Source organism: Sphaerodactylus townsendi, linkage group LG01, assembly GCF_021028975.2.
Source record: "Sphaerodactylus townsendi isolate TG3544 linkage group LG01, MPM_Stown_v2.3, whole genome shotgun sequence".
In the NCBI taxonomy this organism is placed as follows: domain Eukaryota; kingdom Metazoa; phylum Chordata; class Lepidosauria; order Squamata; family Sphaerodactylidae; genus Sphaerodactylus; species Sphaerodactylus townsendi.
The window spans coordinates 171,062,685-171,113,659 of NC_059425.1; the positions used below are offsets into that span (position 1 = coordinate 171,062,685).

Sequence of the window (50,975 nt, forward strand, 5' to 3'; positions counted from 1 at the left end):
ACTTGAGCTGTGGAGGCTTATCTGGGGAACCAGATGTGTTTCTGCACTCCTACATTCCTGCTGGGTGACTTTCGGCTAGTGAGTCACAGTTCTTTGGAACTCTCTCAGCCCCACCTTCCTCACAAGGTGTCTGTTGTGGGGAGAGGAAGGGAGAGGAGCTTGTAGGCCACCTTGAGTCTCCTTATAGGAGAGGTGGGGTATAAATCTAAACTCTTCTTCTTCGATGGAGTCAATCCACCTCATGTTGGGTCTTCTTTTTTTCTGCAGCCTTTATCTTTTCTTAGCATTGTTGTCTTTTCCAGTGATTCTTGGTTTCTCATAATGTGGTTACAGTATGATGTCCTCAGGTTAGTCATTTTAGCTGCAATGGCTTGGCTTGACGCAGAACTCACTTGTTTGTCTTTTTGGCAGTATGCGATATTCCCCGACACCACATTTGAAACAAATCAACTTTCTTCTTTTTCACACGTTCCAAGCAAGAGCGTTGCAAACTGCAGGCCTGTGGTGTTGTTGAAAAGCGTGACTCTGAGGAACAAGGTCTGTTTTACATTGTAAGGCAGAAAAGACAAGGATCAAAGGCCAGGTTTGGCAGCTGAAAAGAATGTAGCTGTTGCAGAGTATACACAATAGACGTCTGGTGTTTATCAAGCAGGAATAGAAAGTTATACCTTTGAATAGGGTCTGTGTTCTTTATCTATTTCAGTATCCAATCATCCGCCCTGAGGTAGAAACTATTTCGCTTCTTTATATGGAGCAAACCAATCAAGTATTGAAGGCTCCTGGCTTAGATCACAGGTGTCAAACTTGCAGACCTCCAGATGTTATGGACTACAGTTCCCATGCATGATGCTGGCAGGGGATGATGGGAACTGTAGTCCATAACTGTAGGAGGGCCACAAGTTTGACACCTATGTTCTAGATGGTAGAAAGAATGTATAAAGGAATGTCTTCATTCTTTCTCTCTTGGGACACACCACGATTATTTGGGTGTCTCTTCTTTTCTTGCAATAAAAGCTGGCTAAACCAGACCAACTTCAGATCCTCTGAAGATGCCCGCCACAGATGCAGGCGAAACGTCAGGAGAAAATGCTACTGGATCACGGCCAGGCAGTCCGGAAGCCCCAGAACATTTCAGTGAGTCAGTCTGGCCATGAAAGCCTTTGACAATACAAACCAACTATTGTTTGATCAGACTTATTTGTCTAACACAAGTCATCAACCATGAGGATGCCATGAGGCAAGTTGCAACCTCTCCTAGGCCAACCTGCCAGAAGAGGACCTTAACAAACAAATCACTACTCCCCACGTGAGCTTGGAACCAGGCCTTCCTGCATAATAGCCACCTTTGACAAGCCATGGTGGTCATGGCAACGGCGACCCAAGGTCCGAATGGAACCTGCGGGTTTGCTCGTCACCGTCGCCCTTGGGCAGGTGATGGGAATCAGGTGCGAACCCGGCTCAGGTGGGGTCTCGGCGCCGAAGCCAGCATGAAGTGGAGCGGGGCGGCGCCCGGCTCTTCCCAGCCCCTTGGCGAGCTGCTCTTCATTAGGGGGAGCCGCGCGGGAAACCCTTAATGCGTAAAGTATGGTGCGTAAAGTATTTGTTATAGTGCGTAAAGTCTCGGGGAGCAGAGTCTGGCCGGCGGAGTTGGAGTCGCCGCGGGAAGAGGAGGAGGAGAAGGAGGCCTGGGGGAGGTTTCTTCGGGGGCTGGCCCCGGGAGCGAACTGCTGAAGCGGCATTTTCTCTCTTGGTTCCTTCCTTCCTTTCCGTATGCAGAAAAATACACCCGCCCGGGGTCGCTGAACTGCTCGTAAGTGCTTGGCTAAGTTGGCGCCCTCCTCTTCGTGCGTCTCGGCCACCCTCGGGGGCCAGCCAGCTATCTATCCACCGCCCTGCATTCCCTTCCACCCCCCCGAAAAGTTTGCTGGAGTAAAATAGCGGGGGGGGGGGGGTGCAAAGGTAATGAGATGCTGGGAGGAAAAACTGACGTGGCGGGGTGGAGGGTTTTTTGGGGGGGCGCGCCGTTTGTTGGGGGTTAAAAGTGGTTGCAGGGGCTTTCTGAGCGCGAAGGATGGGCCGTCGAGAGCCTGTCTTGAGGGAGGATTTGAATCTGGTGGGTGTGGTGTAAGTAACCAAGTAAGGACTGGAGTATTTCCCCCCCCCCCCCCCATCGTGAATTACTCATTTAACAAGGATTATAGCCCAGGAATTCTCGACAGGGGTTAGTACAGGCTAGATTACGCTTCAGTACTTTAACCACTTCAGCTGTTTTAACACAAGGCTGCAATCCTAGGCACATTTTTGGAAGTAAACCTTTCTGAAATTTGTAGGACGTCTTGCATAGAAGATTCCCGGGCACTGAGAGAAGCATTTGCATCTTTACACCATTATTGTGACTGCTTGCTGTGGTTCTGTATTCTTAATCGTCCCTGCCAGAAGTTAGAATTCTTCTGTTCCAAATTAATGTGTGCTGCTTTTTAGAATTTACTGGGCAGTGTGGTACAGAGTACCTACACCTATATTAATTCTTCTTTGAGTTTTCATTTTGTTTCCCTTTTACCCTCTTCCAATGTTTGCAGCATGTTTCCATGTTTATTAGAACTTCTGTGTAGTCTTAACATGCTTTCTGAACTTTGCCTAACCTATCTTACAGGGTTGGGGGGCGGGGATAAGATGCTATTCTGAGCTCTCTGAGAAAGAAATTCCCAAATGATTAGCCAGTTTTGTCTGTAGCGGAAGAATAAAGCAGGCGTCCACTTTGGAGGCATCAGAATTGATTGAATTAAGGGACTGCTTGTTATCTCTCCTCTATTATTATTCATCCTATGGAAGTCAGTGGTTTGTATTCACTTGTATCTTGTACTATTCCCGGCTGCTGCCCGAACCAAAATGTCTTGTTGTGATAAGTGGAGGCTGCACCCATACATTATACCAGTCTGTGAGAAATCTACTGACATAGACTATGTAAAGGGAGGCTGGGCATGTTCTGTTTCCAAGTACAGGACTTTATTTACTGATTCACTTCTGTGGTTAAGTCAGTCATTTGCATGCAAGAAGGTGAAAACATGTCTCCAGGACTGTATTGGAATGGAGTTAAACCTGACCTGTGTGTGTGCGTGTCTAGTTTTGGTTCCACTTAGTCATGTAAGAGAGGAACCTGTTTGTTGTATATGCAATAGTGTGGAATACTGAAAACTGGTCAGCACACAGGTTCCCTAACACGGTACCCATGTATGTCATAATATCTGCCAGTACTTCCCTGTACCTGCGGAACTTTTCAGAAAGTGGGTGGGGCCATTGTAAATCAGGGATTATATATCAGATGCCATAGCAGCTGAAGCCACTAGAGCTGTCGTGGCGAACCTGTGGCACTCCAGATGTTCATGGATTACAATTCCCATCAGCCCCTGCCAGCATGGCAATTCCCATCAGCCCCTGCCAGTTGGTCAATTGGCCATGCTGGCAGGGGCTGATGGGAATTATAATCCATGAACATCTGGAGTGCCATAGGTTCACCACCACTGTATTTGAGGCTCAGAAGGGCTGCTACAGATGATACCCGTGAATAAGGCAGACTCGTGTATTCAGCATGGTTGCCATGAAATTCTTTTGTAAAGAAAAGAAAGTGATATTGCATTTGGCTCTGTTCCTGGGACCACAGCCTCAGCTCACCATCCTTTCTAAAGATTCCAAAGATGCCCACAAGTTCAGAAAATGTTGTGAATTCCTTCCTATAGCTAAATATTGTTCCTCATGATATGTGAAATGTGTGTGAGGAAAAGGGCAGTTTCTGTACTGTCCAGGGGTGGGGCTGTCTCCCAGCACCAGACAGCCCGTTGCACCTTCTCCTTGTTACAGATGTCCACCCATGGGCCCTGGAGCACCCCACAACTGGCGACTCTGCCCCTGGACTTACCAGCAGAAACAGAGACCTCCAAGGGCCGGAGAGATTGCAGATAAATGGCAGAAGAGCCTCAACAGCATGAATAAATCTCAGCAGTTACAGTGAAAAGGGTGGAGACAGCACAGCCCTAGCCAAGTTGCAGTTGGCAGCCCACTACAGCCTTAGAAAATGGGGGAGGACCAGAATAGCCCCAGCCAGGCTGCAATCAAGGAAGGCTAGGAGGCTGGAACAGGAGGCTCCCAGGAGGGAGGGAACGTCCTGAGAGGGATAAAAGGGAAGCAGGTCAACAGGGAAGGGGATTTAGGGTTAGCTTGCAGGAGTGCTGTTAACTACCTGATAGAAATAAAGAATCTGTGAATAGAAGCCAGAGTTGTCTTATTTGACCCAAGAGGGCTACTGAGCCCCAACGAGGCCCAGGTGTGCTACCCTGCGGGGTAGCTGGTAGAGGGGGCACTCACATATGCATTGCAGGTCTTTCCAGTTGGGTGTGTGAAACCTCTCTGAAAACATCCCTCTCTTGGTCAAGTTAAGCTTTGTGCTCAGATCTAGTACTTTGTTATAGCCCTGTGCAGTCATTCTAACAGCCTGCAAAAGGAAGAATGTATTACATGCAGTCTTAATAAATGCAATTGTGAAAAGGGCAATTTGTGTGTATGCTAGCCTCAACACATCCAATTAGAAACCTGTACTTTTAAGACTATAAATATGAGTATTTCAAAGCTAAGGTGTACACAATATGGCAATCAGAACAATTGTGGGAAGCATGATTTTCTATTATGATGCTGGATGTCAAAACTGTAGTGACTAAACAGGGTTACTGTCCTTGGGAAGAAATGTTGGCTGTATAGGTTAAAGGGGATCTTTGGGATAGAAACTGTATCTTTCCTTATGGGGATCTTTAGGGTAGAGACAGTATCTACTCCAGAGACTGCGGGGAGGGATGTGTGTTGCTCCCGGCTTAACAGTGCAATCCTGTGCGGATTTCCTTGGGCCCCAATGGAGTAACTCAGCATAAGATTCCATAGTAAGAATGCAGCCTGTTCTAGTTTACCTATTTGAATCTGATTGAAGCTGTCGAGAACTAAGCCAAAGCTGGATATCAAGTACCAGGTTTTGTATGCAATGCCAACAGTTGTTGGCTATCGAATACTTAGAACATAAGAACTAGCCTGCTGGATCAGACCAGAGTCCATCTAGTCCAGCGCTCTGCTACTCTCAGTGACCCACCAGGTGCCTTTGGGAGCTCACATGCAGGATGTGAAAGCAATGGCCTGCTGCTGCTGCTCCCTAGCACCAGTCAATGTTTCCAAATTACTTAAGTACAGAATCCATGCTTAATATTTCAATTGCACATCAGTATTGTGGAAGAGTGTAGGTCTGGCCCAGAGCAATTATGCTTTCCTCTTTCTTAATTAACTGTTTATTTTTGTCAGGTTACGGGGCATGAAGCTGAGAATCTTTGTTTTGTAATGTCCTAGTCAAATGGACTGATTTATGTTTTTAAGCTTGTGTTGAGATGGAAAGTCATCTGTACCATTTTGTGGTTTTGCACAATTGAAAGCTCTTCCCTTCAGAAGTTTTTCTCTACTCCACAAGAGCTCCATCTCACTGAAATGCTGGCTTTCTTGCTAGAAGTTAACTCCTGTGAAGAGGAACATTCAAATCATATGACTCCCTCCCCCCTCAACCTGCAGCTTGATAATTCAGGTCAACCCTTTCTCTGAAAACTATTTGAATTTTAATAGTAGGAAAGCTATGAACAACAAGCTTACTAAATAGCCTTTGGCAAGCTAGCATGTACTCTGGGTGTTTTAAAAATATGGTGATGTCCTAACCTCATTTACTGGGTGACTGGGGGAGAGAATGCAGGCATTTTGATATTTTGACATTAATTATAGTGCTTTAATGAGATCTCCCAGACTTGAATGGTGGCTGGTTGCAGTGAAATGCAGGTTCAGTCTTGATCAAATATGAACTTTAACTTGATAGGAAGGCCTGGGGTAGTGAAGCTCTATAAAACTTTTGTATTTTTTACCCTAGTGAAGCTACCTCTGATTGATTCCACACAAGTAGGAAGAATAAGATGTCCATTGTAAGGGATAACCAAGGTTTAGCCCTGCAAGCAACTCAGAGGTGAGTTACTCCGGATGGTGCATAATTGTATTCGTTAACTTGATTACAGCAGAAGACGTTTGCTATCCTGTGGTCTAGAGTACAGTGATGAAACCATTGCTATCTTGAGCTACGTTTACTGCCAAAGCATAGGTTGCCTGAAAATTATGCTGCTTAATTTATCATTGAGCTATATATGGCTGATTCCACATGGGCCAAAAACTTCAGTGTGAAAACGGTGTAAAAGGGTTTATACTGTTTTCACACCATTTTCGCACTGCTGTTTTTGGCCCATGCGGAATCAGCCTTCGCTTCTTGTTTTTGCCTTGAGTTTTTTAATGCAGGCTCCAGGGTATATTCCGCCCTCCTGAGGCAGTTGTGCCCACTTGCTTTTTTGCTTGTGCCCATGGGAGGGCAATGTTCACTTGTTTTCCCGGCTCCTCTTTTAGTCATTCGTGTGTTAAGCTTGCTGCCAGCTTGCAGTATATCCTATATTATTATTATTACTACAACTCCTGCTCCTCCTCCTTCTCCTTCTCCTTCTTCTCCTTCTCCTTCTTTTTCTCCTTCTCTTCCTCCTTCTCCTCCTCCTTCTCCTCCTTCTCCTTCTCCTCCTTCTCCTTCTCCTCCTTCTCCTTCTCATCCTCCTTCTCCTTCTCCTTCTCCTTTACCACCCACCCCTGAGTGGTGAACAATAAGGCCAAAAAGGCAACACACAATATACAGTAATAAAATATAAACATTACAATTATTTAGGAGCAGCAGTGGCATAGGAGGTTAAGAGCTCGTGTATCTAATCTGGAGGAACCGGGTTTGATTCCCCCTCTGCCGCCTGAGCTGTGGAGGCTTATCTGGGGAATTCAGATTAGCCTGTGCACTCCCACACACGCCAGCTGGGTGACCTTGGGCTAGTCACAGCTTGTCGGAGCTCTCTCAGCCCCACCCACCTCACAGGGTGTTTGTTGTGAGGGGGGAAGGGCAAGGAGATTGTAAGCCCCTTTGAGTCTCCTGCAGGAGAGAAAGGGGGGATATAAATCCAAACTCTTCTTCTTCTTCTTCTTAAAACACAGTACCAGCAACACACAGAAATTATTTGCGGTGCCTGATCCCATATTTGGGTGGGGACTGATGGTACAGATGAAATCAGAGGGGATGTATATACTGAATAGGGCAGAATTGGGGTGGGGGGCAGGGTTGGGTTTCCAGCATTTTTGATTGAATTAATTTGAGTTGTTTTAAATTCTGCATTGAAAATTTTTTTTTCACTTTCTGGTCGAAAGTTGGGGAACCAAGATCATGTTTTTAATATGTGCAACCATTTAACTTGATTCCATGGCAGCAGTCAACAGACCAAGGAACCATTTGTTGAGATTGATAATGGCAGTGCTGAAGATGTCAAGGGATCAAACACATATGCTTTGTAAGTTACTTGTATCTGTTGGATCAATAGAAGTGATGAATAGCCTGTTTGTTGCTTGTTTGTATCCCCCTTTCTTTTCCCCCCACAAGCTGGTCTTGCTGAAATTCTGTTTATTTTGTTTATATCCCAATTTGCTTCTCATGATGGACCCAAAGTGGTTTGCAACAGTCTCCCCTCCTCCAATCTATCTTCACAACATCCCAGTCAGGCAGAGGCATAGCAAGGGGGAAAAACGCCCAGTGCACTGGGGTGTCCTCCACCCCTGTCCCACCTTGGAACACCCCCACCCTGGAACGCCCTTGCCACACCCTCACAGGGGCATGCCCCCTTCCCCTTGGAGCTACGCCTCTGCAGTCAGGTAAGCCGTGTTGAGAATGCCAAGGTAACCCTGCAAGCTGTGTTGAGAATGCCAAGTTCACTTGCAAGCTTCCATGGCAGAGCGGGGATTCAAAGCTGTGTCTTCCCGGTTATCCTCAGATCTCAGAAGCTAAGGAGATGGGCCCTGGTTAGAATTTGGAGGGGAGACCTCTAGGACTACTAGGGTTGTGATGTGGAGGCAGGCAATGGCAAACCACCTCTGAACATCTCCTGCTTTGAAAACCCTACAGGGTTGCCGTAAGTCAGCTGTGACTTGGTGGCATACACACACTGATGCCAAGTAACTAGTACAGCACATGAGCGGTCCAAGCAGAAAACATCTGGAAGGATATTCTTCAATATTAATTCAGGGGAATGAAGGAGACTGGGGAGTGGCAGCAGAGATGGCCTTTTTCATTGGCCTGTTAGCACGGCAGACATGCAGCTGCTGCTCACTTGTGCATGGCTTCTTCCCTAGTCAGCCTTGGATGCGTTGACTCATTTATATGTGAGGGTTTCTGCATGACTGCGTGAGGGCTTAACAGTCAGGTGTGTAGCTAGAGCTCCCTTCTGGCAAATTCATTACCATGTATTGATGGGCCTGATTTGGATTGGATTAGGGCATGTGATGAAAAGGTGGGTTGAAGCCATCCACACAGTTTTATGAACTGAAACTGCCCCGGGGAGCTGCTCCTTGCTTCTTTGGGCAACTTACATGAAGACATCAGCAGAGGCGTACGGCGTATAGGGACATGGGTCACCCATGTCCCTGGGCGCACGCCTTTTGATCACGGGGTGGGGCACCAGGCACCTCCCCCCACATGATCAAACTGTGTGCCCCCCAGCCACATGGCACCAAGCCCCACCTCCTTGCAGGCTGGCTCAGGAGCCCCCTCCCGCTGGAATCAATGCAGGCTGGCTTTTGAGCAAGCCATCCTGCATGGAGGCTGGGAGCAAGGCTTGGAGATGCCCCCCCAAGCCCTGCCCCCACCCGGCACAGAAACTGGGGGTGGGGCTTGGGGGCAGGGGGCGCTCCTGGAGAAGGAGTTGTCTCCAGGTGCCATTTCCCCCCAATACGCCTCTGGTCATCAGTACAACTAAGTTTCCCCAATAGAAAAATAATGGCACCCTAAGACATTTCATGTCAGAAATTACAATTGCGGGGATAGCCTTAAGCCCCTGTTCCTCATGTGCCATGTTCTGACTTTGAGTCAAGTACATTCATTCTTGGGAGTTAAGTTCCTGCAGGGAACCCCCTGAACATGTCTGTCAAAAGTCCACGTGAGTGTGTAACCTGTGAATCAGCCTACATGTGTTGAAATGAGCATTGGCTTAATCCACCTGGATACACCCTTCAGGGAGCCTCTATGTAAAGACATGTTCCCAGATGAAAACATCAAAGGACTTTGTGTGGTCTGCTATGAACTTAATTTGCAAAGATAAAGTACTTTTTTTAAAAAAAAACTACCTTTTTCAACATTAGAGGCATGCGCTAAAGTGAAGGTATTTATTCCATTGATTCTTTGCAGCCTTCCACTGAAGGCAGGGCCCTTATTTTATTTCCTTTTGAAAGAAAATAATCATATTGAGCATGTGGTTGTTTTATGGTATGCCTTAACTTTCTTATGCATCCTACAGCAATTCAAATTGTCTGCCTGTTAAGGGCATCTGATTATGGCCAATGCAAATTGTGCATGCCCTTTTTCAAAACTGCAGCGAGATACCTTATACAAGTGTGGGGGAAAAGATTCTATCTTGAGCTGATATTGCTTTGAATTGAACATCACAAACAGGGTCTTTTAATTCATTGCTTATTTTTACTTCCTTCTTAATGTGCAAAAATCTCATTGGATGAAGGGCAAGCTAGATGTGACAGCATTTATGGGTTGAACCCTTGGATGCCTTTTAAAAGTGATTTAAACATACTGCGATGCCATGGTGGAGCTGAGGAACTCTTGTCTCCACCCTCCACTTCTTCAATTGCTGAAATGTCACAACCCTTTTCCTTCAGCTGTTTTGGCACGTGCAGAGGCGTGGCGAGGGCGGTGGGGGGCAAGAGCCCCTCAGCTTCCCATGCTGGCTTGATATTTTAAAGTTGCTGGGGATAATCAGGAAAGGAATTGAGAATAAAACTGCAAAGATTGTCATGCCCTTATATAAAGCAGTGGTGCGGACCGCGCCAGGGAGTACTACAATGTTCAGTTCTGGTGGCCGCTGATCTCAAAAAAAGGATATCGAAGAGATAGAAAAAAAGTGCAGAGAAGGGCAACCTTGAGGGATGATTGAGGGATTAGAGCACCTTCCTATGAGGAGGAGAGCTGCAGCTTTAGGACTCTTTAGTTTGGAGAGGAGACGCCTGAGGGGGGGGATATGATTGGAAGTCTATAAAAATATGCATGGGGTAGAACAGAATGTTGACAGAGAGAAATTTTTCTCTCTTTCTCACAATAATTAGAACCAGGGGGGCATTCATTGAAAATGCTGGGGGAAGAATTAGGACTAATAAAAGGAAAACACTTCTTCACTTGCAACGCGTGTGATTGGTGTTTTGGAATATGCTGCCACAGAGGGAGGTGGTGTGATTGGCCACTAAACTGGATAGCTTTAAAAAGGGCTTGGGCATATTTATGGAGGAGAAGTTGATCTATGGCTTCCAATCTTGATCCTCCTTGATTTGAGATTGCAAATACCTTAGCAGACCAGGTGCTTGGGAGCAGCAGCAGCAGCAGAAGGCCATTGCTTTCACATCCTGCATGTGAGCTCCCAATGGCATCTGGTGGGCCACTGTGAGTAGCAGAGTGCTGGACTAGATGGACTCTGGTCTGATCCAGCAGGCTCTTTCTTATGTTCTTATGCTTTAAAATGGCAGCAAACCCATTTATATTGTCATGTCTGGTTTGGTCATGGTCATGAGAACTGATTTCATGTCTCTGATAAAATGAGATGATGCTCACAGAAGCTTGCCACAATAGTCTTGTTAGCTCTTAATGTTGGTTATCTCTCTGGGGAGAGATGCCTTGGCATTACAAGCAGAGTGTGCTGAGGCAAAAGCACAGTGGAGCATCCCGCTAACAAGCTGCGCATGTGTCGTGTGAGCACAGGCATGTTAGAAATTAGTCGGAGTCATTCTTAGTTTCTAATCTAATAAGAGGAGTGAACTCCATTCAGAATAGAAAAGTGGAGAGATAGGTTCACTATTCTAGTCTATCTGGCTAGATGGGGATGGATGCAGTCAGCATCCTCTCTGCACACATGGTGCAGCATGGAAGGCAGAGAAGAGAGGAGAGGAGAAAGAAGCAGGAAGGAAGTCCCTGAGAATAGCAATCTTAAAAGGGCATTGCCCTTTTAAGAAAGTCATAGAGACAGGCTGCCCAAGCGGCAGCTTCCCTGAAGCTGAGCCTCAGAGCCTACGGGGAAAGGAAAGAGTGAGTGAGGGGGATGAGGCGCTGTGCGAGCGAAAAGCAGGGCTTCGGTGTAATGTCACTGCTGATCAGCAGCAGCACCGTGAGTAGAACGTTAGGGGCGCATGCCAACGGACCTCCACGGGCCTTGCTGGTCGCCACCGCGACTCTAATTCCTCATCCCCCCCATGAGTCACGCGGGTCATGAACTGCCTGGCTCAATCACGAGGCGCCAGGGACAATGGTCTTGCCCCACCTGGTGAGGATTCTAGGCTCAGGCACTGCGCTCCTCTCCGCGACGTAGCCAGATGAGATTTACATGCATCACATGATGATCTCCCGACTCTCAGCCTCTTCCGGAACTCCCCGGTCCCTCCTCCCTCCTGGGCTAACGCTCTGGCCAATAGGATAACAATAAAAGGTGCCAGGAACCCGGCAGGCCGAGAACTTCGCTTAGAATCACGGACCTCCTCGTCTCCCCGCTGCTGGCGCATCTCCACCTCAGATGTTATCCTCCGCCGTCGTCTGCGTTCTTACAGCTGACCCGGCGTGGAGTCGCGACTACAAGCTGCGTGCGAAACCCGGGAGATCCTCGAACCTCCTCCACCCTGCTCACCGTGCAGCCTCGGGAAGGGTCGGCGATACGAGAGAGATCCGCTGGATGCGGCGCAGATCCAGGAGGACCACCGTTTCGTATCGCCTCGTCACTCTGGATCGGGCGCATCCAGAAAGACACCAGCGTCTAGGACACTTTCCCGTCCGGACGGGAACACCGGGTGAAGTATGGGGAGCTTGCAAAAGCAGGGCTTATGACAAGCACGCTGGCGAACTGGAAAGCTGCTAACGGAAATGCGGCCAGGGTCCCCAGTAAAGTAGAAGGGGCGCCCTGCGCGCAAATTGGTTGAGGGGAGATTGAAGCTCAGTGTCCATGGTACCCAGAGGGGGACATTGGAATCTTAATGGACTGGGAAAACATCCGGCTGGCGCTCTTCGACAGAGCCTCGCTGGCGCCCGATATGGCTAAGCTACTGACGATGGAGATAACAACAAGTTTTGTCGCCATCAGCCTGCAGGACCTATGGGTCTCCTTTGCTGTAGGTCAGCCCTCCTTTCGACATCTTTTCACCTTTCAATTTCAACCCCGGAAATTTCTCTATCCACCACTAAATTGGGCACCATCCTCTTTCTGCCCCCATCGGCTCCCTCACCCAATTCCAAGCTCTCCCGCCCAGCCCAGTTTCGCCTCTCTCCTGTTCCGCCTTCATTTTCGAAACGGGTTGCCAGACCTCTGTCGAAAGCGCCACATAATGGCGCTGGTTTCAAACTCTCGCAGAACGTATTAGCCCACGACATCTGCAGAAGAAAGAAACCCTGGACGGAAGACGAGCGATACCGTATAGTCGCTTGCATTTGTGCCCGTCCGCTTCACAGATACCGTGGGGGGGAGGATGGCATAAGTTCGGCCCGGGTTGTCGAATACCGCCTCTCTTTGAGGCTATAATATCCTCCGCCGAAAGCTTCGCATGAAAGCCGGTGCCCGGAGACGATGGGGAGTCACCAGCCCCTATGTGAGGAGGAGGCATGCTCGAGTAGCTGATCGCTGAAGGGAGTCACCTAATGGTTCGGGATCGACTGGAAGACCACTCCCTTCCGCAGATGCCTCCTGAGGCCCTGTACAATTTGTGATCGTGGGAAAGTGAGTTCCACGCAGGCAATGCCTTAGCAGGGCAGTGCCGCCTCGTGCGGCGCTACACACAACCAGCTCAGCTTACGTACGGTTTCATACGTCTTCGCCAACCCCTAGCGTATCAACAGATTGTTCCTGCCTGAGGCCGCATTTCCTACGGTGCAGCCTTCTGGAGTAAGCCTATAAGGCATTTATCAAAGTCCCCAATGCCGCCAGCCAACCCAGAGTTTCTCCACCATCCGGCAAAAAACCCAAGAGCTCCTATGGCCGAGTTGTAGCTTGAATTCAGGCTCCAGGTCTAGGAGGCTCCTCAAGAGGCGGCAGTTGGACAACGAGGAGGCTCCAGGGGCCGGAGCCTCCTTAAGCTGCTTTGCCAGGGAGAACGCCTCAGCTGAGTGCCGCAGTTGCATCACAGGCCTCCAGGGAAGGAACCCCGAAGCTGGCCGACCATGCCTCAAAAGCTGCTGCCAGGATGTCATCGGGTCTTTTAAGCCCATCAAGCTTCAGCCTTCTAGTGGCCCGGCCCTCTCCGCTGCCATGAGGCAGCCCCTGGAGACGCAGTGTTTCCACCTCCAGTGCGGCAAGCCAGGACATTTCCCGAGGAATGGCATTGAGGCTGCCCGGCCCCGGGGCTCTACAACCCTTGAAGCCCGGAGGGAGGGTCTCTCCCCAGAGGGCGAAGACCCCCCAGGAAAAGTCTAGGGCCGGGCGCCCCAATGCCCGCTGGGGGAGGCCTCAAGCCGAGGGGCATCTCCCCAGTGCCCGAACCAAGATCCGCGACTCTCAAACCCCTTCCCTCGAGCTCCCCCATGAGGATCTTCGGGCTGCTCCAGCCTTCAGTATAGTGATCCTCCATCCCCAATGGAGCACCATTAGGGCTGGTCTTGCCCGCTTCCGCCCACTGCTGAACAGGGGTTGTTCATCATCCCAGGGGTCATCGACCCGCATGCACCACAGGGAGGCCATCCACATCCAAGTATGGACAAACATCCGCAAGCAGAGAAACTGCCAAGTTCACCTGAACACCCCTGCCTCTATGCTCCCATTCTTCTGAGTCTAATCTAAGTTCAGCTTAATCTAAATCGTCAAGCCGTTTCGTTCCCTCCCTCTACTGCCTATACTTCCCTGCTCTTGCTAGCCCCTCTCTACTCTCCAAAGTCACCATGCTCTCCGCCTAGTGCTCCAGAATGGCACGCATTTCAAAAATCTCTGCAGAGTCCACAGTCACTGAATTGCAACAGAAAGAAATGCTTTGTGGAAGAGGGACTGCCCGCTTTGAATTCCCTTCCTCAGAATGCCCCATAGCCAATCCACAGGACAAATGAGGGGCATGGGAAGCGGGAAGATGCTTTCACACAATGGCCTTAAGCCGTAAAAGTCCTTCATGAAGAAGAAGCCCCTTGGCCCCTCTCCAGCTGTAAAGGTTCAAACCAAATCTCATAGCCTCTCATGCCTGTGCAAAGCTCCCTCTAAGCTCAAAGCTTTTCTCCCAGTGGCAGCAAAATGCAAGTCAATTACCTCAGAGAGAGCAAGATCTCAAATCCAGAGTTGTAATCCTCCTTGTTACTTTATATGTGCTCTGTATGCCTATGTAGCCATGTCTCTGTATGTCTTGCCCCCTTGCAAGAGAGACCCTCCAAAGTTTTCCCCTCATAGGGGGGATTTTTCCATTGCTTCCCAAGCTATGCTCTTGTGCTTCAATTAAAGCTTTTTCTCCTTCTGGATTATGTGTGCCCTAATCGCCTTTGAAAGGCTTAGCCCATTACAGCATCTCAGCCTTAAACGTGGGACACAGCTTCGTCGCGTGCTCCCCTAGGATACCGAGTGGGACCTTGCTTCAAGCCAGCCCACTCCATCTTAGTTTAAAGCCTTCAAAACTTTTTTCTTTCAAACCTCTCCTTGAGAACCTTTTTTCCTCTTAGATGGCCCATCCTGAGCCTTACACTGCCACATTGGCATTGAGGCATAGTTTACACATATGAAGCCAAAATCATTCTCATGCTCCCACATTCTCTGCTGAGCCTCCCTGGCTAGTCCTCACGAGTGCCAAGGGGGTCTCTCAGCCACACTCTATCTTACACAGCCTCCGGGCTGTGAAGGTAGGAAACTTGAAGCTCAAACCCGGCCAAAGTCCCCTTGCGGGAGGGAAGGTGTAGAGCTGGACTTCCAAACCCTCCCCCCCCGGGCCTCTTCCTTTCTGCACACACCCTCCCTCTTTCCTAATGGGCTGGCCCTTGACCCCACCTCTAGATCTAGGGATCTGATAAAGGGGTTTTTGCAAACCCCTCTCCAATTTGCTCCTGTGGGATCCAAACCTCCAAGCCCAGGAACTGTTTTCTTTGCATCTTCTCTGTATCTTTCCTATAGATGCTATATTACTTGTGATATGACTATAATTGTGGGAATTGTTCAGAGTTACTTTTGCAAAAACCCACACCTTAGACGGTGATTGGGATGGATTTTACAAACAAACATCCCACCTGGATATGACCTCTCCCTTCTCCTAAGCCTTCGGGCAATTCCTCCTGCCTTTGTATCTCTTTAACGCATTGAATGTTGGTAAAGTGATGCGTTGTCAGGAATGGGCCAACTGCTTCAATCCAAAGCTTGGCCAAAACAAAGCGAAAGAGAGGGGAGTAGTTCCTCCCCCATTGACCCGTTAATCAAGGTCTCATCCTCACTTCTCTAGCAGACCATATCCAGGTCTCCATCCTCTTCTCTAGCAGACCATATCCAAAAGGTACTCTTTCTCTATTCTTTCTTATCAAAAATTGCCCACAGCCCCCCCCCACTCAGGGCTCGAGCCTTCCATTGTCATCTATAAGGACTAGCTCAGCCCATGCCAGCACGGAAACCCCCTGTAGGGAAAAGCGTTGCTTGTCTTTTCTCTCTTCCATACAGGGAGTCCAGCTGCTCGCCATGCCAGACCAGCTCCCCCCATCCCGAGGAGATGGAGCGCTGGGCCTCCCTGGAGGATCCGGGCCCTCACGCCTCTGGCCTCCCGAGGGGGGCCCTCCGGTTGCCTCCCCAGCCTGGGCCGAGATGGGAGGGATCTCTCTGGAGCCAAGCACACCCATTCTTCCACAAGGATCACAGCCCCATCGTTCACCACTCTGGGGAACGGCAGCCCTGGGCCAGCTGTGGCTCAGGAGGTTGATGCCGCGTGTTGCGCAGCCTCATCATCACAATCGCTATTCTCTCTCCCTCTCTGTCAGCCTCTGGCTGAAGCTTGGAGCTGGGTGCAGCCAGGGACATTCCCTGATAAGATTAACCCTTGGAACTCTCTCCGGCTGTTCTCAGCCCGCTTGAATATTGTTGGAACACGCCTTCTCCTGGACAAACCTTGCTCGTGGAGGAATCACTGAACCTGCAATGCTAAAGACTACTTCAGTAGCTCTCCTCTGGCTCAACAGAGAAATCCATGGACTCCGCATGCATCGGCTCTGTACGGCTTTTGGTAGTCCAAACAGCAAGAGCTATGCATTGGACAATTATGCAACCACGGGTTGCTCCCCTTCCTTCCGCACATCATCCAGCCTATGTATCAAGTTTAAGGCCATGTTTTATTGTTTAAATTTATTGCATGCCCTAATTTTTTTGAAGATTATGTTATTTGTTATTGCTGCATTTCCGCCTCGTCTGTCTGTCAGGACTCTCTTGCTACCCCAGGCTCCACCCCTAGGAGCCTGGACGGCGCCGCTCCGCCTCGCTCTGCCTTTCGCATCCTCTCTGTCCGAAGCGGCGTGGTAAGCCTCACTACTCAAAGGCGTGGGAGCCTGTCTCCCTACATAACTGGCCTTTGTGGGAGCCCCCGACTTGTTTCCTGTAACACCAAGACTATTGGCCGACTGTACTGTGCCCTTCTTGAGAAGCGGCCTGATCAATTCCTACCTCCATTGCTCTGGACGCCTCAGCCTCCGGAAAGCAGCAGGAACTTCGCTCAAGCGACCCTAGACAATCGCGTAAGCAGCTATTGATTACTTGTTGTTGTTACACACCACCAAGGTTGTGAGAATGTACATAATATGTGTTGTTTTAATCTTTCTGATAATTCCCAGTTGGATTCTACACATGAAAGTCGCGTGAGCTGCAAGAAGTTGTATCTAATCTGAAGTATGATGTTTTGCTCCTATTGGTGGTCAGCCCTCTGGAGCTGGCTGCTCGGGAGGATGGCTTCAGTGCTATTAGTACAGCTCACTGCATTGGTTTAATTGTGTGCCTCGCTATCGGATCTTGTTTCATTCGATCTAATGCGTGTCTAATATTGCCTGTAACATGTGTAAGAAGCCCCTCGAATTTCCCCTCTTACCCCTCGTGAGCCAAGTTCTAATGTTACACAAGCAGCTTGAGTCAGCTTGACTCAGACGCAGTGAGGAGGAGACAAGCTGTTACCCTTTAAATGCGCCCCTTAGCCGCTTTCGCCCCCTTTTTTTTTCTAAAATGTAAAAAGGAGGAGATGTAGTAATGCACTGCTGATCCAGCAGCACCGTGGTAGAACGTTGGGACGCCAAGCGGACTCCTGCGACCTGCTGGGTCATACCGCGACTCCCCTAATTCTCTCATATCCCCCCCATGAGTCCGCGGGTCATGAACTGCCTGGCTTCAATCACGGGCATGCAGGGACAAATGGTCTTGCCCCCAGGTGAGGGGATTAGGCTCAGACAGCTGCGGCTCCTCTCCTCAAGACGAGCCAGCTAGATGAGATCATGCATCACATGATGATCTCCCCCCCCGACCTCCCGCTCTCGGAACTCCCCGGTCCTCCCTCCTACCGCCTTCAATAGGGATAACAATAAAAGGTGCCAGGAACCGGCAGACGGGAGACTCGCTAGGAACACGGACCTCCGGTCTCCCGCTGCTGGCGATCTCCACCAGATGTTATCTCCGCGTCTCGTCTCGTTCTTACGCTGACCGCGTGGGTCGACTACAGCTCGGGGGGGGGTGCCTAGAGGGTTTTTTGAATCCGGGCACCATTTGGACCCCAGGCGCCACTGCCAAAACATATTCAGTGTTGATGAAGTTAGGAAAACCTGCCATGTTTACCTTGGTCCTAATTATAACAATCTTCCCCTTCTCTCCCCTCTTGTTTTTCAAACCAGTATTCTTAAGAAGATTTCTCCGTATGTGATGTCTTTTGGATTCAGGTAAGTATAAACCACAACATAAAAATCAAAAAAGCTACCCATATCTTTTAGCCATTCTTCAAATTTGAGAACTTTGAAGTTGCTCCATTGTTTTTCCTAAAAAATAGTTTTTGTTGGAAGCATGTGTGGTCTAAAAACTTATTTGGCACATCAGACAGTAGAGTCTGGTAACTAGTGGATTATAATAAGCAGGCTTCATAAGTAGACTCTTTGTTGCTAGGGTTCCCAACTCTGGGTTGGGAAATTCCTGGAGATTTGGGGGTGTAGCCTGTGGAGGGGAGGAGCCTAAGCGTGGTATAATTCCACTACACCCCTGGTGGCGAACCTCCAGATGTTCATGGACTACAATTCCCATCAGCCAATTGGCCATGCTGGCAGGGGCTAATGGGAATTGTAGTCCATGAACATCTGGAGAGCCATAGGGTCGCCACCACTGCACTACACCCTTCAAAGCTGCCATTTTCCCAGGGAAACTGATAATGTAGTCCGGAGATCAGTTATAATTCCAAAAGATCTCCAGGTCCCTCATGGAGGTTGGCAACCCTAAATATTGTATGCTGTTCCACCATCTGTTAGTACAATATGGTTGCATTAAATGTTTAAGCTCTGTGCCATTAACTGAGGTCAACCAAAATAGCTGCAGTTCATCAATTTGTCTTGATAGCATTTCTTTTGTCCTTCTGGGGACCTTAATGTGATACTGACAACATAGTGAGGAAAAACCAGTTTTTCCTTTTGTGTGTTGCTTACCTTTTGAAAGTTTACCACTTTTTCCCCCTTTGCTTTTGTAGATTATTTGGTGTTGTGCTTATTTTTGTGGACATTCTACTTGTGATTGTATCTCTATTGACTGATGACAAAAATGGGATCTTTGGAGGCATCTCTCTGGCTATAGCGCTCTTCTTCTTTGTAGATGTTCTCCTACGAGTTTGTCTTGAAGGGTAAGAACAGGAATACCTCTGAAATATTCATGTATATCGACTGCTGTAGAAACCTCTGTAGAGTAAAAGATGAAGGTTTAGGTTTGATCGGGGACAACTGGTAAGTCTACAATGCTACCATAGAAATCTACTTTGCAGTATTTGTTACCTGAACTGGTGAGTGTTTCTCCCTTTTAGAGTAAGGAATTAGCGAGAGCTTAGTAAAAGGTTGGGCAAGCTTGAGATCTTGTTAGCCTATGTTTACAGAAGTCAGCTTTTGGAAGAAATTTTGCAGGAGAGCAAATAATGGGAGTACACAAGCGCACATTAATCAAAACAGCATAAGATAAAGCAGTTGTGATGGGATAGGTCTGGAATAGATGAGGGAACTGGGGAGTAAGAGTTACAGTCACCTTCTTGGATCTTGAAGCGGAGCGGTTCGATGAGCAGAGTGACCCACACTTAGCTCTGTTAGAAGAACAATGTGTTTTGGAAACACAGAGAGGTTCCAGAGATATTGAACAAGGGGTACTGGGCAAAGGGGCTTCAGTGTTATGCAGAGTGACCCTTTATTTCCCAGAACAAAGAGAAGTCTAGGGAAAGGCAAGAGACAGACATTCACCTGAATGGTTGGGTCGTTAATGTAATTGGTTAAGGCATCTGCTTGATGGTCCGAGCTCGGGGATTCCTGAAGGGGGGAAGGTAGCTGATGAAATCACAGCCATAGAACAATGACAATGCTAATAGGGCAGTTGTTAGAGAGGCTAGTCAGAGGAAGAAGCTTTTGGTTAATGCAACAACAGATCCATTATCTTCACAGGGGCGTTTGGTCCAGGGCTGGAGATGAGAGTACTCTCCAGGGCAGTGGTATTGTGTTCACAATCTCTTCAGGAAGGGTGTCAGAAAGGCATTATGCAAGGCTGATTTAGAGAGGACAAGTCTAGACAAGTTTTTGCCTACCTTGCATCCTTGTGGGTAAACTGAGCCAATTCAGAGAAGGGGCTCCCCATTTTGGCACTGCACTGCTAGGTACCCCGGGGGGTTGGCAGGATGGGTAGGGACATTGCTGTTAAACAGAGCCCCCACCCACAATTGGTCAGTCTGGCCAGAAAGAGATGTTTTGAAGTTATTTTAGAAACAGGGAACTTCAGAGATTTTGCACTTCCCTTCTGTAGTGTGCAATGGAATTTGCCATTAGTTCTTTACTGTGGCTTGATATGGGCTAAATATCTGCTCCCTTTGATTTTTTTTTTTTTGGTATCATTTCCAGTTACAACATACTGTTGAAATGGCCCTACTGGGAGCTGCTTTACCTCACTGTGGAAACCTGTGCACTTATAGCTACACACACATTTCCACGGCAGAATAAATAATGGCTCCCTGCAGCCATTTTGGGACAGGAAAATGATGCAGGGATGGAGACTGAAGTGCTGTTCTAAACTGGAACCACAGACACTTGGGGATTGTGCCATAAAAAACTGTCTCTCACTAAGTTTAAGGATTTGGGACCCTTAAATGTGCCTTCCCTGCAGCTCCTCATGGGCTCTGGCTTGTAAAGGCCCAATATCAGAATGGCTTTTAGCTGGATCATTAACAAGGGATTTGCTTTGTTAACCATATCTTCTGAGGCAGAAAGAACAACCCTGAAAAGGGGCCCTGGGGCCACCCTCATAAAGGACGGCAGGAGGGAGGAGCCATTCAGTCCTGCAGTTGTGTTGAGCCCTGTGCTTGTCTCATCTGGGCTGGGAGACACATTTCCCAGGCTCAGTGATGCTCTTCTATCCTGGGATGGACCAGCCCGGGGGTGGAGGGTGGCTATTAGCCCACCTGGAAGTTCTCCCATAGCTAGAACAGCCAATCCGACCCTCCTTGTTGTTCAGGTTAATGCTATTGTGTAATTAATTGCCAGACAGCTCCTTGCAAGATCAGGTTATAGTGGATCCTAATTCTTGGGGGAGAATATTCTTTATCTGAGTTATAGGAGTGACCTTAGACTTCCTTAGATAGTTAGGATTGATACTCTTATCAGTTTCACCAGCATGGCCAATTGGCCATGCTGGGCATGATGGGAATTGTAGTCCATAACATCTGAGTGCTAAAAGGTTCACCACGGGCTCTATGTTAGTAGGAAAGTATTCTTATATCTTAGATATGGGATTATTGTTTCATCAGTTTCTCACCAGCATGGCCAATTGGCTACAAAGGGAAGGGGCTGATGGGAATTGTAGTCCATAACATCTGAGGCAAAGGTTCACCACGGCTCTATGTCAGTGGTGGCAGACCTTTGGCACTCCAGATGTTATGGACTACAATTCCCATCAGCTGGCATGTGGTGGCCATGCTGGGAAGAACTGATGAAGTATCCTGTATCGGAATGTAAGAGTTCCTCCTGCAACTGATAAAGGTTTGTAGGCCTGGCCTCCAGAAGACTCAAAACAACAACCAATCATCTGCAAATAATTGTTTCCTTTTGTTTTTCAGCTTCTGGAATTATTTCACATCCAAGCTCAACATTCTGGATTGTGTCATTGTTGTAGGGACACTGTTTATAAATATATTATATTACATGTCTGCCTTCAGTGGAGCCAGTAAAATTCCAAGGTATGGGATGTGCCGCTTCCCTCCCTTCTATCACTTGAAGATAATCCAGAATTCTTTTGCAATGGAGTTGTCTGGAGGGCACAATCAATGCTGTATTTGAAAGGCCTTGATGTTGAGTGTACTGTCCTGTAGTAGGGTGTCTGTGATCGTATGAGGCTTAGATGCTCTTTGTCTGTTCCTCTGGTTTAGGGAGGTGCATTCATTTCCAAACTGATGGTAGGGGCAGGGAGAAGGAATGGAAAAAACTCCATTTGTTACATACAATCGGGTACTGATCTCTAGTGTGGTGCCCACATCCTTCTGGCAAAGAGCCAGTTCTGGTGTTTTTCTACTTCATTAGAGTAGGAGGTGCTTTGAAAGAGCTCAGGATCTTTCTGCGCCTTTGTAAACAGCTGCTTTCTTCATAGGAGGATACTTGGCTTGCGCCTTCCCACCATTTTGTGATAGGCCCCTGCACATGCCCCTCCTCCCCACAGATGCCATTTTGTGGTGGTGCTCACTACCTGTTCTCAAAATCCCAGTAGTTCCCACAGGCTCAACTGTGTTAGGGACCCCTCAGTTACAGTGATTACATATAAATAATAAACTATTGCCATTTTTTCCTAGAGCATCTCTACTTGGGCTTAGTGAGTTCAAGGTAGTCAGTGGGTAGATTCAGTGTCAGTTTTATGTGAGAGTCTAACTGATCTTGCCATAAAAGATAATTTATGCTGATAGGACTTTTTGATAATTTGTTGCTTGCTGAATGTTAGTTGCCCTGTACCGCTCTTTATGGCCGCTCGCAGACGTGGCTGTTGATGCCTCCACGCCAGCAAGAATTCTGCCGGGCGCGGGAGGCTGAGGCTATCTCGCGATGCAACATCGCATGGCTGCCTCAGGAGAGGTCGGCCTGCAGGCTGCCCGCATGGACGCTTTCGTCTCGTTCGGACTTCATCAGAACTTCAAACATTGGCCCAGCCAGCTGGCTGCTTCATCGCCCTCCCACCTCCAGGGGTCGGAGGGACAGCGCAAGGGCCTGGCTGGCCAGCAGGTCACTCCACGGGACACGGGGCGAAATGGACGGGAAGTGGAAACACAGAGCCCCTCAAGTGTGCTGTTCGCACTGCCGGGCCAGGAACATGTTGTACAGGGAAAACAACCCTAAAGGGTTAGCTTTTTTGTATGCCTGACGCCTCTGGGAGGGGAGCGGCCAGCAGGTGCAGCCAAGCCAGGCGAATGGCTCCCCTGGGGATCAAGTGCTTTTCCCCGCCCCTAGGGCTGCCAAAAGGTCAGTGTGGAAACGGGCTCTATGGCCGTTTCGCCGCGACGTTGATCGCCTTACTCCGCCAGCAAAATTCTGCGGCGATGAGCGGAGGCCATTCGCGTATTACTGCGTCGCGGCCTCAGGAGGCGGTGGGCGGCAGAAGCGGCTCCGCTGTCGTCTACCCTGTCGACTCACGTGTCCCTGTCATGCGGCCTGCTGGCGCGAAGCCGCTTGCGCTGCCTCCGACCTCAGGGGTGGGAGGACAGCGTCGGCCCGAGCTTCGGCGTAACCAGCACCGGAAGCCGGCAACACTGAAGACTGCAGCGAAGCGAAGAAAAAAAGAGCTGCTTGTTCCAGCGGTGCTGTTAGCGCAGCGCCGCCAGAACATGCTGTTGCGGGAAAAACAACCCCTTTAAGGGTTGTTTTAGAAGCGACCTGGCGCCGCCCTGGGGAGGAGTGCAGTTGCGTTGCAGCAGCGCGCCTGTGCGAATGGCTCCCTGGGGACTGCGTTTTTCCCGTCCCCAGGGCGCCATAAAAAGGCCGTGTGGAAACGGCCTATGCCATTGTCTACAACTGGGGTCTGCAACCTGTGGCTCTCCAGATGTTCATGGACTACAAATCCCATCACCCCTGCCAGCATGGCCAATTGGCCATGCTGTGATAGGCCCCTTGGCCAATTGGCCATGTTGACAGGGGCTGATGGGATTTGTAGTCCATGAACATCTGGAGAGCTGCAGGTTGCAGACCCCTGGCCTACAACTAGTGATCTTCTCTGTATGTGTTGTTGTTGCTGACTTCATTACACACACCTTCACAGACTTAATTACCTGTCTCCCCAGGGGTGCAAGCAAAATGTCCACTGCGTTGGGGTGGAGAGGGGAACAGTATTACAAGCTGCTGTGGCCTACTTTATCATTGCTTTCTTTGTCAGGGTGCTTAATATCTGCCAGGAGGCAGGTACAAACAGATAACCTTACTAGGTGCTTAGTATCTAACTTCTAAACATATTACTCAGACTTCGTTCTTGATAGTTCTGCTCATGTTCAGCCTACCCTTAAAACATGGGCTGGGCACCAGATGGGAAATGTATGAGAAGAGAAGGCTATGGGGACATGTTTAGGGGAGGGCTGACTCACATGTCCTCTTCACTTATGATGAAGACTGAGGTGGTGCTCACAGAAGCCCTGTTAGGAAGAGCAGTACATCAATAGTTCTTGACCGTGACTTACGCCAAGGAAGGATTTTTGCCCTAGTGGTGGTTTCCCTCCCATGCATTTATTCCGAGGGGGTATAAATGAATGTATTTTCCCAACCATTCAGTGCTGGCAAAAGAACTACCATGAAATAATTGCCTCCATAGAATGTATAGACACCATGGGTAAGATCTGGTATGCTATGCCTCCTTTCCCCCCCCCCCTTTTTACATTCTGGGCCCTTAATTTATGGGGCCTCAGCTCTCTGGGTTTGTTTTTTCCAGGGTGGGTTTATTATATTGTATGAAGTTTTATACCGGACGTCACGTAAATTTGTTCTATCTGCTGTTTTAACTGGGTTTTAATGATTGTTTCTATTTTTATGATGTTCATCGTCTGTGATTCTCTCGAGGCTGCATGATAGAATTGATTATGAATGAATGAATGAATGAATGTCCCCCCCCCCCCCCCCCCCTTTTTACATTCTGGGCCCTTAATTTATGGGGCCCTCAGCTCTCTGTTTGTTTTTTCCAGGGTGGGTTTATTATATTGTATGAAGTTTTATGCCGGACGCCGCTGTAAATTTGTTTCATCTTCGCTGTTTTAACTGGGTTTTAATGTGATTGTTTGGTTTTATGATGTTCACTGCCCAGAGCCCTTCGGGGGAGGGGCGGTATATAGAATTGATTATGAATGAATGAATGAATGAATGCCATGCCATGCCATGCAGGTCATGAATTCTCTGTCCAAAGTCTGTATGGCTTTTAAATTTCTACAATTTGGCAAACCCCTCCACTTGGAGAAGCCTTTGGAGCTGGACTTGAGTAGACATATTCCTATGGTTGTCTCTGACCTATGCCTTTTTACATGATGCTATTTTTCTCCTGTTGCTCAGAGTGGTGGTTATTTTCCGAGTCCTGAGGGTTATAATTCTGATAAGAATATTTCGTTTGGCTTCTGAGAAAAGACAACTTGAAAAAGCATCCCGGAGGATGGTAAGGTGGTTTAAAGTACTCTTTACTCTTAGATGTTTTCTTTTAAAAGAAGTCATTGCAACCATGTCTTGCATTTTAAGGTAATGGCAATCCAAATCTATCTTTGAGTGCAAACCTGCACAGGAACTGCATTAGTTAGAATAGGTTCAGAACTATGGTTCTCAGATAGCCACAATTCCCATCAACCCTGCCATTTGGCCATGCTGGCAGGGGCTGACGGGAATTGTAGTCCATGAACATCTAGAGGGCCATAGTTTGAAGACCCCCCAAGTTAGAACAGGGGTCTTCAAACTATGGCCCCCCAGATGTTCATGAACTACAATTCCCATCAACCCTGCCATTTGGCCATGCTGGCAGGGGCTGGCCGGAAGAATTGTAGTCCATGAATTTTATCTAGAAGAGCCATAGTTTGAAGAAAGACTCCTAGATGGAAATCATAGAAGCATGGAGTTGGAAGGTGTCATATAGGCCATCCAGTCCAACTGCTGGCTCCATTCAGGATCAGTCTAGAATATTCCAGGCAAGTGTTTGTCCAGATGTTGCTTACACACTTATCAGTGAGGGGGAGCTCACCACCTCCCTAGGTAGCTGATTCGACTTTTGCACAACTTACTATAACATTTTTTTCCTAGTATCCAATCGGAACCTTTCTGCCTGTAATTTAAATCCATTATCGTGAGTCCTATTCTCAACAAGAGCAGCTCCCTGCCCTCATCTGTGTGACAGCCCTTAAGAACATAAGAACATAAGAACAAGCCAGCTGGATCAGACCCGAGTCCATCTAGTCCAGCTCTCTGCTACTCGCAGTGGCCCACCAGGTGCCTTTGGGAGCTCACATGCAGGAGGTGAGGTGAAAGGAACGGCTCCTTCATGCAGCCAAGCATTTTTTTCGCTCCCCCGGAAAGCACCTGGTCTGTTAAGGCATTTGCAAGTCTCAGGATCAAAGAGGATCAAGATTGGTAGCCATAAATCGACTTCTCCTCCATAAATCTGTCCAAGCCCCTTTTAAAGCTATCCAGGTTAGTGGCCATCATCACCTCCTGTGGCAGCATATTCCAAACACCAATCACACGTTGCGTGAAGAAGTGTTTCCTTTTATTAGTCCTAATTCTTCCCCCCAGCACTTCAAACACTTAAAGAGCAATCATGTTCCCCACCCCCAGCTCCTGTTCTCTAGACTAAACATTCCCAAGACCTGGAGACCTCCATTGCAGGTGCATGATGGGAGATGTATTTTATTTTTCCAGGAGTGTCTGAAGCCTAGATTAGGACCCCACACAACACACAAAACGGCCAATCTGAGGAGAGTCAAACGCAGCAGAAGGCATCTTCATGGGCATGCTAAGTTTCTGGCAGTTGTTTCATCCAAGATGTGATGTAGGTGACACACAAGGGACTCCTCAGTGCCAATTTTTGGGAGGGGGAATATAAAGAAACTGGGGAAGGGAATTTGTCATTGAGGGCTTTTCAGAACTATCTGACTGGTTATGGGTGGGATGCAGGACTAGTTTGGTCTGATCCAGCATGCCTTTAAGTAGGAATAGAATGAGCGCCGGACCTTTTGGGGTATAGACAGCAGAAATGGCACTTCCTGAATGCCTGGCTTTCTGCAAGAGACATTGGCCCAGCCCCCCCCTTCTTCCCCCACCCACTTCTTGCCGCCATCTGTGGGCTTCTCCCCTACAGGAGAGTGACTCATAGGATTTTGTGAAGCCAACGGTTTGTTCAGTGCAAACACATACTTCAGACGACCAGACACACAATTGAATTCATGGACATCACCAGATGGCCCATACAGAACACACATCGATTATGTAATCAAAAGTGGACTTCTAGTCAGTCCTACCACCCTAAAGCACATACCAACAGCATATTGTTTTGTAAAGGTTAGAACAGGTTATGAGAAATTCCTCAGCTGGTGCAGATATAGGGTACAGAACGTGAGCTGTTCATTTCTTGTGGTTGAGATGTGCTGCAATTCCATTCTTAATAGCCAAGCTGGCGAGAGTGACTTTGGGAAACAGTTCCAAAGAAAGCATTATCGTCCCCTGTTGAACTGAACTAAAATGTGACCTATTAGTACCAAACCTTGGCAGCATGTATTTCATGGTTCCTTAACCTTTTTTTCCCCTCATAGGTCTCGGAAAATAAGAGGCGTTATCTAAAAGATGGTTTTGATTTGGATCTCACTTACATCACTGGTATGTGCAGCTTGATTCAGAAACTGGTTGCTGAAAACTCATATCACACAAAGCAGCAGAAACCCAACATTCCGCGGTTCTGAATGAAAGGGTGTTTGAAGCCCAGAGAATCCCCTTGACTCTTACTTCCCTGGCTCTTCAGCTATTCCAAAGTTTGGTGGGGGGAGAATACGCCAATGTAGTACTAAGGAAAATCTTGCAGATTGCTTTGGATGGTTAAAGTCTAACTATTATGTGGCAGGATGGTCAAAGTTCTAAGATCACGCAACACAAATTTTCCCATAACCAAAGGGCCAAGACATTCTGTTTTTCCTTCTTTTTTTGGAATACTGGGGGCTGGGGTACTAACTCTATAAAACAAGCTTTTAAAAGCAGTAACCTACAATTCCACTTTTTGGAGGACACTTACTATCCTTGTATATTCTTTGTCGCACCGCTCCTGCCAGAATAGTCGTCCTCTTTGTGGAAAAGCTATCCCCCTCCTGTTAAGAGAAGGCAAGGGTATTGTATTATCAGGACTTGTTATTGTCTGGGAAAGGCCCTGGGAGCAAGTCAGAGAGCATCTCTCTTTTGAAACGTTTGCGACATAGTGCAGCGAAAAGTGCTGAAGCACACTCACTGAGGAATAGCAACAACAAGAAGATGTTTCCAGGCTTCCACTAACCTGGTTAGAAAGAACAAAACAGTGGGAAGGCTCTTGCATTTCTGCTGCTTGGTTTAATTTCTTCGTTACACCTTTTCTCCTGCAACTGCTCCTCCATTACTGATAGGACATTCAGTTGACATTTGTATTCTCATCTTTCTGGATCATCCTGTTTGTGTACTTTTTGCCGTGGTGGATGTATAAGCAAAGTTCAGCCTCTGGGTAGAGAAGCTGGACAGCCAGTTAGCCTCTTTGGTTGCTCATAAGAGCCTTGCTGTTTAGTGACATGAATGTGAAGCTGCTGTTCCATTTTCAACTTAGATGTGTGTGTCTGCTTGCATTAATTTAGCCTTTTTTTGAAAAAAAAAAAGCTACCAGAAACTGAGCAAATTACTGGGTGCAACTTCCCAAGAGTTTGTATTTGTGCTTAAGAAAACTATGGAAAATTCAAAACTACAAAGGTTCATAAAAATACATGTTTAGGTGTTCAGCAGAGATGGCAGCCGAGCAGGCAGCCAGTTCATGCGTTTAAAAGGTTAAAAAAACCTCTTGTCTCCCTTCTGTGGATCTCAGTGTACCATTATGAGAACTACAGAATTTGTAAGACCATATGAGGGTAGATTCAGCTGAGAATGATTTGCCCACATGAAGTATCCAGGGGACCTAAGAGCCATATGAAAGCTTGAATCCACTTCTCCCTTGGTGAAATCCAGCACTTTTGTTTCTTTGACAATCTTCGATTTCACAGCAGCTTAAAATGGGATGGATTTTTTTTCTCTTGGTGACTATAGTCCATTTTTGCAAGCTAGCAGTCCTTTAAAAATTGGAGCTTAAAAAAACAACAATATCCTTATGGATATATTAAAACCAATATTTTTTTAAAAAAATATGAAAGGTAACAGATATTATTCTTGTAATAGTTCAGGTGTTCTTGAGGATTGATTCCCAAGTTGTTTAGAAGTGTGACTTTGGGGCACATGAATATTTGTATGTTTGTGGGCTGGATGTGGCACAGACTTTCTGTGGGTGGGGAGAAGGTCATCCCCCCTTTCTCTCCTGTGAGGAGACTGAAAGGGGCTTACAAACTCCTTTTCCTTCCCCCTCACAACAAACACCCTGTGAGGTAGGTGGGGCTGAGAGAGTTCTAGCCATACTTGCTCAGCTCTGTCCTCCTTCAGCAGCCTGAATTTGGGGGCTTTTCAGGCTGTCTCAGGAGGACGGAGCAGAGAAAGTTGTGCTCTGCTGAAGGAAGTGTGTGTCCGTCAAAGAGCTGTACTAGATCCAGCCCCATTCGTTCAATCCCACAGTTCTCTTATGCTTAAAGAGGTGCTTTGCTCTGGGCAGAAAACCTTCCAACTGCTTCTTTTCATTGCAGTGGAAATATTCCTTCTGGTGAAGGAGTGTCTTTCTTTTAGCTCACTTGATCTGTGGAATCTAATCCCATGGAGCTAACAAACCGCTGTAACTCTTTTAATGACTGTATGCTTCCCCTTCTTCTCTTCCTCAGCTCGTGTTATAGCAATGTCTTTTCCATCCTCTGGGCAGCAGTCTTTCTACAGGAATCCTATGCTGGTAACTAAATGTCATTTCAGATTGCATTGGTCACAACTCCTAACCTTGAGACCTTCTCAGACTTTGTGGGTTTGAGTTACCAAAACTCTTGTTGAACCAGCTTGGACGATGCCATCCTACTACTTAACCTCAAACCCTACCTGCTAAATAATTCCTGTGCACCCTCAGAAGAATCATAGCATTTCAAGGGGTGTGACCAGAGGTGGGATCCAGCAGGTTCTCACAGGCTCCCGAGAGTAGGTTACTAATTATTTGTGTGTGCCGAGAGGGGGTTACTAATTGGTGATTTTGCCATGTGATTTTTGCCTTAGTTACACCCTCCTCTCAGCAGCAGCACTTGGGAGCACTTGAAGCAGTATTGATCTAGCAGGAGGTGCACTAAGGCGTGTGTGGCAGTCTGCGCCTGCGTGCAGCCGCTTCCCGCCCAAGGACGGTGCAGCGGCTGCGTGCTTGCCTACACCCTCAGCCCCAGGTGGGAATGCCCGCCTCACTCTCTGGAATGCCCGTACGCCTCGTCCATGCCCCTCGGCCCCCATTGGCGCTACACCACAGTTTGAATCCCACCACCATGGGAACCTGTTACTAAAATTTTTGGATCCCGCCACTGGGTGTGACCCTTGTGGTACCTCTGCAAATGTATTTTCCGTGCTGCAAATTTCTCTCCTGCCTAAACACCAAGTTGAATCCTTTGTCAATTTCCAAGCTGGAGCTTTTATTTTTTTTCCCCTCGGTCCCTTTCAGATGGCATATTCACCTTGAGAAAATGCATCTTACAAGTAACAGTATCTGCAGTGAGCAACAGAGCTGTTGCATATTTGGCTGACGGCAGTCGGGTGCTAACAGACAGTAGTGGTATGCTCCAGAAAAGGCCTTTCCAAGTATAGGTTGGATTACTTCCCTACGGCTATCCTGTGGGTGGGGGCTTCATGGTTATGGCTTTTCTTAAGTGTTGTATAACAGCATCTGGTTAATATTTGATCCTTTGTTTCTTCTGTGCCATGTAGGAGTGGTAAAAATGGAGCTTGTTCAATGAACACTAAAGCAACTAACATCTTAAATTGAATTAAATTCCTCATTATATTAATAAATTCTTGGAAACTGTGTCTGTGGTTAATCTCTGCCAACTAGTCTACTAGAGATTACTCACAGGTGAAATATGAGCCAAATGATTTTATTTAACACACTTACAATCAAAATGTACCAGTAGACTGGCTTTAGCATTGGCATCGAATACTTCTTTTTGCACGAAGGGAAATTCTGAATTTCCAATCTTGCTCTTAAAAAAATACACACCAAAAAAACCAAAACAAAACCCTGAGACCAAGTGCATTTACCAGTGCAAGTTGCAAACTCTTCAAATATCTGGCTTTCATTTTTTCTAGGAAGTTGTAAGATTCTTGGATACAAAACATGAAAACCACTATAAGGTCTACAATCTTTGCAGTAAGTGTCTTATTTAAGTTGTCTTCTGACGCGCTGCTTTCACCAAGTGGAATGTATAGTTTATTTTACATATTCAACAGTAGTCTTAAATGAACCTTGAAAGATCATGAATTGGTGCTGTTCGGTTACCTGCTTAATGTACTGTACAAATTGTGCTCCGGTTGTTAAAAATGACCTGTGGTTAAGGATTTGGTCAGTGGTCATCTTTGTTGCCAGCAAAGTTCGAAGCTGGATACTATACTCTGTTCAACATAAAGTACCAAGGAGATGTGGGGATCAATTCTCCCCATCTTCCTGGTTATTTATGTTAAATGCTACACTGAGTCTTAGTGCCTGCCATTCCCCGCCCCCAATTCTCTTATAGTGTTCAAAGATGTGAGTCAAGTGCCACTTTCATCAAAAATATTATGCCAATCCAATCCAAAAACCTTTATTAGGCATAAACCAGAAGTACCATACATTCCAAGTACAAAAACAGGATCATTGTTATATATCATGTAGAACATGGATTAAAAATGTAGCAAGTGCTTCAGAAATTTCTACATTAGGGCTGTTCAATAGCTTAGACATTTTTTGTTTGTCTGAGAGAAACATAAATTCTAGAGGTAGTAAAGCTCCCAGATCGGTTCTAATATCATTATACCTCGAACAGTAAAGCAGGATATGAGGGATTGAGTCTATAGCATTGGGACAGTACCGACAGCAACGCTCACTTTGTGGGATGTTAAGGAAACGACCTTGAAGATAGACCGAGGGGAATGAGTTGCACCTTGCTCTTGTCATGACCCATCTGCACTTATAATTAACAAGCTGTTCTAATTATACAGCAGGGCTAGATTTCGGGGGTGAATATTATGCCATTTATATTGCCCTGGTCAGCTATTAGCAAGACTCGCCTTTCTGTAAAGTTGCGCCTGCCATTTTCTTTCCCATTCCTGCCGTGGGAAAGAAGATGACGGGTGCAATTTTACAAAAAGGCGAGTCTTGCTACTAGCTGATATATAAACGCTATTTCATCAATATAAAAGCTGTTTTATCAAACTACTATGATTCTTAGTGCAAGCCGTAATGTTTTTGATGAAAGTGATGCTTGAATAACATCTTTAAACACCCTAAGAGAGTCTGCATTATTTTGCGTTGTGGTTGTGCATGCTGCAACTTTTGCCACAGCACGCACGGCTATGCTTACAGCTTTACCCCGAACAGAGTATAACAATGGGATCCCGCAGGAAACTTCTGCTAGCAGAAGGGGCTGGTGATTTGCACAGATCTCCCCTTTCATGCTATTCCTGGCAGTCCAGCAGAAGCTGAATTTTAAGGATCACCTTGGGCTATAGCAGGAGCACAGAAGGCAAGGAGGGAATCCCACTCTGATGGAGGTCCCTTCCACAGGATCCACAGTTGATTCAAATAAGAATCGTCTCTGGGATGAGGCAAGTGGAATGGTTTATTTCATTTATAGTCTTCCCTTTCTCAGGGGTCCAAGGTGGTTTCCAGTGGTAATATTCACTCAACTGTGGGAATTGTCACTGGGAGAGTTCTGTTATCCTAATGGTAGATGATTTTGTAGGGGACAGAAGATGCTTGTATTTCACTGCTGCTGCTCAGATATACGTTATACTTCCCTGCTTGTGACTGGACCTGAAACTCTGCTTGGCTACCTTTAGAAGAAGAAGAAGAAGAGTTTGGGTTTATATCTCCCTTTTCTCTCCTATAAGGAGACTCAAAGGGGCTTACATTCTCCTTTCCCTTCCCCTCCCCCCACCCCAACAAACACCTTGTGAGGTGGGTGGGACTGAGAGAGCTCCGAAGAGTTGTGATATGCCTAGGGTCACCCAGCTGGCGTGTGTTGGAGTGCACAGGCTAATCTAGTTCCCCAGATAAGCCTCCACAGCTCAAGTGGCAGAGCGGGGAATCAAACCCTGTTCTCCAGATTAGAGTGCACTGCTCTTAACCACTACACCACTGCTGCTCTCTTTAGAAGGCTACGTTTTGTGTTTATAAATGTATATGTATTGATTTTTATAAGAAACCTGAGTCTCTGAAGCAAGATGAAAAGCCCTTATTCAACCTGAAATGTTCATTAATTACTTCAGAGGTAGAAAGTAACTAATTCCATGTTCTTAACTTGATCAGTGAGCATTGTAATAAAAGGATACTTGGACTGCAAATTTAGAATATTGCTCTACTCAAGACTCCCTCCTGTTGAGGCCCCTTCTGCCTTCATGGACCCTCCCTCTCTACATCTGGGCCGTTTGTCATTCAACGAGGCCTGCCATTCCTCCCTCTTGGGGAGAGGATTTTGAATATGGAGCTGCTGGATGCCATTTATATTTATGCTAGTATTTTTGTATTGTATTTATGAGATTTAGCTTTTACTGTTTTATTGCTGCTTTTAAGGATTTAGCCATTTTATGTTATATTATGTTTATTGTTGTGTGCATCACCTCGAGCCCTCGATAGGCTATAAAAATCTACAAATAAAATAAATAAGCCGGCCTGTGTCCTCACCCAGATCAATCTATCACAGGGAGGAAAAGATGAATCTTTTCCAAACCATGTTTGGCAGTTGAAATGTTTGAGCAAGTTACAGTCGGAATATTTCCAAGGAATCATTTGGGAGTTCTTTAAATATGTAAATCCTCTTCCCTTACAGGTGAACAGGGCTATGATCCACTGTATTTCCATTACAGGGTAGAGCGAATATTCATCGATGACCACAATGTTCCTACTCTAGAGTAAGTAGTGTGCCAAGATGGTGCTGGGTGCAGTCTGGTGGTGGAAAATGCTGCGAAGTTATAGCTGAGTTATGGCAACCCTGTGGGGAGCAGCAGTGGCATAGTGGTTAAGAGCAGGTGCACTCTAATCTGGAGAACCGGGTTTGATTTCCCGCTCTTCCACTTGAGCTGTGGAGGCTTATCTGGAGAACTGGATTAGCCTGTGCACTCCAACACGTGCCAGCTGGGTAACCTTGGGCATAACACAACTCTTCGGAGCTCTCTGCCTTCACCCAAATCCCAGGTGCATCGGACAGACACTGGGCATCTCCATTTGTCCTACGTCGTGTTGGTTCCTCCTTCTTAGCCCTGTGACTTGAAAAGCAATAATCAGATCTCTTTAAGATCTTTATCATGGCCTGTTGGGCCTTCTTGGCTTAATATCTCTCCTTCACACAACTCTGCGACTTATCCACATCCAGAAGGCCACCACAGTCCACATCTGCTCTCCCTTAGAGCCACTATGGTATAGTAGTTAAGAGTAGATGCCCTAATCTGGAGAACCGGGTTTGGATCCCCGTTCTGCCACTTGAGCTGTGGAGGCTTATCTGGTGAACCAGATTAGCTTGTGCACTCCAACACATGCCAGCTGGGTGACCTTGGGCACGTCACAGCTCTTCGGAGCTCTCTCAGTCCCACCTACCTCACAGGGTATTTGTTGGGGGGGGGGGGGGGAAAGGTGGGGGGTGGGGGGGGGGGGGGGTAGGGGGGGGGGGGGGTGGGGGGGGGAAGAGGGGGGTGGGGGGGGGGGGGGGTGGGTGGGGGGGGGGGTGGGGGGGGGGGGGCTCTCAGTCCCACCTACCTCACAGGGTATTTGTTGGGGGGGGGGGGAGGGAAAGGAGATTGTAAACCCCTTTGAGTCTCCTTACAGGAGAGAATATAAATCCAAACTCCTACTCCTACTCCTCCAAGGCCAGAAATAAACAGAGGTAGCCATTGCCTGCCTCTGTGTAGCAAGTGTGGGCTTTCTTGGTGGACTCTCATCCAAGGCTGACCTGTCTTGGCTTCCAAGATTTGACAAGATGGGGCTAGCCTGGGCCATCTGGGTCAGGTTGCATACAGTCTATAGGCTTAGAAATGTCTATAGGCTTAGAAAAGTATAAACCTCTTGGATTACTTAGATCAGCCAGCTTTTCCACAAGGGAGGAGTGGGGATCCTTTTTGATCACCAGAAGAACTGTGCTTGGGATCATGGAACCTGCATGGACTTGTGGGATAGGGGCTGTAAAAAGGTGGGAAATTATGGGTGATCGAATTAAAAACCTGGCCAGATCCAACCCACCGGGTCAGTGTTTTGCAAAGGAACTTGGGGAAATCTAAGATTGCAGCTGTGATAAACAATGGATCGCATTCTACATTTTCTAGAAGAATAGCTCAGAAAGCACAATCCTAATTGAATTATTTCCTTTATCTCTTCAGGATGATGCTGAAATTTACTGCTAATGTGAGGGAATGGATGAATCAGGACCCGAAGAACATTATAGCAATACACTGCAAAGGAGGGAAGGGTAAATATATTTGACTGAAAAGTAGAGTGCTCACCTTGGGAAGAAGTCTGAGGAGGCTAAATTTGCATTGAATTTCTGCTCATGAACTGCGTGTGTACACTGAGTCTGCGTGTGTACATTGCATTCCAAAATGGGTTCTGCTTGGATTTTATAATCTGTTCTGTACCTGAAGGTGAAAGGAGGCAGTAACTTGCTTAGAAATATGTAGCCTTTTCACACATGCTAAATAATGTATTCTCAATCTGCTTTTAATGGACTTTGGAACTGCATTTTATTGTGTGAAATGACAAGACCCACTTGCAAACAAACGCTGAACTGCATTGAAAATGGTTTAGAAGTACAATATTCAGCATGTGTGGAAATACTTTGGGTCATAAGAGAGAGCCCCAAACAGAATACAGCAGAAGCGTAGCAAGGGGGGAAACGCCCGGTGCACTGGTGCATCCTCTGCCCCTGCCCTGCAACACCCCAGTCCTGACCCAGAACACTCCTACAGGGGTGCCCCCCCGGTGCATCATGTACCCCCCCCCTTCGGAGCTACGCCTCTGGAATACAGTGCAGTTGTCAAGCCATGTAATTTGGCAGAGTCTTGTCCCTTAGTCCTTCTAGAAAATTCCATATGTTTACAGGAGGTAACTAGTGAAAGTGGCCAGATGTAAGGCAAAAATCCAGCCGCTACACTGTTAGCCATGCAGTAGCGTCCAGCACTTGAAAGAAAATGGGGACTAGTGGGCTGGGCAGGGCAGGGATTGGCTATGCAGTGGGCATTTCTGTCAGGTGCCACAGTCAAGGGCTCAGTCAAGGCCAAGTACTCGACAGATGTGTTGAGAGGCAGTGGTGTGAGGCCTGATTCGAAGTGTTCTCACTGTTCAATTGATTGTACCTTTCCTTTGTGTGCGTAGGCAGGACCGGGACTATGGTTTGCACCTGGCTTATTGACAGCAACCAGTTTGAGAGCGCACAGGTACAAAAACTGATGATCTTTTGTTCATGAGAATTGAAGCATTTGGCATCTAAGATATGGCTCTTTTCCTGTGTGTGATAAGCAGGCCCGGAACTGCGCTGCGTGAGTCACAATACAACATATAGCCTACTTTTCCTCATGACTCCTTCCTCCTCCTTTTTCCCTCAGGGGGCCCATCATTTTAGACTTCAAAGTATGAGGGGCAATGCTCTGTGAGATCTCTGAAATCAGGAAAGCAGATGAGCCTGCGGTCAGGGAATGTAGGACACCTGTGGTCTACAAGACACATTTGTGTGGGAGAGCACAGTACCTGTTGTGCTACCTGCCATAATTCCTGAAGTTAATAGTATTGTCCCTGAGAGAAGATCAAGAAATATTGACCACAAATCGTGATTGCCTTGGCTGGGTGTTTTCAGAATAAGAACTCAAGTAGAGCCAGCGTGGTGTAGTGGTTAAGAGCAGGTGCGCTCTAATCTGGAGAACTGGGTTTGATTCCTTACTCTGCCACTTGAGCTGTGGAGGCTTATCTGGTGAACCATTAGCTTGTGCACTCCGACACATGTCAGCTGGGTGACCTTGGACTAATCACAGCTCTTTGGAGCTTTCTCAGCCCCACCCACCACCACCACCTCCTCCTCTCCTCCCCTCCTCCTCCTCTTCCTCCTCTTCCTCCTCTTCCTCCTCTTCCTCCTCCTCCTCCTCCTCCTCCTCCTCCTCCTCCTCCTCCTTCTCCTCCTCCCTTCCTTCTTCCTTCTTCTTTCTTCTTATCATTGTGGTCTTCTACTCAAATGGCCTGGAGTGCTTACTTTTGTCATAGCAACTCTTCATCTACAGCTACATCTACAACATACAGAATGCCAGACACTACAATTTTGGATAATGGCAGATCCATTGTGTCAATGCCAACCTTTTACTAGCAATTACCTCATTTTAGATATTGTTGCTTCACCCTCAGACACTTGGCAAGTAGAGTTTTGTTCTATGTCTATCATAATGGTGATTGGATTCTAGCAGGAGTTCTGACTTGAGGCTGATTTTCAAATACCATGTTGAGACTCTTCCAGAAATTATTCCATGGATAGTTGTAGTGTAGTTCATTGCTACCCACAAGGGTTCCCTGCAACTACACAGGAAGCATTTCACTTATGTCCAATGCTTATATCACACCTTTCTGCCTAATCATTCTCCAGCTGCCATCAGATATGTGCAGAGCTAGAATGCAGAAATTCTGTGCTGACCTGCATAGCAAGCACGTCTACAGATGCTGCATTCCCCTTCGGAAAAAGTTACTATGGAAATGGTAGTCTTGCAGCCTGTGGTCAGTTCAGCCTTTGAAGTAGTCCTTGGATTCCACTCTGTGAAGCATTTTGACTAAATAAACTCTTTATCCCAGGGGTCCTGGACCTTTTTGAGTTTGTGGGCACATTTGGATTTCTGACATGGTATGGGGGGTGGGTGGGGCAGGGAGGGAGTGCACCAATAAAATGATTGCCACAAAATGGTTGCCACAACTTCACTTAGGAACACAGTGTAGATCCTTGTGGTGTGGTAGAAGATACTGCCGAAGCAGTGTTTTAAAAAATCTGCACAGTCAGAGTCCTTGTCAGGCAAAAGCCCTACTTGGTCCCACCCGCTTCCTAACAATACTTGGTAGGCATTAGAAAAGGTATTAGTGGACACCATGGTGCCCATGTTAGGGACCCCTGCTCTATCTCTAAAAGAAAAATGTAAGCAGCATCAGTGCAGAATTGTGCTCTAGGACAACAGGGATGGAGGATTTTACTATTGGAAGGGAAAGGCGGCTTCTTTGTGTCTGATACAGCCAATGGCAGCATCTGCTGTTGAGCCTCTTAGAATTTTGAGAAGTTAGTAGGAGCAGCAGCTAAAGTGTATCGAAAGCCAAGCTGGGCTCTTTCCTTTTGGGGAGGGGGAAGCAAATAGATACTAGGAAACTATGGTGCCCCTGGGTGGTATTGAAAGACCTGAACAGAGATAAATATTACAATATTACGATTGGCTAACGTTTATGAACTAAAAATAACTAATTTTCCTATCGAGGACATTGGTAGAACAATTGAAGATTTCCAACAGTATTGAAAAGATTCCCAAGAGTTTTCGGGAGAATTGGATAGAACCTTTTTTGTGTTGAATAATTGTCATATTTACTTCTTTCCTCTTTATTGCAACAAGTTTAAGCAGTTTGTTCATGCATCAGTTAATTAGAGTTATTCTAAGTAGAGATTTCGTAAGAGGGATATATGATGTTTGAGAGTTTGTTGGTATGAATGAATGGATAACTGATTGTTATATTTAATTTTATACACTATTAAAGGATTTTTCTGCACTTTGTAATATTGAGGTTTGCTAAGTGGGGTGTAATATTGATCTCTGTTTGGGCTCCTGCATGGTATGTCGTAATGATGTGGCTCTTGCCTTTTGCAGGAAAGCTTGGATTATTTTGGTGAGAGGAGAACTGATAAAAGCACCAGCTCCAAGTTTCAGGGAGTGGAAACACCATCGCAGGTAGGTGCGCACCTTGAAGTTCCAATAAAGGTACCACAGTCCGTGCGTTGCAAGGATTAACGCACCTGGCAGCTTACCCACTCCCTATTACTTCCAGAGGGTAAACCAGAGTAGTGGTCAGTGGATTGTAAGCATGCTGCATTGTTGCTTTCAGCAGGTCAAAAGTTCTGGGGTTAGAAATGTTTTGGGAGCAGGATGCTTGTCGAGATTGGCTGAAAGATGGCAAACTCTGTAATTCCTTGTTTCCCAAGAAGACTGAAAGGGTGGAGCTGGAAGTTTGGTTTTCTGTCACAGCTTTGAATATGTAGAACTAGAAAACAGCATAGCATTCTTACATGAAGTATTGTATTTCTGTAAACATTTACCTTATTACAGAGCAGATATGTGGGGTATTATGAAATCTTGAAAAACAAGTATGATTTGAAACTTCCACCAGAAAGACCTCTCAGGATCAAAAGCATCAAGATCATGGCGATCTGTGGTAAGCACTGTTAGAAATGTAGGATTCTTAATGTGTCCTGACCCACTTCTCTCTGCAATGACCGAGCTTACTTCTTTGTAGACCAGGGATCCCCTACGTGTTGCCTGTGGGTGACATGACACTTAACCAACACCTTTTCTGGTACCTGCCAAGTGTTTTTTAGGAAGTGGGTGGGGCCTGGAAGTGATCTTGCCGATCAAGGTTTCTGACGGGCCATTGGAGATTTAATTGGCAGTGCAGATTTTTAAAAACGTTTCTTTGGCGGCAGCTTCCACTGGAGCACAAGGTTCTATGCCCGTGGTGGCGAACCTATGGCACTCCAGATGTTCATGAACTACAATTCCCATCAGCCAATTGGCCATGCTAGCAGTGGCTGATGGGAATTGTAGTCCATGAACATCTGGAGTGCCATAGGTTCTCCACCACTGTTCTATGCTATCACTGAAGTTAAGCTGTGTCAATCATGTTGTGGCTGGTTCTGCCTCCTGCAGCAGCCATTTTGTTGCATGCTGTGTCCGTATTCCACATGTGCCTGCAGTCTGAAAAAGACTGGGGACCCCTTCTGTAGATAGTGGCAGAGTCCATGTATTTTTGGGGATACATCAGTGATAGTGAACCTTTTTGAGACAGAGTGCCCAAGTTGCAACCCAAAACCCACTTATTTATCACAAAGTGCCAACACGGCAATTTAACCCGAATACTGAGGCTTTAGTTTAGAAAAAACGGTTGGCTCCAAGGTGTGCGTTTCTTGGGAGTAAGCTTGTTGGCTTTGCTTTGAAACAACTGTGCAACTCTTCCAACGAGTGAATCATGACCCTGGAAGGGTTTACTCAGAAGCAAGCCCCATTGCCAGCAACTGAGCTTACTCCCAGGTAAAGGATCATGCTTTAGTTCTTCGCATGAAAATCAGTGGGGTTTAACAGCGCTTAACAGGGTTACCTACACTGCTTCCCCAAAACTAGGTCTTAGGTTTAATGCTAATAATTGAGCCCAACAGCCCAGGCCAGTCTAGATGTGGGGTGGGTGGGACAACTCTGTGCCCACAGAATGGGCTCTGAGTGCCACCTCTGGCACCCGTGCCAGAGGTTCGCCACCACTGGGATACATTCTTAGATCTGAGTCCCTGCAGGTCAGTACTATTAATTGTCCTGCTGCATCTGTGTTGTTGAAGGAGTTGGGAAAGGCAACGGGTCTGATTTGAAAGTGCAGATCCTGATGAAGAAGAAAGTGGTCTTCCAGTGTGTTTGCGCCACCCAGGAGCACTGCAAGGTAAGGGGTATTGTCCTGACTGCTTCCACTGCAGAGATTTCTCATTGTGGAAGAATGGCATGAAGAGATTTTTCTTGCCTTCTGTTGTGGTCAACTGCCTATAGGTTGGCGGAAGAATAAGGACTAATAAAAGGAAACACTTCTTCACGCAACAGGCGATTGGTGTTTGGAATATGCTGCCACAGGAGGTGGTGATGGCCACTAACCTGGATAGCTTTAAAAAGGGCTTGGACAGATTTATGGAGGAGAAGTCGATCTGTGGCTACCAATCTTAATCCTTCTTGATCTGAAGTTGCAAATGCCTTAGCAGACCAGGTGCTCGGGAGCAGCAGCAGCAGAAGGCCATTGCTTTCACATCCTGCATCTGAGCTCCCAAAGGCATCTGGTGGGCCACTGCGAGTAGCGGCATGCTGGATTAGGTGGATTCTGGTCTGATCCAGCAGGCTCTTTCTTATGTTCTTAGGTATAGGCATCAGTACATTACATGGCTAGAAGAGAGGGTATTGGTCCCCAAGGCCGTTTTTGCATGGCCCAATTACACTGGGGTTGAACTGGGATCATATATACCTTGGCTTTTTTTATCCTGGTTTCTGCTCCCTGCTTCTGCCTAGGAGCAGAGTTAGGACTAGTACAGAATGCTTCAGTTTGCACCTTACGAGCCAGACTTCTGTATTTACTTTGGAAGCATGTCTGAACATGCCCAGTGTCTCGCATTTTGATTGGCTGTTGTTTTTGAGTGGCAGCTTGAATGGATGTCAGGCAGGGAGGTCAGGTGGCTGGGCAGGAAAAATAAACTTGGTTTGCTCCCAACTGGTGTCTTTGTGTATGTGCTGTGGGAATGGAAAAAATTGATCTGTGTTTTTAATGGTTTCAAGTAAGATTTTGCTGTCAGAGGGAGAAAACTATTGAATAGGTCTGCTAATTGATTTAAAATAAAGCTTGTACTGAGGAAAATAGATAAAGTGATTGTTCTGATTGCTGGTTGCTTTTGAGTGGCAGCTGTAAGCACCTGTGAACTTGCCTGGCGTCCCGCACTCTGATTGTTTCTGAGTGGCAGCTTGAATGAAGTCAGGCGGGGAGATCAGGTGGCTGAGTGGGAAAAATAAACCAATCCTGCTCCTGATTGGTTTTTGCACAGTAGCAGGCACAAGCAGGGTCACACCAGGATTTTAAAAAAGAACCTCCATAGCTATTTTAAAAAATTCTGGGCTAAGGTAAATATCGTGGCGCAACACCGGGCAGACCCTGTGCAGCTTCGGGAGCCATGTGGCATTCCCGGCTGCACAGGGATATTTTCTGTGCTCACCCCAGGATATTTTAACCATGCAAAAATGGCCCAAGTCAAACCAAATGGAGTTACATCTTTTGTGATCTTACCAGAATTGAGGAGGACGGTATTGGCTAAGTGTTGTTCCCACAGGCAGTAGTAAATTAACAGGAGGAGCTGTTGTAGTTTGTGGATTAACCAAGAATTTATATTTCCTAGTACAAAGGAATGTTCACATCCCAGAATCTTTTCAAGTTAGGTCATTCTGAATGTCTTTGAACAATGGGCAATCATTTTCTAGATACACTCCACACTCCATTGGAGACCGATTAGCACTGCATATTATTATAATCTTAAAACCATCATAGTCCAATATAATAATTGTGGAATCTCTGATTTCTCTGCCTCTAAAAACCTGGGCCAAATGGCCCAGATGTCTCAGGAAAAAGAGTAGGGGGGGAGGACCTACTCAGTGGTTCTCCTGGGTGGGGGAGGGTTGCCCACCAAGACATTGAGAGCTATGAAGATTTCAACATTTATGGGGCAAAATGGGGAGAATGGGCAGTGTCTAGACCAGTGATGGCGAACCTTTTCGAGACCGAGTGCCCAAATTGCAACCCAAAACCCACTTATTAATCGCAAAGTGCCAACATGGCAATTTAACCTGAATACTGAGGTTTTAGTTTAGAAAAAAAAACTGTTGGCTCCGAGGCGTGCGTTACTCAGGAGTAAGCTTGGTGGTAGTCGGTGGCTCTGCTTTGTGCAACTCTTCCAACGGGTGAATCACGACCCTAGGAGGGTGTCCTCAGAAGCAAGCCCTATTGCCAGCAACCAAGCTTACTCTCCCAGGTAAAGGATCGCGCTTTAGTTCTTTCCATGAAAATCAGTGGGGTTTAACAGCGCTTATCAGGGTTACCTACACTGCTCCCCCAAAACTAGGTCTTAGGTTTAATACTAATAATTGAGCCCAGTGGCCCAGGCCGAAAGCCTAAGATGGGGGGGCACTCTGTTTGCACGTGACCACAGAGAGGGCTCTGAGTGCCACCTCTGGCACCCGTGCCATAGGTTCGCCACCACTGGTCTAGGTCTACTGGCATTTGCTGAGCTAGTAGACTTAAAAGCCCAGCCCATAAACCACCAATGGTCAGGGACCATGCCACTGCCACACCACCTCTAGAGGGACTTCAGATGCCAAGGGGAGGCAGAAAAAAGTGAAAAAACATGGCTACCTGAAAGCCCTCCATAGGGCTCAACAGAGTTACACTACCCTTTTGGGTTGTATAAGTCTGAGACCCTATGCCACATTCCCAGTGTGGAAGCCAAGGTAGAAGCCAACTTCAGTTGGCTCCAACTGCAGGAACACCTCAATCCACCCCTCCCCTTGTGCTGGCATTCGCTCAAACACCCACATAGTGTAGTGGCACCCACTTCTGGGTTTCGCTGCTGTGGGGTAGTCAGCCACTGGCTGTTTGCCTTCTCCACTGGCGAGATGCCCCTTATGCCAGCAGAGGGGGCAAACATGCCAGTGCAGCCCCACCCCCCTCTTGAAGGATTGGGCTGTTAATATTGTAACTTGAAGCATGGTTTATTTTAGAAGGTGAGAATGAGAAACTTGTGTACTTTCTTACAGTTGTTCTTTGATGGAGAACGTGACTGTGCAGTAATTAGTTTGGAAGACTGTCCTGTCATTTGCAATGATGTGAAAGTCCGATTTGAATCCACTTCAGTAAGTAAAAGAATTATGGATCTCTCCATTTGATTCCCTCCACATATCATAATTACATTCTTGTGTTCAAAAGAGTGGCCTTGAAGGAAATCAGTGTGGGCCAGCCGAGTCTTTTGTATAGTGCGCAAGCAATGTTTCCAAGGTACCCACAGAGAACATGAAGGTAACTGGTCTCTCCAGCTGTTGCATCTCAGCAGCTGTTATTCAGAGATGCACTATTTCCAAGCATGGTTGCCCACTTTAGCTGTCATGGGGAAGAGACACTGATAGCCTTTTCCTCCATAAATTTGTCTAATTCCTTTTATGTCCACCTGTGTAAGTTAGTTATGCGTTGAAGGCCTTTGAAGAATGGGAGCAGCAGCGGCATAGTGGTTAAGAGCAGGTGCACTCAAATCTGGGGAACCAGGTTTGATTCCCCGCTCTGCCACTTGAGCTGTGGAGGCTTATCTGGGGAACTAGATTAGCCTGTGCAGTCCAACACGCATCAGCTGGATGACCTTGGGCAACTCTTTGGAGCTCTCTCAACACCACCCACCTCACTGGGTTTGTTGGGGGGTGGGTGGGAGGGAAAGGAGATTATAAGCCCCTTTGAGTCTCCTACAGGAGAGAAGGGGGTATAAATCCAAACACTTCTTCTTTGTTTTTTGTATTTCCTGAGTCTACTGCCTATCAATTTTGTTTGGGTGACAACTTCTGTAACAATGTTAGAGGAAGAAAAATATCTTCTCTCTCCACTTCATGTATAATCTTAAACCTCTGCTTTGTCCATACGCCTCTCCTCCAGTTGGTTTTTTCCTCTTGACAGAAGGCAGCAAACAACAGCCTTTCCTCATAGGGAAAATGTGTGTCTTTATCTTGGATCTCACTTGCTGTTTTGTTGCCTGTTAACCAAATTTGGAGACATCCTCTTGGAGCTGTGTGTGGTTTGCTTGGTATTCACCATCCTGAAAAACTTGTTTTGGCCTGCAAACGTGTCTGCTTCATTATTCATCAGTGACTTCAGGCACTTAATGAATCAGTTACATGACACCAGTCTGTTACAGATCCCTGGAAGGGGAGTGGGTGAAAGATCCTCCATAGCTTCCTTCTTGCCTGCATGCCATTCCAAGAACTTGGTTTACTATGCTTTCAGCTTGACCGCCCCCCCCCCATCTCATTGCTTAAGAGGTGTTACCTGTGACACAGGCCTTGCATCAGTGACTGACTTAACAAAAGTAGCTACCTTTTTGTGTATACAGTATGGGCAAACTTTTGCGAAAGGACCTGCAGATGCATAATTTGGGATTTAAAGACCATCATGCTGGAGGAGGGGAAATAGTTTGGGACTGCAGTGATGGGCATTTCTGTACTTGAAAATGTCCCTGTTAGCGGACTGCTTTAGAAAAGCTTTTAAATTCGAGGTGGTAGCGATGTGGCGTTATCTGCACCACCTAGGGATAAAGGGTACCGCTTGTCCCCACGAAACCCTCTTCTGGTACGTCCGATGAGAGCAAAATTGGCTACGTGACCCAGGAAGTCCTGCTGCCTCGCATGGCGTAGGTTTCGCGTGCCTCCAACACTATCCGTGTCAGTCGAGGTATTGCGCCTTAAAACAATGAACGGCGAAGCAGGACTTCCTACCTCAAGCACCCTCAAACCCCCCTGGACTTCCCCCTCCCTTCCTTCCTCCCCTCCCCAGTCAGAAGAGACTGCAGGCTGCCGGCTGAGATCCCAGCCGGCAGGGGGAGGGGAGGTGCGGCTACGCACTTGACCTTGCCCATGAAGTGACATGGGCAGGGGTCCAGTCCGTCAGTGGGGAGTGGAGCCTAGGGGCATCAGGGGAGGCCCCGAAGCTGGGGATGGCGGTTGGGGCCAGAGCCTGGGGGGGCATCCGCAAGGGACGACAATTTGTCTCTGAAGCCCATTTACCCATGAGATGCGCCTCTGGAGTGAGTAAAGCGTGAAACTTCCACCCTAAAGAAGCTTAAAGTAGCTAGGGCCATTTTCAGGTAATTGTGTGTGTATGGGAGAAGGAATGGTGGCGGCCGCTCAACTGTTTTCATAGTTCTGATCCGTATTGAGAGCACAGGAGATGTGGCTGCTTTTTAAACCCCAATACCATGTCTGGAGTTCCACAGCTCTTGCAGACACAGTGTTTTCCCTTTCAGGCTGATGCTTAACAGAAGCAATATATTAAGTCAGAGCATGTCTGGCAAAGAGTTTTCATCAGCAGTAGAGAGAGAGTGTGTGGTGCATTTGGGATATAAGCTAAAACAAGTAATGTGAAGGATTTTCTTTCATATTGCCTTTTGAAAAAACATTTTTTAAATCTTAAATAGAATGGCACAGCAAGATGCAGGGAAGTGCTTAGCTATCATGGAAATTCTGCAGATTTTAACTTTAAATCGCTGCTTGAGATGTTTCGACACAGCCAGCTTGAGCGTTTGCTTTTATGTTCCTGTGAGAATCTGTAGATAATGCATTTTTCACTGTTCCTGCGGACTTATGGTTTAACCCTCGAGCAGGATCACTTCTGAATCTAAGACATTATGCCTAGAATGAATCTGAGTACAAATGTAGTGCAGTTTGCAACAGTTGTTCTTTGGAGTACTCAGAGCTACCTAATATCATAGCACAGCACCAAGCCTTTATTGGCATATAAGACAAAACAGGTAAAATACAGAGGAAAAAAAAGCAAAAACCTGATTTAACACAATCCCCAAAGAGAATGATAACAAAGAATCTCTTAATAACAGACACAACAAGGTTAAAAAAACAGAACGATCCTTTAGGGCAGGGGTCTTCAAACTATGGCCCTCCAGATGTTCATAGACTACAATTCCCATGGGCCCTACCACTTGGCCATGCTGGCAGGGGCTGATGGCAACTGTAGTCCATGAACATCTGGAGGGCCATAGTTTGAAGACCCCTGCTTTAGGGTGTATAATTTCTAATAAAAACTTGGCCACCAATTCACAAACTACAAAATCAGGGTTGTTTAACAAGTATAAGATCTTTTGAGTGTCTGAAATCCAGTTCAAGGGAAGAACATTTGCATATTTCCCCCTAATTCCCTCATATTTAGTGTAATAGAAGAGGGAATGGGTTAAAGTTTCCAGTTGATTAGAATTACAGGAGCAGAATCTCTTCGCGCTCTCTGTTTTTAAAATCTACCATATAGCAGCGCCTAATATCATGCCTTTAGAGAAGTCAAAAACAGCTGGTTTAATAAAGCGATGTGAAGTTCACACATTATATCTATATGATAGCCATACCCTAAAACTCCAAAATCTCTCAAATCTGGGTTGAGACGAGACTATCTTATATTTTCCTAAAAGGCTTGGTAAGAATTTTAGACATTGCATTTTATTTTTAAATGCAGGCTAGGTAGTAGAGGCCCTCGGTACTATGTGGTAAGTTGCAATACTGCAGTCAAAACCCTGCTCCCTACCGGAGTTCAGTCCTGACGAAGTCCATTTCAGGTAGCCAGCTCAAGGTTGTCTCAGCCTTCCTTCCTTCTGTGGTGGGTAAAATGACTACCTAATAAAAATGTAGATGACTGGGGAAGGCATCAACCAACCACCTCGTAAACGTAGTCTGTTTACTAATCTGCAGGATATGATGTCACTCCTTGGGTCAGTAATGACATGGAACTTTCATCTTTAGGAAGCAGGAGGGAAGACGTGTGTGCTTTTTTATTTATAATCTCATTTACGTCTGGCAGTGTTTTCTTTGTAATTGTGACCCTGGTTTATTTGAATTGTTCGAGAGAAACTATAGAGTTATTATAAATGAAGGAGCAGCAGTGGCGTAGGAGGTTAAGAGCTTGTGTATCTAATCTGGAGGAACCGGGTTTGATTCCCAGCTCTGCCGCCTGAGCTGTGGAGGCTTATCTGGGGAATTCAGATTAGCCTGTACACTCCCACACACGCCAGCTGGGTGACCTTGGGCTAGTCCCACACAGCTTCTCCAGAGCTCCTCCTCAGCCCCACCCACCTCACAGGAGGTGTTGTTGTGGCCCAGAGGGGGGAAGGGCAAGGAGATTGTAAGCCCCTTTGAGTCTCCTGCAGGAGAGAAAGGGGGGATATAAATCCAAACTCCTCCTCCTCCTCCTCCTCCTCTTCTTCTTCTTCTTAAAAGTTAACATTGAGAAATTATTAGCTGTGGTACAAAGTTTTCACCAAGACACGGAATAAACTTCTGGCATCTTTCCAGTCAGAAGACTTGGTAATTGATTATCATTATAGAGGAGACTGATGCAGAGGCGTAGCTGGGCCAAACTGCACCCGGTACGCAGTGTGTTTTTTCCGCCCACCCATGCCCCTCCCGCGGTGTCCCCCCACACCCCTTCCCACACTTACCTACGTTCCTTTTCTATTTCTAGTACTTTTTGAGGCTGAAAAAGCGGCCTCTTCGCAGTTCACGGAAAAAACTACCTGATGAACTGTACTTCCCAGGAGACCTTGTGAGTCCCAAAGTCTCCACCAGGAGACTGTAGTTCCTCAGGCAGTTTTGGCCTAGCCATGAACTGTGAAATAGGCTACTAACTTTTCAGCCCTCAATAAATTACTAAAAGGAACGTAGGAATGAAAGAATGAGAAGCGAAAGTCTGAAAGGCGGTCGCGAAGGAAAAGATCTTGAGAAGGGGCAGTGATTTTTCCGCCCTCGAAGGCGATGTGCCCCAGGGTACTTGACGCACCATCCTGCGCTCCATGGCTCCATGCTGGACTGTTGAGGTCCAGCCTTCACACATGGTCCTTGTGGTTTAGTGGCTAATGGTTTTTTTAATGGTTTTTTAAGTTGTTTATAGTTAATGGAGCTTGTGTTGTTTATTATACTCTGTATTTGTTGTTTGCTCCATCAGTTCTGGTTGTATTTTGTTGTGAAGTTATGTTGTGCACTGCCCAGAGCCCTCCGGGGGTAGGGCAGTATATCAAACTCAATAATAAAATAAAATAATAAAATAAATAATGTGTAATTTAAAACAGTCAAAAGAGATGCATGGATTCTAAATGCCTGTTTTAAATAATCCTCACAGCTCCATAACAGAAGGTCATCAAATTACAACTCATCTTCAAAATAAGAGCCGAAGTCTCATACTGGTTCTTGAAAAGCAGTTTTTCATCATGGGTTGTCCCTTGCCTTCTCTCTCCCCCTTACAAAAATCTGATTTTTGACCAGTTGGACTTTTACTGTTTAATGTACATATACTGTAGTGATGGGCTACAAGAAACATGTTGTTGGAGGAAAATATTTCTAGATATTAATGGCCTGTTGATGCTTGAGTTTGTACAGACGTTACTTAACAGAAGCTAGCTTTGTTCCTAGATTGTTTTCCTTTTGTTCGCAGACTTCAGGGCTGCATATTTTAACAATATTATAGTAAGAGAGCAAAACTATCTTGGAATAGACAAGCATTAGACAGGGAAAGGCAGATCCTTATCTTGGAGAAGCTATTACAATTGCGGAATGTAATCAGCACTCTTAAATCTCTTTTTGAACGCAGGATTTTCCAAAATCCTATGATGACTGCGCTTTCTTCTTTTGGTTCAACACCTCTTTTATAGAAGACAACAAGTAAGTTGTAATGTTGGTTTGAGGACAAACCTGGATTAGGATGCCAAAAAGTTCCCATTCGTATTGGTTGCCTTTGAAACAATTTGTGGGAGTCATGCGCTACATAGGGACAGCCAACCTGTGGTGCTCCAGATGTTCATGGACTACATTTACCATCAGCTCTGGGGGCTGATGGGAATTGTAGTCCATGAACATCTGGAGCACCATAGGTTGGCCACCCCTGTGCTAGAGCTTTATGAAGTCTTGATTGAACTCTGGCATCTAATTATGCAGAGGCTTTTGGCGGGGGTGGGGAGTCTAGCCTTGTTCCTTCCCTGTAGTCATTTTTCAGCCATTACTTTCACACAATACTTGCGTGGTTGTACTAAAGGAACACCGTTTTCCTCCCACCAGACTTTACCTTGGTAGAAATGAACTGGATAACCCACACAAGCAAAAAATGTGGAAGATTTTCAGGGAAGACTTTGCCGTGGAGTTGAATTTCACAGAACCGTAACCCCAAGCGAGAAGCAACTGTTTAAATGGAACGACACTTCCCGTTTCCTCCAGAATCATGTGTCTCTGCCATTGCTGTGAACAGCCTGACTTTCTTAGATGTTTCTTCAGTGCAGTAGAGATGGCAGCACCTCAGAACTGGAGACGTAACCTGCCTCGTATTTTTTGTTCAGCTTCTGATGATAATTGTAACTCATCAGTGTGGAGCTCATCAGTGTGTCTGTACCCCCTTTTGACTACCTAAGTTAGTCTAAATGAAAGGTCAACAACCATCCATTGTTCTGGATGAAAGAACTTACTTGTGTTTGCATCACTAACAACTGGTTGGCTGAGAAATTTGGGTTGGTAACTTGCCTATATTGACTTGGAAGCAATGAAGGAATGGGAATGTGTGTGTTGGGGGGGAGCACTCAGAGTTGCCTTGACTTCTAAAAACAATTTGTTAAGGTTTCTAATACCTGGTTCATCTAGTGCACAGGTGTCAAACTCGCGCCCCTCCAGATGTTATGGACTACAGTTCCCATCATCCCCTGCCAGCATCATGCTGGCAGGGGATGATGGAAACTGTAGTCCATAACATCTGGAGGGCCACAAGTTTGACACTTATGATCTAGTGTTAAATGTTTGTATCTGGTGTAAGGGGGGACGGGACAAAATGGACTGTGGAGCTTGTTCTACGTAGCTTCAGTGTAGACACAAAAGAGATTCTTTGGAGTGGGGATTAGGACTTCAGGGAATTTGGGCCAAACAGTTATTGGCATACAGACCCATAGTTGGACTCACGCTAATCTGAAATCCTGCCCTGGTGTGCAAAAAGGTGATTTTGGGATTAAGATAATGTAATTCTAAAGGACTGGATAGCTGACTTCTAAAGACACACATGTACACCCACTTCTGTTCACTAATGCAAGGAACAATTAGGGTGGTCTGCTCCCCAGCCTCAGACTTGTTGTGGAGTTAACCGGGTTTTGGAATCCTTTTGGGCTGTCCTGGTTTAGGGGGAAACAAGCTGATTCTTGGTGACAGTCCAACTCCATCTGGGTATGCCTCTACCATTTCACTGTAACGAGTCTGATCTTATGCCATATGCAGCTAAATAAAGCAAGAAAAAAACAGCAGCTCTGTTAGCTTGGCTGCTACTCTGTCTGCAAAGGTCCCCACAGAAGAATTACTCAGTACAGAGCAGCTGTGAAGCCACAGTTTCAAAAGTAATACTATTGTCAACCTGCTGGCATGAACTTCTATAATTATTAGGGGAAACAGTTCTTTAGATCACAGTCTTCAAGCTAGTGAGTAGTCAGTCTGAGGTATCAAAGGCTTTTGTGTTCCAAAGAATGCCACTGAATCAGAGCTACCAAGGGGCCAGGTTGTGTGTGTGTGCGTGCGCGCATTGCACCAGGCGCACACCTGGGGGTGGTGGTGGAAAATAACCCCAGCCCCTTGCCTTTGTGAAACAGTGCAGGCTGGAGAAGCGTCCTGTTCCCTTCAGGTTGAAAATGGCCTGGTGGGAACTACACTTCCCAACAGACCTTGCTAGCCCCAGGGTATCGTGGGAAGTGTAGATCCCACGAGG

At 46.7% G+C, this 50,975-nt stretch overlaps 1 protein-coding gene across 5 annotated transcripts; it reads left to right on the forward strand.

The window, feature by feature from the left end:
* The first annotated feature begins 1,549 nt into the window (after positions 1-1,549).
* Positions 1,550-50,515, forward strand: LOC125434328 (phosphatidylinositol 3,4,5-trisphosphate 3-phosphatase TPTE2-like). Of its 5 annotated transcripts, none has more exons than XM_048499571.1 (19): positions 1,550-1,587; positions 5,945-6,037; positions 7,356-7,436; positions 17,981-18,025; positions 18,817-18,966; positions 21,427-21,546; positions 24,878-24,977; positions 27,115-27,178; positions 29,329-29,393; positions 30,776-30,836; positions 33,493-33,574; positions 35,033-35,121; positions 36,024-36,085; positions 38,528-38,608; positions 38,984-39,089; positions 40,261-40,358; positions 43,256-43,351; positions 48,837-48,907; positions 49,301-50,515. In XM_048499571.1, the coding sequence occupies exons 2-19, from the start codon at positions 5,988-5,990 to the stop codon at positions 49,401-49,403; spliced, it is 1,524 nt and encodes a 507-aa protein (XP_048355528.1). In that variant the 5' UTR covers positions 1,550-1,587; positions 5,945-5,987; the 3' UTR covers positions 49,404-50,515. The 5 variants fall into 5 exon arrangements, with proteins under 5 accessions (XP_048355528.1, XP_048355501.1, XP_048355518.1 ...); XM_048499544.1 differs by lacking the exon at positions 1,550-1,587 and adding an exon at positions 1,639-1,959; XM_048499561.1 differs by lacking the exon at positions 1,550-1,587 and adding an exon at positions 1,639-1,959 and having other exon boundaries at positions 5,950-6,037.
* The last annotated feature ends 460 nt before the right edge of the window (positions 50,516-50,975 follow it).

What these genes read in the sequence shown, in the direction of transcription:
- LOC125434328 (XM_048499571.1), top strand. Translation starts at nt 5,988, where the DNA reads ATGTCCATTGTAAGGGATAACCAAGGTTTAGCCCTGCAAGCAACTCAG. An exon ending in ACCAGTTTGAGAGCGCACAG is followed by an intron (nt 36,086 to 38,527) that starts GTACAAAAACTG and finishes TGCCTTTTGCAG; the next exon opens with GAAAGCTTGGATTATTTTGG. An exon ending in CAAGATCATGGCGATCTGTG is followed by an intron (nt 39,090 to 40,260) that starts GTAAGCACTGTT and finishes GTGTTGTTGAAG; the next exon opens with GAGTTGGGAAAGGCAACGGG.